The following is a 71,840-nucleotide window of genomic DNA, read 5'->3' as shown; positions in this document are numbered from 1 at the left end:
GGGGCTTTTTACCATTTAATTTAATTGTAACTGTGAAATTGAGCGAACAAATCTAAAGTTAAAAAAAAAGAAAACCAACAAAAAAACCCCAATAGTATGCTCCAATACTCTAGCTTCCTGCTAAAACCTCGACACTGGCAGTACCAACAGCATTTTTTAGAACATTTTCCAGTAGGTATAGTTGGATTGATAATCTATTTCCATCATCATCACATTTCCAAAGTGAGTTTTGGTTAAAAAAAATCTCCTAGATTTAGAATCAAATTCAGTGCAAGCCTTTATGCTCAAAGGGATGCAGTAAAGTAGCATAAAATTAAGAATGTGGTGTTTTGAAACTTTTCAAAAAAAGATTAGTTCCATGGCTCGAACGAAGCCCAAAATAAGGCTATTTTGAGAACTAATAGGTCAATTCAGTGCAGTCCCAATACAATTGGTATCCATTCTAGTACTACAGTTATTTCATACCAGAACCCCTGGTACCCAAACTAAAAAGCAAAAGACTATCTCCTTAAAATAATGTATTCGTTTAAGCTTTCAGTTATAAATCAGATTATTTCTTAAACACGCTTTCAGAAGGACGATATGAAGATTAACTTCTGCAATGAGCTGTGAAGATTAACGGTAAAAGTCTTCACCTCAAGTCAATGTCCTTTTCAAAACATTACCCCAAAATACCAGGGGATGAATGCATTTCATGGCACTCATTCTTCACTCACTCACACAAATACTGTGGCATTCTTTCAGAACATAGTAGTCCTTTGCACTGAAGTTTCTGGGACACATTGTCTCTGCGCTTCTTACATTTTCTGTGATCTGCCTACTTCTGACTTCTACTTCTTCTTTGTCCTGGCTGCTTTTATATCAAACATTCTTCCTGTGTGTCTATTTTTCAAAGTCCAGTTTTCTTGTGTAGGGAAAATTCATCAGTACTAAGCTCATTACCCTCTCAAATACTCCTTGGAAAGGCTTTAGGATTTATGACCAGGTAATGTATTTTTATTGAATTCTCTACTTCCAAACCTCCTGCAGAGGGAATCCTAACTGTATGACTTTCCTTGCAGGCAACTCCTGCCCCCCTTGAGTTTTCACGTGTCTACCTATGGTGCAACTCAAAGCTTAAAAACCTGAACTTCCTAACAGAGAGTATTACGCATCAGAATGCGTAAGTTAGATGTTGAAAACAAGATAACTTTGTCTAAACAATCCTGAAGCTTTCTCACAACAATATACTACATCTAAAAACCCTTCATTAAAATCTACCCATCACATACCTCCAGTTCTTCAATAGTAGTATTCTCCTCATGGACTTTCAAGTCATTCTGTGAGTCATCGTCTCCTGCTTCTTGACCGCCTACAATTTCATTCAGATACTGCTGGTCAATCTTATCCAAGGCAGCCTTCAGGTCATTTCTCAGGCCCTGGAAAAGATAAAAAATTATTAATTTACAAAAAAAACTCAAGTAACTAAAAGCAGTTCAGTACTGTCACTGTGAGCATCCGACTTCTGTATAAGAAAAGACAAATTCTGTAAAAACATTCATAAGGGTTTAGCTTTGTTGTCTGAATCTAAACTGAATTCAAAGAACTGTTTCTGGATTGCTTCAGCACTTAACAAAAAGCAGGTGCATGAACTTCTGCAATGTTCATACCTACGTAAAAGACTTTTTACAATATTTTCACCAGAAAAGCATGGAAGGCTGAATCAACTTCTAGGACATTCTTCAAGACATTTTATCCAAGCAATACACTGAACCACCCCAAACCAAACAGAAAACAGACCATAACCATCATCAGCTCTACAAATCTTCACATCTGCCCTGAAAAAAAGCTGTAAATAAGGTAAGTAACACTCCTTCAGTACTATCATATAAACCATTTATGTAGTTTCCCTTTCTTACCAATGATTTAAACATAACAGAATGTTTTATACAGATTAAGTGTTTTAAATCCCCTACTCTAGATATAGGTGACTAAAAATATTGGAATCCGTTTGAAACCATATATATATATATATATAAAAAGTTAAGAGTTGCTTTTAAATAGAACAAGAATCTTGGCTTAGTCACAGTTAGAAGACTTGCATTCTTATCTTGAGACATAAAACATAAAGCTGTACAAAGGAGCATGACATTTCTCACCCTAGGATAAATTCAGCCACTCCACTGGGAATAGATATGGACAGTTATTTCCCCTCTTCCATCTTCATACTTAACTGTCTGGAGCATTTCTACTCATCATTTAGTATTCTAAAAATATCTAAACCACAAACTGGTTATAGTGACTACTTACATTTTAAGCAACAAGTAGCAACAGGAATGACTGAGACATGTAATACAAAAATCCAATACAATCCCATTACGAGCTCACTATTTCCTAATACTCCTACTACTGTCATCAGTGTCACTGCAGGGGGAAAGCTTTCACTAGCAGAATATTTTCTTTTAAACCTTCAGACATTTATTTTTTTAAAAAAAACTTGAACAGGAAAAGGCTTTCCTTTTCTGGTCAGCCCCAGGAAAGACGTTACAAACAATTCAGTTTGCCACAAATTAGGGAAGAAAATCCAAATCTTCACTCTCTCAGCCGAGTTGCAAATTTGGTCAATGTTGAACATAAAACAAACCCCAACTGCATCTCCTTACTTAACTGATGAATTCTTAGGACAAAAGGAATAAATTAGTACACTACGATATATTTTTTAGTGATTTTTCTGGATCATTGGCTACTTTAAAGGGAAGGGGAGGAAAATGAAGTTTCTCTAACAAGATATAGCTCTGAAATCACGGGATTTGAAAAATCATTTACATACCAGAAAGACAGGATGCAGTTCTCCTCTTACTTACCTGTACCTTCTTAGAGATGCATATAATCACAAACAGTTTTAACAGTAAATGACTGTCTTCTCTGCTGGTTAAAAAGCAGGTAACAACACAGGCTGGGGTGTTACTGCCACCTGGAGGCCCTTTTCCAACTGAAAAGGCCGGAAGGTTTCTAGAGTTGAACTTTCTTTCACAAGGAATTGCAATTGTGCACAAAACTATGACATTTAACACACTTCCTCAGGCAATAAATGAGGTGGAGCAGATATTTCTCTTTGCTCTGTACTACCCCTCCCTCCTGAAAATTAACAGTTACTGAAACTTATTTTCGGTAACTTTTACAGGGTTCCTCATTGGTTATCCCACTACAAGTAAGTAACTAAAAACTATCTAGTCTTACCTTGTTCACTTCAGGTGCAAGAATTTCTATCTTCCTCAAACGTTGAAATGCATCATAATCTGTTTCTCCAAACAGTCTGATCGGCTCACCTCTCTCTCGTAACCTCCTGATAACCTGAAAAGAATCAAAGCATTCCCTTACGCAAACTTGTAAAGGAAGCAAAATAAAATCCAGGACAACAGATTTATTTACTTTGCTTAGAATAACAAGTTGAGCTGGACTGGAGAGGAAATGGCAATATTTTAAGCTGTAGAAAAATCTTCCAGACACTTTACAATCTAAATATAAAATTCCCACAGTATTTCAGTGAAAGGTCATTCCAAATATTACCAACCTAAATTTTATAGCTTAACTTCTTCCTGCTCTGACTTGTTTAAACAAATACACAAAAATCATCCCTCTGGCAGAGCTTAAAAACTGTTTTCAAAATCAGAAAGGAACTTGAAGATAATCTCACCTACTTGTTCAGGGCAATGAAAATACTCCTAACTAGGCTGCAGGTTCCCCCAGCACATCTGCAAGACAATTTGCTGAAAATTCTCATCCTTAAGCATTTGGCAAATATTAAGTCCCATAATCTAATGTGATAGTTACTTTAAAACTAGATGTAACAGAGGTATAACATCCCTCGGCTGATTTGCAAAGCCATGGGGAAAGCCAAAACCTGAACTCTATTCCCCCTTTTCCTTATCTCATGCATTGCTTCTAAATCTCTTTGTACTTACCATTACTCATTTAGTGCATCAAGCAATAGGCTTATTGATATATGAATCACCACGCAATAGTTTGGTAATCAAGAGAAGGGCTTACACTTCATTCCATGCCTCCACTTCATTATACCAATAGACTAGTTGGACAACAAGAAATTAAATTCATTCAGATATTGATTTCCTTATTCAGTTCAAGTGTCTTGCTATATGTTGGCAAGCATTTGACTTTCAAGAGTATCACAAAACCAGGGGTGGATGGAGTGCTGGCACAGCAACAGCTAAACCTTGCCCAAAACATGCACCCAAGAAGATCAACAGCATTGAGACAGTGCACATTACACAGGATAGACCAAACCTCAAACCAAACATTAAACCAACAGCCCACATTACAAGTCCTGTGATATACTCCTGTAAAAACCACTAAGTATCTTGCAAAATTACGGGGACGTGACATCCTTGGATGATCTCAGCTGCGAATTTCAATATTTCCAAGATCAGAATTTATTCTGATCTTCCTGTTCTTCTGAACTTCCTGTTTCTCTTCTGCTTTGGGGTATAAATCTGTTTGTGAACTCACATTCACATAAGTATTTTTATCCTTAGAAAGGACAAAGAATACACCAGCTGCTCTGGCTTCAGGACTGTTTCTTCTAGAAATCAAGGTAAGTTTCCAAACCTTACTTTCTAAATTTGGATTCAGACCAATGAGCTACAAAGAAAAGAAGCTGGGGGGGGCAAAATCTTGGAAAAAGTCAGTGTGCCATCTTCAGTATTATTCAAAGATAATACTGATATTCAGGGTACTATTCTGCAAGTCATCTGAAAGAGCTGTAAAATGTTGTAATGCATCTGTGCAAATCCATATGACAAAGAGGCTCTACCCATCTGTACCTCCCTGTGAATTCAATTGGACAGCAGATCCTTGATGAGAGAAGATGATCATTAATTGTTGATTGTAAAAATGGAGGTTTATTATTTAATGCAAACTGCCATAAAAAGTACACTTAACTAGAAAAAGCAGTCCTAACAAGAAATTTCAGATGCATTTGCTCTAAACTCAAATAGTCTGTTTATGATGATTGATTTTACCTCCTGTCTGGAAAGAGTCATTGGTAACTTTTCTTCTGCCAGTTCGAGTTCCAGCACTGGATTTGATGAAGTCAGTGGTTTCTCCTCCTCCTCTTGCTGCTGTACCTACATTCAACAGACATAGTTACTAATGTGTCAGTGGAAATAAACCCATATATTGATAGCAATGTGAAGATACAGAATTCTGGAGCACAGATTTTAATATGACAATATAAACCTTTAGTTTCATAGTTTTTATTGTCTATAATTGAATTTCACAGAACAATAAAAGCTTTTAAAAATATCAGTAATTAACTAACACCTCTGCAGGTTGCAGGAAGCACTCTCTACAGCAAATAGAAACGACAATTGCTAAAGTTTGGCAATCACTTCAGCAGGCAGATGTCAGCACTGGTGCCAAAAATAGCAAATCCACCTTCTGCCTGTTGATTCCTGCCCCTGCTCTATCCTCCTTACCCATGCAAAAGCATTTACATTGCTATGTGATGAGCCAGATGGGGGAAATGATTCAAACAGAAAATAATCTGGCAAACACAAAGAAAGATACTCTACCCAGCCCACTTAACTTAACCTCCTCATTGAGCTCACCAGGTGTAGTGCATGCATGGACCCAAGGGCAGAAATTAAAACCCAGTGGCAGGGAAAGAGCGGGACTGCTTCTTTCGGTGGCAGTGTCAGCTTAAAATGTTTATTACCTACAGCTTCAGTGAGCTGAGTAAAATTAGCAGTGATCCACGGCTTCCATTGGGTTTTAAGAGGTGCTTGGTTAAGATAACATATCTTTCTAACAAGCTTGCCATAGTTTCTTGCAAGTTAAAATAAAAAAAAAAAAAAGACACCTAATATTCCTCATAGGGTTAGGATCTCATTAACTTCTTAATCTAAAAGACGGTCCCTGAATCAAACAGAGCCTTCCTTCTTCGTTACTCAGTATTTTAATAATGCAAAACAACTCTTTGATCAAAGTAACTTTGAGACAGCAGGCATGTAACTACAGTTCCCTTTAGAACCTCAAATTTGACACTTCTGACAGCACAAGCAGACCGCTGTTGGTAATATTCCTATAATAAGGAAACATTTACAGTACTCACATCTTGGTTTTTTCCTAGATTCTAGCTAAAAGCGAAATGCTTAATCCCACAGCACCCTGCGGCATTTTCTGTGCATGGGCAGTACATTGTCATTTCCAGTCTATATTCGGGTTTATCAGTTTGATGAATGCACTAGACAGACTTTTTAAAGAAGCTTCCCTGTTCTTTCAGGCCAATGCACCAGTCTTGCACTCCGGTGCCAATATGACTCCATGTGGCTGTAAGGATCCACCCTGTGGCTCCAGCTACAAGATTCAGCCACAAAACTACATTCATGCTACTATACTAGCAAACACAGAAATAAATCTTATAACCGCAGGTGTTTGGAACAAGCAAGGGAAGGACAATGAAATCAATGCTTAACACATAAAGGGAGGGGAAAAATAAAACTTCCATTGATGCAGGAAAGGGGGAATTGACAGGGGACAGAAAATATGGAAGAACTGTGTAAAAAAACATAAAGAAATACACTCCCATGGCAGAAGGATACATACAAATTTTAACTTACAAACATTCTTGAAATCATAAAGAGACAGCAGCATTGGGGGAAAAGATTTGATCCGTTCTGTCAGCTGGAGTCCAATATCTTTACCAGAGTTATTTTGGTTTCAGTGTGTTTTTTTTCAAGCAAATCAAATTATTACAACTTATTAAGTCTAATCAAAGCAAAAAAGCACCTGAATTTAAAAAGAAATCAGTCTATATTCTACATCTCATTAACATTGTAAAGATCAAATGCAGAAATCTGGGAGGCTCTAAAAAGGTACTTAATTTAACAAAGCAACTTATTTTAAAACCGTTTTCAGGGTTATATTTCAAACCAAAACTGGTGCTGCAGCAGCACAGATAACAGCATTTTAATGGCCATGGAAGTTTCTGAAGAATTCAAGCTAATGCTCAAAAAGCATCATGTAGTCATTTCCACTTGGGAGAGTGACTGGATTCACAGAACATTTTCTCATGACTATATGCTGCACGTTCCAAGAATCATTTTGGCACTGATGTTCAAATATTCTACAAACAGATCAAGGTTTCAGAATAAGTCACTAACTGGGTAAAGTTCAATTGAAAACAAAGCTCCTATTTGTGCCCAGTAACAGCAAACAAGATTACGAGCCTCTGTCTTCCACTAGGGAATGCATACCGTCTCACATACACATATAATCAGGCAGGCAGGCAAACGCACACACTTGTAAAAGAAAGCAACGTTCTTTCCATTTCAGGAAACTATTGCCCTGACACCATTACAAGGCAGATAAAGCCTTCCAGATCACTCATTTGTTTCACAATGCGCCCTAGGTTACCAATTGTTTTCTAATATTTTGCCAGCAAGAAAACAAATGCTGTTGCTGCACTCTTTTAATGCTGGATGGTTGATGGCCAAAAAACCAAATACAAATATATACAGTATGAAAGTTGGTAGATCTTTTTAATATGCACCCATGCTATACTGATTTCTTTTGGACATTTTGACAAGACTGTGAAAATTATCTGAATGGATAAAATTATCCAAATGTATCAATTTTTTTTCCGATAAGGGGGGGGGTGGGGGGTGGGTGGCTATATCAGATCCAGTGTTCATGCCTAACAGCACAATTTAAAAAGAAAGGAAGACAAGCTTTGATCCCAAGCCACTTCATGCTTTCCACGAAAAAATAAAAAAAGGAAATAAAAGCCAAACCATAACACAAACTTAAGTAGCTGTATATCATGCATATCTTTTCCTGTATTGAAAATGGTTTTGGAAACTCATACCTCTCCAGGTGGCTTCTCATTTACAGGCTAATGTATAACATTAACAGATTGAACAAAGAACAACAATTATCGTTAACATTTATACTGTTGATAGTAAAATGTAGACTTCAAAGTAAACACATAAATTCCTGGAAAAACAATTACCATACCTTGTAGCCACATCTCTGAAAGTAGGCCTCCTCTTCTTTTTTAGCTAACTCACTGCGTTTGAAGTATTTCTTATTTCCCTAAAGGAGAGAAAAACTGTTAGCAGTTTACCATTTCACATACTTGGGCAAAAATGGCTCAAACATTCTTACTTGATTTGGTGAATTCAGCTACATCCTTTCATAGAGATGACTACATTGTCATGTAAAGGGAACTACTTGGAAGCACCTCTGAAAATCAGCAAGAGAGTGACTTTGCAGCACATATGTACAGCACATATGTATAAGCAGGCTTGAAAGCACAATGTGTTCACCAGTGCTTTAAAAAAACATGTTCTTTGTCACGTAAGGCCATGGTACTCGTTAGTGTAAAGCTTCACTTCAGATGTGCACAAGGCCCAGATTGGAGTGTAGGAAAGTTGTTTAAATAAATACAAAACATGTCCTTCTACACTAAATCAAGGAGGTGTGAGAAATCACCTTTGTATTTTGTAAGCTTGTTCAGTGCACCTACGAAGAAATGTTCGTAAGACCTTCCAGACACACAACAGCTGGCAAATGTGGTCACCCTGAAGCATTTCCCCCGATTAATATGAACTATTACTTCTTTCTTTATACTCTGCCTCCCTGACCTGCAACAGTCTCTGATCACAACTCCCTAATTCAACCACCAATGCCAAAAGCAAAACTCGGACATCCATGAAAGCGCTCTGCTTTAACGTGGGTATTTTTAAGCTAACACACTCAGAACACACAACCCGCTCTGCAACCCCACTACTGCTATGAAAGTTCTTGCAGCAGTGGTGAGGAAATTGATCCACACATCGTTCACCAAAGGTCGCACAGATTTTTCTCATCCCTCAGTGCCTGAAATAACTAACTAAACCAGCTCCAAAAGGCAAAGTGTCCTGGTTTGAGGTAAAACAGAAATAACTTTCTGTTCAGTAATTTTACTTTGCAGTTAAGCCTCTTCTAACTCACTGAAGTCTCTGAAATTAACAGCGTATTTTTCAGGCACTGTCCACTTCCAGAAACTGATAAGACCTGTTTGTTTCTAATTTATGCCAAGGAATGGTATGCAGAGAGGCTCTTGCTTATGCTTATTGCTATAACAACCAAGGCCAGCTAACATTATTATTTGCCCTGTTGGAGGGTCAGAAGCGGAAAAGCATAGAGGGGTCACACCTGTGGGGAGAAGTGGACAGGACAGGTGACCCAAAACTGACCAACAGGGTATTCCATCCCATCTGCCTCATACTCAGTATAAAAGCTGAGGGATCAAAGTGTCAGCCCTCATTCTTCAATGGCCGACATCCGAGGAGGACTCTGTTTGGCTGCCTTTGATCCTGACTCATGTGTTCTTGAATCCAGATGTGGAATCCAGTTCGTGCCCCATGCTGGGCGCCAATAAATCCGTCGTTCATTTCAGTGGCCAGTCCATGACACAAAGGCACATAGCGAGGCTGTGAAGCCAGGCTGCTTCTGTGGCCCCCAACCCCACACTCCTCCTGACTCTCTCCCTGATCCTACCACGGGCCGCTCGTCGCCCTCCCAAACCTCATCCAGGACCGTTCCTGACTCACCCAAACCCCACCCTGGGCAGCTCCGGATCCCCTCACCCCAGTCCCTTTCCCAGGCCGCTTCCTCTCCCCCACCGCGGGCCTCACCCCCGCCCCGAGCCTCCACCTTAGGCCGTTCCTGCCACCCTCCCCCGGACCCCCACCCCAGGCGGCTGCTGGGCCCCGTCCCGGCCGCCCTCACCCCTAAGAGGTCCTTCTCCTCCAGCTGCTGCCGCTTCCTACTAATCTCCCGCTTCAGGATGTCCATGGCGACCCGAGCCACCGCCGCCGCCGCCGCCGGAAGTGGCGGAGCAAAACAATAGCGTCACTTCCGGACGGCCTCTCCGCCAGCCGGGGCGCAAGGTGGTGGCTTGCAGCGCAGCGCCCCCTGGTGGCTGGGAGGAGCGCCAGGGGTGGGTGGTGACAGCGCGCGACAGTGCGCCAGTATGACTGTGCACAGGGGGTACGGTGGCGGCTCAGCTGCCCCGGGGAGGGCGTCGGGCCGGTCACTGGGCCCAGGGATGGCATGGTGGGTGGCGGTGGCTTCTCCCAAGTAACAGGCGGTAGGACAAGAGGAAAGGGCCTCAAGTTGTGCCGGGAGAGGTTTAGATTGGATATAAGGGGAAAATTCTTCACAGAAAGTGTTGTCAAACATTGGAATAGGCTGCCCAGGGAAGTGGTTGAGTCACCATCATAGAATCATAGAACCATATAATGGTTTAGGTTGGAAGGGACCTTGAAGATCATCGAGTTCCAACCCCCCTGCCGTGGGCAGGGACACCTCTCACCAGCCCAGGTTGCTCAAAGCCCCATCCAGCCTGGCCTTGAACACCTCCAGAGATGGGGCCTCAACAGCCTCTCTGGGCAACCTGTGCCAGTGCCTCACCACCCTCAAAGTGAAAAACTTCTTCCTAATGTTCAATCTGAACCTGCCCTCTTCCAGTTTAAAGCCATTCCCCCTCGTCCTATCACTACATGCCCAAGTAAAAAGTCTTTCCCCAGCTCTCCTGTAGGCCCCCTTTAGGTACTGGAAGGCCACAATAAGATCTCCCCGGAGCGTCCTCCAGGCTGAACAGCCCCAACTCTTTCAGCCTCTCCTCATAGGAGAGGTGCTCCAGCCCTCGGATCATCCTCGTGGCTCTCCTCTGGACACGCTCCAGCAGGTCCATGTATTTCTTATGTTGGGGACACCAGAGTTGGATGCAGTACTCCAGGTGGGGCCTCACGAGAGTGGAGTAGAGGGGCAGAATCACCTTCTTTGACCTGCTGGCCACACTTCTTTGGATGCAGCCCAGGATACAGTTGGCCTTCTGGGCCGCGATCGCACACTGCTTGCTCATGTTGAGCTTCTCGTCATTCAGCACCCCCAGGTCCTTCTCCTCAGGGCTGCTCCCCAGCCATTCCCCGCCGAGCCTGTATTTGTGCTTGGGATTGCCCCGACCCAGACGTAAGACCTTGCACTTGGCCTTGTTGAACTGCATGAGGTTGGCTTGGGCCCACCTCTCCAGCCTGTCCAGAAGGTATCACTGGAAGGCAGAGGGGCAGAATCCCCTCCCTCGCCCTGCTGGCCACGCTGCTGGGGATGCAGCCCAGGATACAGTTGGCCTTCTGGGCTGTGAGCGTACACTGCCAGCTTGTGTTGAGCTTCTCATCAACCAACACCCCAAGTCCTTCTCCTCGGGGCAGCTCTCAATCCATTCTCAACCCAGCCTGTATTTGTGCTTGGGATTGCCCCAACCCAGGTGCAGGACCTTGCACTTGGCCTTGTTGAACTTCATGAGGTCATGATTCTATGAGGCTGGTCACTGGTCCCAAGGAGCACGTGGGCCCGTCCATATGAGGGTACAGCTGCTATGTGGGAAGGTGGGATGGGGAGACATGGGTGTGCCCCTGCCACCAGCCCGTTCACTCCAGGAGGCTTAAAAACACCCCAAGGGAAATCAGAAACATTTCGCTGACTCTGGAATGACCTTAGGTGAAACTACACTGGTGAATGGTTTAGGGTTTAATTGCAGGGTGCTCGCAAGTACCCCGTTCGTTCCTTCCCCAGGCACTGGTATTAAAAATCACCCAAGAGAGGGGAAAGGTTTGCAGTCCCTGTCCCCTGTGTTGTCTGTGCACCTGAGGCAGCGCCTGGGGATTTAAGTGTGATGCCTTGTTTCTGCTTCCTTCAGGCCGAGAGGATTCAGGCAGCTGGTAGGGACTGAGGTCCAAAGTGTAGGCTTAACATGTGTATCCTGGAAATAAAAATTACTGCCTTCATTAGCTTGAAGTCACGGGGCACGCAGCATTTGTGACACAGATTAACACAAAGAGAGGCTGAACTCTGAATTTCATCTCTTGTTTTGTTTATTTACCTGCTTGTGTCCAGCAATTTGTATCCTGTGGCTTGTAAAGTCCAACAGGTCCAGAAAAAGCTTTGAAGAATGAGTAAGAATGGCCAATTCTCACTATGCTTAAATTCATTGGGGCTTCACCTTCACTGGAAACGAAGGCCACCAAACAGCAAAGGGTGAAAGTCACTGTAACTTTAGCTCCTCTGTTTTGCTTAGGAGCAGCCTGGCTGGTGGCTGCACCTCTGTCTCCTTTAGTCTCATGCTATGGCACACAGCGGCTTCTGCCTCTAGCTCTGCTGGGCTTTTTTCACCTTTAGGTCCTCCCAGATTTCTTCTTTGCCTTTCCCCATTGTAAGCTCCATTGCTCCGGTAGCTATTTTGGAGGGCTGTAACCACAACTGGCTTTTCACCTAGGTTAGATAATCTGAGCTGTGTGCCATGGCTCTTTCTTGCAGAAAATGGCCCATTGGTTTAAGGGTGTTTTTTAAACCCAGGCTGGAGGGGTACGGATTTAGAAATCATGTCCTGCTTTACCTCAGGCTTGAATGCAATCACTTTGTGATGAGGAAGCAGGAACAGTCCTCCTACGCTTTTTCATAGTTCTCCTAAAAGGAAATTATTTCACATCTATCAGTGAAAGGATCCAAGAAGGTCTCAGTAGAGAGGCCTGGGGGAATGTGCCCACACTTGGGTAAGGACATAAATCAGGAGGCTATAGGAATAATCTGTAGAGGACTTTATGGCAAATGAATCCAGATGCTCATGTCTGAGTGCCAGCTGCCCTCCTCAATTAACTGTAGTGTAGACATAACCTTAGACCTTGCTTCATTTCCTGCTCCAGTTTGACATTATATCTCAATTAGAGACAATACAAAATGAAGGAGGAAAGCCAACTCACACACAGTATTCACAAGAATGATGCAGTTACTGTGAGGTGATGCCTAGACCAAAGATCTCCCAGTTTATAAAAATCAAAACAAACCAAGAAGGTGGCAGTGAGGGGTATAAGGGACACGGAAAGCAGATGAACAGTTTCTGTTGGTAAAAAAGCTTCAGCTAGGTTTGAAATTAATGCTCTACCTCTGAAAAGTATCTAAAAGTTTAATGTAAATCCTCGCTGTGATCAAGACAGTTGTCTGGTCCTGTGGAAGAGAAGTGGCGATCTACAAAATACAACATCTCCCAGAAGAGTTGCTATATATATGCAAATCTGTCTATGTATTTGCTCTGTTTTATTGAGGGCATTCACTAGTATCTCCCTGAAGAAAGAAAAGGATAAAAAAATATTTGATGTTGAGATTTCTCTTCTTGAAGAGATTAGAAAATCTTCTAATGTATAAGAAGTGGTGGTACCTTCTTTCTCTTTCACTAACAGCTCATGAGGACATCCACTCCGGCTGGCTTTCTGATTTCCAGGGTGGTAAATTTGTTTGACTCCTCTTTGCCTTGGGGTCAGGTCAGGGCAACATTTTCTGAGGGACGTAAATTGTTGAGATGGTTGGGTCAAGTCTGGGCTGGACTCTGCTCAAAGCTCCTCTGTTCCTCAGAACATCTTCCCAAGGGTATATCTCTGCTGGCAATTCGTTACAGTCCCTGCCTGCTTTGTTACGGATCTCTTGTCCTTTGACTGTCTCCATTCACACACGCTGCTTGGTTGTAGGGTGGATATCTGGGGTACCCCTTGCTGGACAAACTCATGACACATGTGGAAGCTCACACTCTGAGCTCTGCTCCTTACATCCTTGGAAACTGTTCATCTGCACCACAAGAGGGTTCCTCCAAGTCTCCGTTGCTCCGAGGAGACCTTAGACTGTGGAAACTGCTCAGGCAGTGTGTTATGAAAGCGGACAATACCTTCCCTGTGCTGGTCCCTCATCCATGCAATGATTCTTTTCGTGACATCAGTGCATAAGATATTTTTAGCATGTGAAACAGGTGCTTTTCCAAGTTGTATTTCAAACTATTAATTTATCATATACGGCATTACTCTACTCATTAGAGTCAATTAGGTCACTGCTATAAATCCTTAGCTCGACTGTTTGTTTTCTGCTGCTCCTGTTTTGCTTTTCAGGGCACTACTGCTGGTTTCGTACCACAATGGCTGTGTATTTCTGTCTCACATGTGATTAATAAATGTTATATTTGCTGTCAAGGCTGTAGCCAGGCCGTTATGCTCTCCCAAAACCACTTGCAGAGTCTCAAGAGCTCACTACAACTGAGCTTGGGTCTGGAAGCAATAGTTTTATCCGTGTTTATCCTAGATCCAGGTTTCCGCAGACCTCTGGAACAACCCCACAGAGTTAACCACAAAGCTACTTTGAAGTAATTTGCTTCACAGCATTCCATATGAAATCAAGACTGAAAAGGGAAATTTAGAAGTTACTCAAAATCTTGGAACATTTGTAAAAGCCTTGTAAGTAATAGAAATACAAGCTTAAAACATACACGAGGTGTTTCATTCCAATTTCTTCATGATTAAGTAATTGCTCAGCTTTATCTGCTGCAAACCCACTGTCAACTCACAGGAAGATTATTGAAGGCAGCTCAGAAATACATCGTTTCACTCAAACAACCCAGATGTCATCTATTTGCCAAAGTGGTAAAGCTGATCAGAATGATTTCAGTTGCACTCAGTTGTTGTATTCAGTTTATATATAGCTGTTTTCAGGTTGTATTCAATACTTTATGGGTATTCAGTTTCGCTTTTCTATTTGATATTAAAACAGGGGAAAACCCCGGCTCAGCCAGTGTATGCTTTCCCTCGCACGCAGGAGGCAGAACACAGGAGGCAGCCTTACAGCTGACTGAGATTGCAGAAGAACTCATTTCAAGTCACGCAGGACAGAGATCGCTCTTGGAAACATTTTTCAGATAGGTACGTGGTTCCTCTTATTCATCTTCAAAACACCATAACAAAAAAAAAGACATTCGATAAAATTGCTTTTATACCATGACTAAATATGTCCACTTCTGGCAAAGGGGGCTCCACATCCAGTCTCGCTCTTTTCTTCATTTATTAAGGCTGTCCTTAACTTTTCAGATGGGATTAACCTATCCAGTTCCCTATTCTCTGCCCCTACGTTTACTACATTTGTTTACAGGTATCTCCAGCTTGTCTCATCCACAGGTCACCTTCACATGCATGACAATTTGGGCTAGCAGCACTTCTGCCAGGATTTGCAAATTGCATTTCCCTAAAATTCTTGCAGCAGGCATGTGGCCATCCCCTCCATACAGTGAATTTAAGCCACTCAGACTAGGCTTGCGATTTCTTATTTACCTTCCAGAACTGCCTAAGCAGTAGCACACAATCTGCAGGAGGTGACAGACTGAGAAACCCTCAGCCAGAGGGAAGATCGAGGAAGAAGCGCAGGGGAGCACTCCCCCACGGGCATCCAAAAAGCACCGGCAAAGACAAGAAAAGCTTATAGGTGAGGCAGTGGCAGAAAAAAGTTCCTGGCATTTCTAACCAACACAAGTCTTCACAAGCATATGATATTCATGCGTTGTTGGGGGTAAAAGAAGTGGGTGGCATTTTAATTTGGTTTGTTTTGCTTTTTAAATCATCATTTGATTAGTTCTTGTGGTAAGTCAGCCCCCACCGTTCCTGCCTGCCAGCACAGACCTCTGTAATGCCCCGTTAAAATGCTCAGGAAAGTAGTGACATCCACATGGTTGCTACTTGTTAGTAAGGCCAGTGTGGCTTTTAGAAACATGCTTGTAATAACTGTTTGAATGATAATTATCCTCTGGTTTTGATAAAGGAATACTTAGGTGAATTGTTTAGGTTGTCTAAAGGATGCACGGGTCAATTCCTATCCCAGTGGCTTCATTATCTGTAAAACTGGGGTGGTGTCAAAACTCATTATTGCTTCTAAAAAGCTTTACATTTTAGAACAGCTAATTATTGCCAAACTGGCTGGTATGGGAGATATCTGAGGAAAATTTTGTCATTTCAGGAAACTGTATTGGTAACTCAGCTTATGGCACTGTGTCATCAGAGCCCCTAATGAACCAGTCCCCAGATGTCACTAGGGAGATGGTGCTCTTTTGACAGCAGTGCCCATTTGTGACTGTTAAGGAATTCAAAACACCTTCCAGGAAAATGATCACGCTTTTTTTGTTGTTGTTGATATTTCGGTAGATGTTCTTTCTAGCATTTCAGCGGTACGGGGCAGATGACATTAAGTGGGGAACATACATACTCTCAGCATCACTCTGTGCTTATGGATATCGAAGCAGCAGACGCTTTACAGGAAAGATGCAGTAATAGGACTAATCCCTGCAAACGCAGACTGGTTAGTCAAATTCCATGCACTGGGTTTTAGGTCCATACAATTGTCTCTCCTGTCAACCTTCCCCAAAGAAAGGTCTATACTTCACAACCCTCGTTTCTGAGACATTTTAGCTGTCTTCAAATTATAGGTGAATAAACATAACAGAGCCCCCCCCCCCAAACGCTAAATAGATCTTGCTGGATGGCAGAAAAACTTGTAGAAACATCTCTCTTTCTTCTATTTTTATGTGTACAGAAGATAAATGGTTGCATGTAAAGTATTGTACTTCTGAGTTCATTAGCTTTTATTCAACCCAGGCAAGAAATCTCTCAAAGTTGTTACTAAATGATCATACTTCCGTGTTGTCAGTTTGATCCCTGCAGGATGTGTCCATCTCAGAGAAAATACCTACTCAGGTGCATCGGCTGCCACAGCTGAGAGGTCAAGGATTGAATGGGTGATGGAGTCTTCAATATCTACACATCTCAGAGGGGGCCCCGCATTAATGAAAATGCTGCTGCATATATCTTACTGCTGAATAAAAGCATTATTTTCACATGTCAGTCTCCAGCCTGACACAGATATTAAATTCACATGATCTCTCTTTAAAAAGTGCACATGTGAGTAGATTTTGAATGACATTGTACCTTGCAATGAATTTTTGTTTTTCAGAACTGCAAAGCAGGCAGGTGGTTATGAACGTGTCGTAAGCTATTTCTCCAGCCTGAAATGTAAGTACTGTTTGAAAACATTTAAGGAAATAGAACATCTTAGTAGGAGCCGCAGCAACTTTTCATGAATTTATTTTAGCTTGCATCGGTATTCCGAGCTACAAGGATTATAATTTAGTAGAGAGACTCTTGTTGGGAGAGGGGATTGAAGGCGTCGAGGCAGCAGCCCCGCGAGTTGACAGGGATGCTAATACAGCCACAGAAGAAGTTTAGAGAGCAGATCAGAGCAGCTGGGTGGGCTGATAGAGAGGATCAGGGCAGCCCAGAGGAGCAGTAAGAGGATCCAAATAAGTGGATTAATAGCATACCAAAGCGCACATTACTTTTAGTTTTCAAACTCCCATTGATTTTAGTGCAAGTGCATTTACTAATGTGTGGCAGGAGAAATGGAAGAGGATCAAGGCAGAACGGAGACACAGAGAGCAGCTCCCTGTGGCAAGCTGGAAATGGCAAGAAGGCTGGGCTGGGAAGGCACAGCGTCATGTCCCCACATCAGTCTCAGTCAGGACTTAAAGGAGGGTGGCTGTTGTCTGGGCTTCTTCATCCTACAGCCTCAAGGAGCTGTCTAACATTGCTAAACGCTATTGTTCCTGCAGCTGATGCCGCATTCATTTTCTGTCCGTAGCTCCAGTGATCGACTCTTTCCATTGCTTAAGTCACCTGCCTTCAGCTGCTGTGCCTGAAGCAAACTGACACAAAAATGTAGGTGTGAATAGCAGCATAACCCTCTTTGAACTCTTCCTACCAGGGGAGTCTCTGGGCTGCTGGACCCTGAGCTGAGCTTGCTACAATTTGTGCCTGTAAAGTTCATCAGAAATGGGACCGCTTACCCAAGCTGTGCTCAGGCTCCCGTGGTTAACGTCAACTCCTGAACTACCCAAACCTCAAATATGCCCTCTCCTGGAACGCCAGCCTGGCTTTACACTTCGTCTCTTCAGACAGAGGCAGTAGCAATGCAAAGACACACCCAGAAAAAAATTTCTAAGCGCTGTTGCTTTTTGTATAGCACAAATCCCAAAGTTCTAGGCAAAATAATGAGCCCTACTCACACTGGCCCCAGTTCCCTTGAAGCACCTCGGGCTCTAAGGGGGAGGCAGGGCAAAATTTGTGCAGCTCACGATTTCTCCATGCTGGAGCGAAGCACAGGACATGCATGTATGCGGGCAGACTTTTTTTACTCTTCCACATGAGCTTCCGTAAAAGCATTGTTGATACCTTTTCTTCTTTATCCCCTGTCCTGGTTTGAGAGTCACGGGACTAATTTCTCTTCTAATTCTTTGGAAAACTGCACTTTTAGAAGACTCCAGTGTCTGAATTTGTGAAAATATTTACTTTACAGCCAGCTATGGTGTGTGGGTCTCAAGGTCTCAGTGTTTTTGAGCTAGCCAGGTGCAGGGATGAGGAGGAGCGAGACCCGGGCACTTGACCCAAGCTGGCCAACAGGATTATTTCATACCATCAACGTCACACTCATTATAAATTAGAAAGTTTGCTGCGAAGTTCTCTCTCTCCCTTGATGGCTGCCATCCTGAGAACTTCGTGCCCTGGTGCCGGAGACCTGAGGCCTTCCCTTCCTCCTGAAGCTGTAGCGCTCGCAGTGTCCGACATTAGCTGTCCACTGCTGGGAGTGCACAGCTTCCTACTGATATAATTGGCTGAGTATAATCTTTGCATATTCTGTATTGGTGTCGGGATCAATATCAGTTCTTTAGTGCTGTTAATGTTAATTATCTAATCTTATTCTATTAAATCTGTTTATACTTCAGCTCTCAGGTTTTCTTGTTTTTCCCGATTTCCCTTTCCCAAGTGGGGAGGGGTCATCGGGTGATAGAATGATTATCTAAATGACAACAAATTATTATGGGTCTCTCAAACCATAACATCCCCCAACCACATCTGTTGCTTAGACACCTTGGTCTCCCCACCCACTCCTCCCAGAGTTGAAATGCAAAACCTGGTTTGTCCTAGGGAAGAATTAATAACTTAATATCCAATTATCCAACAAGGAATTGATCAGAGTGGATGACCATCCAACTTTGACTCTTAGACTGTACTGCCCTTCTTCGCAGTCTTAGTCCAAGGTATACGTAAAAGGACAGAGGGGAGGAAAAGCCCAGCCTTACAGTCAAAATGGGGTTTGCATTCTGATACAGAAATATACAGAGGGTTTGTAACCGCACACACAAAGAACACTTTGTACATAGATTCAGTTATATTCTTTATTGTTGAAACAGTTCTGGAATGTTTTGGTCTCCCTGAGCTGGCAAACAGATGAAAACATCGGTCCGTCCTGTAGTTTTTTCTTTTGAATTTATATAAGGAAGATTAACAAGCAGCAGAATGGACAAGAAGGCATTTCAAAATAGTGTCCCAAAGGAAAAAATGATATACAAGATGTCAAGTACCGTGACTAAAATGACCCAGGAAGAACTTAAGATGGAACCAGAAAACAAGGTAAACTGCACTCCTTCGGACTTCTTCAGGACATCCAGAAACCTACCTCTGTAACAACCCGGTCTTCAGACACGCCAACACGAAAGCCCCCTGAAAGGGGAGGTTTGTACTAAGACAGCACAACATCAACCTGACCTACTGTCAAGTCAGGAGCTGAGAAAAAGTACTGCCCGCGTATTTTGTATGTCCACAAAAACATCACTGAAAACTGGCAAGGGAAAAATGCTACCAGAGTTTATAAAATCCTCAATTACATTCATTCTGCCTCTTCCTATGTCACCCAGCCGCACGTGAATTCCTTGACATTAGACTTGAAGCCTCAGATCAAATAATCCAGTTTGTGAGACTTTTCTCCAGTATAATCTTGCCAACTGAAAAGCTGAAGGAGCTCTTAGCACACCCATATAATTCTCCTCAGCTCTAGGATCCTTCAGTTTTCTTTGTCCTATGACATCCTACTTTCTGAATAATAATCAAAATATTGTAATTAACTGGACACACCTGTGAGCCTGGAAGCAAAGAAAAAGCCTGGGACATCCGGATGTGAAGAACACTGCTGCTGTTAATACTGAAGTATTACTAGATTAATTATATTTAATTGGTTAGCTCGTGATCTAGCATCTGAAATGGGAAAAAAAAAAGCATTTTACAAACCAGAAAATTGTTGGGAAAATTAATATTAGTTAGAATGGGGAGGGGATGTTTTGAAAGCAACTTGCAGCATAATAAAACGGAAACTAGCAAATCGTCAGGGATAACCATACTGACTTGGAATATGTTGCAAGATAAAGCCCTTATTTAGTTAGCTAATTTCATGGCATTTTGAAAAACACATTACTCAATTAATGGTTTGATTTAGGAAATACTTTGCAACTGCTCACAAATACATACAAAATGCTCTGAATTTTCAGTATTTTTACCAGAAAAAAAAGGAACTATGGGTTCTTAATGTATAATAGTAACAATCCGATAGAGACATTAACTGAAATAAAAGATGGAATTAAAAGCTGACTGCTGCTCACAGCCAGTGCACTTTATCCTAAGTCACTTGGCTGCCACGGCAATGCAGCCGGCCACTATCTAGGGTGACACAAGGCAGCCATTCTAATGGAATAAAGACGACTTTCATCTCCGGGTTTCTCCAGCTTGAATGCTGCGATGGCGGCCCATGACAAATGAGCAGATGGTCCCAGTCCAGTTGTAGGATACCCACCCCAAAATGCCCCCACGACAGGCTCAAAACTTACTGTACGCAGGAGCCTTTGAGTTTTTGAAGTAGTTGTGTTTTTTTTTAAGTCACGGCTGAGAAACATCAGCAGTACAGGAGGGAAAGCTTGGTTTTCAGCTCCTGGATCCTCCTACATGTTGTGCGGATAACTAGAAGACTTTGACCTAAAGTCACCTTGTCCCAGTTTCTAATTCACTTTTATGCAGATGAGATGACAGGATCAGGGCCTAGGTATCTAAACTGGCTAACACTTTCATAAACGAAAACTGCAAGATTTACTCATATGAGTAACTGTAATTAGGTTTGCCTGCAGGATCAGGCTTATTCTGCATGTAGAAACAAATGAATCTCTTTAATTCACGAGAAGAAAAAGAGAAATACTAATAAAAGGGGGATGTGCTAACTCTTGTAAAACATTACTTGAAACTGCAGTGTGCAGCATTCAGACTGAAATGTCATTTCGAATCATAAGTGTCCCTTTAAGCAAAAAAATCCAACACAGAGAAGGAAGAGCTGAAAGGAGAAAAAGAGCAGTTGATAAAACACTGCCATCGCTTTTTCATAAATTATACCCCAAAATGTTTCACAAAATTGAGTAACAGAGGAAAACAGAAAAGACCTTTTTATTTTTGTAGCACATTCCTTTGGCAAATGCAGGATAAAGCCCATCATGTGAGTTGAACAGTAAATGAAGGCCTTATGCTTTATAAAAATTCTCCTATTGTCCCAGGAAGGATGAGAGTCAAACACAACAGTTTCAGCAATGCTGTAAGTCTTGTAAATAAAGTTAGCAGACAGGAATCAGCAGACTGCTTGGGGAGGGGAAAAAAAAAAAAAAGAGAGAAAATACTCTTTTTGTACACAAAATTTAGGCACACTGCTGCTGCATTTCAGACTTGACTTCACTGTGCTGTACCAGAGATTAATTGGACCCACACAATTTAGCAAACAGCATATGACATCCATCTACCTTTGCTGCTTCAGCATCCTCCCAAAAATATATAATACAGGATTTTAAATAGTATGTTAGCCCAGTTTCCTTTCACAAAGTCTTACAGCGAAGTTTAGGAAAATTCCAAAAGTAGCATATTGATTGCCTCTGGGATTTTCCACTTAGCAATTTAATAGAAAATTACACCCTTACCCAATCTGTGAGGTTTCCATAACCTCCCTCATGAATTTAATTTTCCGGAGTCTAATAAATTTTACCATTAGGCATATTTTCTGATATTGCTTCACCATTAAACCCATTTCCTGATTTGGTTTTGGTTTTTTTTTTCGGAACCGGGTATACCGTCTGCACCACGTTTGGACAGCACCTCGCACAAGAGAACGCAGCTCTGACTCTGTCTACCCTCACAGTTAGGATACAAATCACTATTGTTAATATTCAGTTTGCTTTCCTCTTACTAATTTTATGTCATTATTCCAAGTGATAGGGTCAGTCAATATTACTGGAGCCAACAGGATTCTCCTGGGTACTCCGCTGAGACCAAGGGAAAATCTACGTTTGCATCTGTTCGAGTAGGCGTATGCAAGTATCACATACTCTTCTCCTAGTCAAAACACAGCCTGACTACACTTAAAACACAAGATGATGATCGGGAGCTGTGTGTTTTCAGTTATCGGCAGTCATAACTGTAAAAGCCTGGGTCCTTTCTCTACAGGCAACAGGCAAAAGCACTCCTGACTGTAAAAAAAAGGTACACAAACTAATTTAGGCAAAAGCACTCTTGACTGTAAAAAAAAAAAAAAAAACAAAAAACAAAAACCAACAAAAACCCCAAAACACTACAGCAGAAAAGAGTTCGGCATAAGTGAACTGGAAGCATGGCTGAAGGCGTCAAGTGGTGAATAAACCCAAGCGCTGATTCCAGCTGCCTTTGGGCCATCGGTGTGGCTGCGGTGACCTCCTGGTGGCCATCGGCAGGTCACCGGACCCGCTAAATCTCACTCCAGCGGAGGGCCCGGGCTCCACTCCTCCGGCCGCGGCCACCCACCTCGCACTGAGGCGGGCGAAGCTCCGTGTCCCTCGGGCCGGCCGGCGCCTCAGCACGCTCCTCCGGGCCTCGGTCCGCGACGCAAGCGGGCACATCCTTGCACTAATTACTGTAAAACACGGTAATAAGCAGATGTCAGCGTCAGCCAAGCCCCGCTTCTGGGTTTTGCCTACTTTCCACACCAGCGCCAAGTTCAACCCCATCCCCGCCGGACCCTGCCCCGGGAATCTCTCCGGTCCCGCTAAACACCAAGAGTTTCCTCCTTCCCTCCTCCAACCCCTCACGGAACCCACCGACAACGACGACGGGGCCCGCGGGCGGTGGAGCGGCCCCCGAGCGCCCGGCGGTGGCGCAAGGCCGCGCCGAGAGGCCGCCGCTCCCTCACGGCCGGGCACCCCCCCCGGCCGCCCGCCCCGCTCCTGCCCGCCGGGGAGCCGCGGGGGCGGGAAAGGGAATCTGTGGCGGCGGCGGGGCACGGCAGGGGGAGCGCGCAAGTGCCCGTGAGGGGAGTGTGTGGAGAGTGTGTGTGTGTGTGTGTGAGAGGAGCGGAGGGGGGGGGGGGGGAGCGGAGGCGTCGGGAGGGGGGACACAAAATGGCGCTGCCCTCTCAGCCCCTCTCCCTCCAGCCCCCCTCTCCGCCGCCCCCGCGGCGGGGCTCGGCGGAGCCGGGGTCGTCTTTCCCCGGCGGGTGGTGGTGGCGGTGGACGGGCCGGGCTCGGGGTGTCGGTGGCTTTTACGGCCGGGGTTTGGCGGAACCGCCGCGGGGCGCGGCGGGCTGCGCGCCGCCTTCCCCCAGCAGGTGGCACCGGGGTCCCGGAGCCGGCGGCGAGCCATTGCGGGCCGCCCTTCGCCGCCGGGCCGCGGCCGCGCAGCCGGCGGGGGGGAAAGGCGGCGGTGGCGGCGCTGCCCGGCATCGCCCCCGCGGGGCTCCCCCCGCCGCACCCCGCTTTCCCTCAAAGTTTGGGGCGGGAGGTACGGGGTGGGGTGGGGGGGTGCGTGAAGACCGGAGCCAACTTGTCCCGGATCCTTTTTATTCACCGCCGTCTCCCAACCCCCGCGTGTTTTGCTGATTAAAGAGACGGACCTTGGTCCTGCCACCGCCGCCGGGTGGCCGCCCGGGCCACCCCCGCTCCTTCTTCTCCTTCCCTGCCCGCACCATGGAGTTCACCCAGAGGAAGAGAAGCAGGAAATCCCAAAGCTTTAAACTGATCAACGAAGGTGAGGCGGGGGCGGGCGGGGGTGGAGGGGCGGCCGGGGCTTTGTTCCCTCGCCGGGGGCAGCCCCGACTTTGGCACCGGGGGGGCGAGGGGGGTTATGAAACGCCGGGGCTCCCGCTCCCCCCGATCCTCCCCCATCTGTTATTTAACTCCGCAATCCTCTGGTTCAACTCCCCGAAACCATGGCATTTATTTATTATTTTTTTCTTTTAACCCCCCTTCCTCTTTTTCTTATGATTTTTTTCCATGTGTGTTACGTGTTGTTGTAAAAACGACACCCCCCCCCAAACATCCCCCCCAAAGGTGGACGTGTTTTGGGGGGGTTTCTTCTTTTTTTTTTTTTTTTTTTTCCCCCAGGTAGAAAATAAAAGTTGGATCGTGTTTCATGGTAAATCCTGCTTGGGGTGGTGGTGGTGGTGTGGGGGGAGAAAAGGTAAAATCGGGAAGCGAGCAAAAAAATAATGACACTTCAGCAGCAACGGACCTTCTTAGTATTCAACTCCTGTGGATTTATTGTGTTTTGGGTGTTTTTTTTTCCTCCCCTTGACTGCGTACATCCGCGTATTTCAAAGAGAAGCCGAATAGAGGTTGCTTTATTAAAAATCCACGCAACTAATTAATTGTACGTGGGCAGGGGAGAGCCGCTGGCTTGGAACTTGTTCGCTCGGGGTGTGTTTGCTTTTGGAAAAGAGGGTATTTTAAAAGGAATCGCAGGGGGAAATGCTTGGATTCATGTCGGGGAAGAAGCACAGCTCTGTGTTTCAGTCTTGTTGCTTTTTTTTTTTTTTTAACAAAACAAAAAAAAAAAAAGATACAGCCACTGGTAGGCATTTTAACAGGTGGGCTTCCCAGCCCTAGGGATTTATTTTTGTTGGGGATTTATCCCTTCACTGGCCGATGAGGTATTTTTGCCCTGACGGATTTGACTTGAGATCTCTTTTCCTTTTGTGTTTGCAAGTATTGGATGGGAATATCTCCATGAAACACGGTGTGTGTCCTGCATGCCAAGTTCAAGGCAGGTGACTGCTTGGGTGTAATGTCACAACTGGGGAAAGGGGACACGCACACACGAGTGTCAAGACTTTCTGTCTGAAGAGCAATGTCTTCGCAGGCACTCGGCAAAATCACATTCGATGCGAAGAAATTTAAAGATGGAAATAAACTCGCTTGGTAGGAATAGTAAATAATGACGGCTGTATCGTAGGGGGGTCTGGAGCATCGGACATACTCCCAAATAAAAACTAGAGGAGCAGTGACCTGTCAGACTTGTCTGAAACTTATTGGACATCTGTATGCATTAGCAAACCTATTGAGGGGTTTAATTTAAATGGAGAACAGGTTTGGTTTGTGAGATATTGATATCGAACATGCTCCCGACTTGGAGGCAGAGTTAGTGCAGGACTGGGCTGGAGCCTGGGGGGCTGAAAGTGAAACATGTGGAAAAGCAAAACTGAAATCGAAGACTCGGTTTTATTTCTGTCCTAATGGAGCTGTAAAAAGAATATGTGTGCTATCAGAAATAGATGACTATTTTGCAAATTCTCAATTGTCACTCGTTAGAGGTTAGATATGCCTCGGTGTATAAGACAATCTATTTAACCTTGTTTTAATAGGTAAATTCAGTTATGGCGGTACGTTATTTGTAATTCCTATTTTATCTGGGGTCTCTTTTTGAACATGGAAAGTCAAATAGAAAGCTACACTAAAAACACATCCTAGAGAGAAAATCATGTCTTTGAGAATGGAGGGTATAAAAATCACATTTTGCATGTGAGTCTGCACTTGCATATTCTTTTTCTATCACAGTTGATTAGAAAGATAATTATGTATAAATAGTTGTCTCTTGTAATTGGCCTTTGCCTCTTGCTGGAGTCACTCTGTAATGTCACAGTTTAGTGTTTACTGTTGTGAAATTGATATGGATTTCGCAGCGCCTGGACTGTGACATCTGAGGCAGAAGAAGGAAACCAAAGAGAAAAGGGTATGCTGTGTCGGTTTGTTGGTAACACACCATCTGTTAACGATGTGTGCCTATGGAGTGCTTATTTTGTCCCAAAAAAAAACTTCAGAGCACCTTGTCGAGATGATCAGTAATGACCAGATCGAGAGGAAATCCATTCCTGCACTAAAACGCAGCCGCCTCTGGGGTGAAATGTGGTGACTCTAAAGCAGCAGCTGTAGATCAGAAGAATGTTGTGACCAGCTGGATGCACAGAGGGAAGTGCTAGAGAAGAAACCATGTGTAATCTATATATCTAAGAACCATGAGTCTGTAAGTCATTTAATTCCTAGTTTCCACGTACTCACTCCCAACAGATCTTGGACACCCTTAAGAGGATGAAAATGCAGGGTATGGTGGGTTGACCTTGACTGGCCACCAGGTGCCCACCAAGCCGCTCCATCACTCCCCCTCCTCAGCAGGACGGCTAATGACTGTGGAAGACAGTCGGCATAAATCTCATCATTTTAGCCTTATGAAAGGAACCTTTACTTCCTTGACGTCATATCTCAAACTTCACCTTTAACCGTTTCAGTTGTTGGGCTTGGTCGGCAGAGGAACCCTTTGTGTAGCACATCATCGCTGACCTCTTCAACGCCCTGTTGTGTTTTTTTTTTTTTTCCCCTCATTTTCTTTCCAGGCCCTTTTCTTTCTTTTGCTTTGCTGCGTTAGGCTCGATTCTAGTTTACTTATTGGGTTGTTCCTCCTCTTGTGCCCTCGAGACAGTTGTGCTGTACAAATAAACAGCACATTACAAAAAAAAAAGAGTTTGGCTTCCAGGAGACCTTTCTGATCCTGTAGCTGTTTTGTCAGAGGTGCAGGTGTGCTGCTCGTGAGAGGAGGAGCTGCTTATGCTGTCCTCTGTTTCTGCTGTGCCTTTGAAGTGAATCCCCCAAAGTGCTCTTCCATGAGTTAATCTCTACTTCGCTTTTTGTGAGGCAGGTAAACATAAAAACCGGTTTACGGAGTGAGTAGCTGAGAGTGTTAGGAACTAGGAGGGTGTTAAAGGAGTAGGTGGGGAGGTGGCTGTTTCAAGACACTGAAAATATTGTTCAGTCTTGAGTGATTTGCCAAAGGACAAAGTGTGTGCCAGTAGCAGAGTCAGAAAAAGCATCCAGGAGAGCTGCCTTTAGACATTTTTTTTTTACTTCGACTTACTATTCCATCTGTACACAAATGTAAACAAAGCTCTGGTTTTACTGAACACTCATCTGGGATTACAGCAGAGATCTTAAAAAAAATATTATTTTATTTGAAATATAAATTCAATGGTGAAATTTTTATTCATTTTTTTTTTAATCCTGTAACATCTCTCAGTACAAGACACTAATGTTTATTCTTAGGGTCATCACAGACGTTATTTTTATAGGTGAATATACTAAGGTGTCCCTCATCCTCCTTTCCTCGCAATTCAGAGGCCCATGACACCAATATGATTTAGTATAGCTGAACTACGCAGCCCTAATGTATGTTGCTGACTTTCTGACTGAGGTGAAGTTTGAAAGTTTCCTTTAGTCTCGGGAAAGGTAAAGTTTTCATTATAAATCTGCTTTCCATCTGTAAAGCAAGAAGCCAGATAATTGGCATCTGGTGGGATAATTTGCTGTGAAAATGAACACAGTAATTTAGGGCAGGCGTAGCTATTCCCTAAAATCTGTGAAATATTTGAGCTGAGTCTCTCCAGTGTGAGCAAAGTTTTTTTTTTTTTAGGAGGTGCTGATACAGAGCACATTTTCAGTGGTTAATTTGATGTACATGAAATAAACTGCAGATATATTGATAAATTATGTAGTAAAACTGTAGCAATGTGTTCAGTGTTCATTTTTTCCAGATCACTTGAGTTCTAATTTTTTTTATCGTTTTTCATTCCAGATTACCATCATGAGATATATAAGATCTCTGACTACAGCAATGATGTTAATGGGGAGACCAAAGAAACACAACCAGTTTTTTTAGGTATGTGCTTGTGTTGATTAATTTCCGAGCAACATAGCGTGGCCATTTGCAATTAGGGAGGAAAAAAATCTCTGTGCAAGCACAGGAAGCGCCTGCCATTGTTTAATATGACATTCTTTTCAAGACCCTTTTATTCTACGAATTGCCAATATATCCTTTATTAACACTGCTAAAAGTTGTAATTTCAGACATAAATGTTTATTAGTGTCTACACACAGTGCTAATTATCACTCACTCAGAGAGCCAGATGCTGACTCTGCAGTTTTGCAGCTCTGTGCTCACCCCATTTACATTGCATATTCGCTGGCATGCTTCACTGGCAATAGTTTGTGTAATTGGGGTATTACATCTTTGACATCTGGATAACAGAAATTCAATTTCCAGGAAGCTGCTATTTGTTTGGTTTTGCTTCTGCCTTGGGTGGGATAGAGGATTAATGTGCTGTCTTAATGTAATGTCCTTTCACCTCTGTAGCTTGCCTGCTAATCCTGCCATGGCAAAATTAAATTAAATCAACAGTTAAAAATGTGTAAAGAAAACAGAGAAGTAATATAGAGTCTGCAACATGATATATACTACAGCATGATAGGACTGGTTATCAGTGAACCTTTATTTTTCCTGTCTATGTGCTTTTTGTCCCATATAACTCTTCAGCTGCAGAGTGCTGCTGCTTTTCCTGCTTCCAGCCCCCTCCTGTCACATCTAGGACCTCGCCTGAGTACTGCACCTCTTGGCAAAAATTTGGCGAGTGGAATTCAGAGGAGAAAGGGCCAGATTTTGAGCTACAATAATAACTCTTGCAGTATAAAGTAAGCTCTTGGACACCTTGCTCAGGCTTTGGAGAAAGCGGGTGCCTTTGCAGTGAGAAATTTGGAGGTGTCTGCCTGTACTTAACTGCACCAGGAGCCTAAAAATTTTTGTAGGGTGATTTAAGGTTTCTGTAGTTTGTGCATGTTGCCCCCTGGAGCCAGCAAGAAGCATTGGTCCCGAGTGTCTGAATTGGCACCTGAACTAAATCTGCACGCAAAATGCCTTTGTCTCCTTAATTCATAGTGCCACGTCCTCTTCTAGAGGTCAGCAGCAAATGGGAAAGGAGGACGTCTTGGGCAGTGTGGGATCTTCTGATGGTTGGAATATTTACACGGGGGTGAGAGATGCGTTAAATTCCCTTCTCAGCTTCTCACCATTAGGATTTTGAGCAAATATTTCTTCCCTACACCCATTTCCAGGAAGAAGCGAAGGTGGATGCTGTGCTTTGTGTTTGGATTTTGTGTTCTGTAAGCACTTTTGGTGAAGTGTGATAAACCTGATGGAGTGAGCTCCACCAGAGGTTTACTTTGAATGCTTTCTTGCCCAAACCTAAATCACGATAAAGCTTTGGCAGGAGTTAGGTATCCAGTTGCTTAAGCCAGGATGCTTATAAGAACGCGCGGGATTCTGTGCTTTGACATCTGCGCTGTGAGTCAGACCAATTGATTTTGATTTTGGTTCTGCTGTATTGTCTTTGGGTTTATTTGGGGTTGGTTTTTTTTCGAGTATGCACAGCTTTTCATTGTGACTGAATGTGCTCTGGCCTTTAAGTGCCTGAAGTTCACCTATTTCAAGAGCCAGTCAGAATTCAACCTTTAAGAATACGAGTCCTATCAAGGATCTTCCTTATCAGGTACTGAAGCACAGAGTTGCAGTCCTGGGAGTCCGCCTTCAGTTGCTATAAAGAGAAAAAGGTGCTATTTCCTGGAGATGTCATGTGTCCAACTTTCATATTTCCTCAAAGTGTGCTGTTTTTGACAAGACTGAATGATATATGACTGTGCAAGATTTGTAGACTAGGCTCTCTTTTTTTTTTTTTTTTTCCTTGGGAGCTGGGTTCAACTCAGAAGATTACTCAGAGCTCACATAACCTTCGCCGCTTTATCTTCAGTAGGTTTCTTTGGTGTCCACTTTTATCCAGATTCCTAGTGAGAAGGGCACTGACCTGAGATGTAGGAAAAGCAGTGCCAGGAACTGAACTCAGCTGAAAGCACTTGAAATCTGGGCTCCCACCTTTTGACAGGGATCTGGGATGAGTGGCGTTTGGCATTCCAGCTTTCCTTTAAATAAATTGATGTTGCGTGGAGTAATGTTTTGTTGTGCTTCAGGGACAGTGGGATGACAACACTTTCCCAGGCTTAGTGTCCTGTCTGCTAATAATAATCATACCTTCAGGGTATGATCGCTGCTTCACTTGATTTCATTATTTCATGCCAAAATTCATCCCAGAAGGATGCTCACTCCAACTGGTTGGTTTAGAGTCAAGTTTGTTCTCCAAATTAGGTGTTTTAACTGATCCATGGGCTCAGCTGTTGGAACCTCAATGTGATGCAGCCTTTAGTATGTGAATGGATGCTAAGGTATGTCACTGAAACTATTACCTTTAGAAAAGAGGAAAAGTTAATGCCATTGTATGAACGAGTGAAGCTGTATCTGGAATAGGATGTGCCTATGTTTTGGTTGCATAGTTGAGAATGAACTCAAACTGAAGAGATGTACTGTTGAGAAGAGGGGAGCCTCTAGGGTGAGTAAATTGGAAGAATCCAGTTTGTTTAGCATGCAGATAAATTAAAGATCAAGCATCAGGAAAGACTTGTTGAACCTCGATGGTCTTTTTTGCACCAGCACAGATGGGAAAAACGTGGCTTTGTGTAAATATAGGCTGAAAATTGGAAGAAGCTTCAGCGCAATTAGAGGAACGTAGTACTGGATGTGACCTTTGATGGTTGCAATGGTGTAACGTCCAACTGCTTTTTGAATGGGTGTTGGTGATCTTAGGAAAGTTGCTTATGTGATGCAGTGGTGGAGTTTGCAAAATTTGGGGCACAACTATCACTGCTGAATTTTGCAGGTGAGGACTGGCATCTGTTTTGTTTTGAAGGAAAAGGCTTAGTTATCTGATACTAGGAGAGGCTGCTCGACCTGAAAAGGAAGAGGCAGCCCGAAGTGAAGTGCTTAAACCTTGAATATGGACAAGATTTAAGACAGATGCAGCTTCAGCTTTTACCAGTTATCAGCATAAACCTTCTGTCATAGGGCTGCTAGCCCAGACGTGGAAATACAAGCCCATGAGGGAACTGTACAACCCTATCTTGTGGACAGCGCTGGTGAAACCTAGCTTGTCTATAAAAATATATCTTTTGCATACACCACATTGGGTGGGGTTTTTTTCAGTCTTAATATTTTATTATCATCACAAAAAAAGCGGAAATATATTATACCTCCAGACTGAGTGTTTTTACAATGCTTTCAACTTAAAATTCAGGCTCTATGTTTGAAAGGTTAATGTAGAAAACTAATTATATTATCCTGGTAACCAAATGTGTGATGAGACATTTGTCTGTGTAATTAACAGTGAAGAACTTTTATAGTTTCATAAAATCGAATGCTACGCACAGTGTGCTTGGAGCATTTGTTTTGAAGAGATGTCCAAAACAGAGATGTTTATGACTGATATAAAGTGGAACTGAAATGTACTGTAATGCAGGTGTCTGTGCATTTTACAGCATTTCGCATTGTTGAAATGGAAGGCAGCAGATTAATAACTTTGCTATGTCATGGTAAAAATAAATAATGTGCTCTTGGAGCAGGCGAGCGATGCATAAGTTACTCACTAATTTCAAGAATTTATTCTGTCCCAGACATAATATCCTTTGCAATTTATTCACAGAGAAAAAGTTGACTTAACACAAGTCTGTGAACCTACTTTTAATAGAATTATATTGTTTGTTGCAATAGTAGATTCTGTAATTAAGACTGCATAAAAGCTTATTTTATATATGTGTTCTCCAATAATCTAATTTCATAAAGCATTTCCCTTTGGGGCTAAAGCATGATTTTGACCTGGGCTATTTCCAAGAACTGGGGGAAGCTGTTGCATAGCTGTTGTTACTTCTTAAATTATATGACCCTGTTAATATATACATTTGTTGAACAATTGCTTACTTGTGCTTTCCTGAGTGATTTAGCTGTTGCAGCGTGGCGTGAAGGTGTGTAACTTATGCTTCTGTATCTGCTCTTGTTGGGTGTTTTGAAACTGTTTCACCAAGCTCTTCAAGAGAGTTATTTTCTGGTGGTGAGCCAGCTTCCAGAGACGTAACGCCTCAAATCCTGAATGGTCCCAGGGTCTGATCCTGGGTTTGATTCTGCACATTGCTTTGCTTATATTAGTGTTTGTGATGCTTATTAACTTTCTGCATCTCATTGTAGGCAGGGGTGTCTATCAACCCATGTACTTCCATGCTTGGTTTGGGAGTAGGGGGTCTAATTTGAGGGTAATCCAGTTTTCCTGCAGATATAATCTTTGTGCTTTGTGACGACATGAAGATAGGTAAGTGCTTTTAAAAGACATTTTAGAGCACGGCTAAGATGCCTCAACTAAGCTTAAATGTCCCAGTATGTTATCTTAGGGTAGCCAAAGTCCTTGGCTCATAACTCATGTTGCTTGCATGACCCTCTGACATTGTTCATGACCACTGCTTTCCCTGCTGACTTGGGGTTTAGGTTTTTAATTTGCAAAGCGTGTTGTTGCCTGTGTTACTTGTTCAATATAGGTTCCTATATACCAGCAAAGACTGGGGATCACTTATTTGAGAAATACGTGCTTACCCCATCAATTTCACTACAGAGATGCCTGATTCAAATTATCCACAGCGCAGCCACAACAACTTTCCATGTGATTTAGGAAACCTTTGATCCGATAAGGAATCATTGCACATGGCTTGCCTATTTTCCCCATGCTGACCTTCACAATTTTCTATTTCAGGACCACTTATGGTACAAAATGACAGTGGCAAAAATGTCTTGAGTTTTGAAAGTTACAGTTTGATGTGGGTATCATTTTTGCTGAGAAGAGATGCTTAGCTGCCTTCCAGGATAACTGTCCTTTAAGGAAATACTTGAGTACCATGTAACACTCGGTGTGGTGTTTTGGTGAACTCAACCTGGCTGCACACTGGAGACATGCGCCGTGCACGTGCATGCTTCCCCATTCCTTGAGCTGCTCTGAATTAACCCTTACAAAATCTTCAGGCACGGCAGCCGAGTTTTGTTGGCCCTCTTCCAGGAAGGGCAGCATTCAAGTGGTGTCTAATAAACTGGTGTTTAATATGTTTGATTATACAACCTGTTGCAATTATTTTTTTTTTTTTATTGAGCTTTCAAACCATATGCGTCGACTTCCACTTTTTCTCACCTCTGAAGCTTCATTTCCTCACAAACCAGGCTAATGTTGTCAGCTCACATGTGCTTGTCTGGCTGTCACTGCTATTCCTACCCTCCCAGTAGCTTCTGAACTCCTCAACCAATTTCAGCCTAGTTTGACCCAAAGATAGGGATCTGTGAGATACCGAGTACCTTCAGCAGGCAGCCTGATGGAGGAAAAAGCCCTGTTTGTGTAGCCAAGAAAGGAGAAGTTGCTGTAGGAGTTTCATCTCCCAAAACACAACACTACATAAAATTAGACACTAATTCATAGAAATAACTGTATTAAAAAGGTCAACTACTCATGAATATTTTCCAAAACATATGAGGAACTTAAATGTTAAAACTAAAGAAATTAATTGCAAAATACTGGGCCAGGAGACCATTATGGTTATTTGTTTATATAAGTCAAAGGAAGAAAACATCAAAACCAGATGATTGTCCAACCTTAACTCTATTGACTCATTTATACACTTTAAACCACATACATTAATTACAGATGTGGTTACCACTTCTCTAACACTGGAATAAAATTAATGTTTGAACATATGGGTATGGTTGCATATCATTTTATCATTCTTTGTAGCACCATGATGATATTCGACAAGTTATTTGGAAAAGTATAATAACTTGTTTATAGGCAGTGTGCTATATTTATATTAAGTTTAATAAGCATAATAGTGAAAAGCTGGTCACGCACCTGGGGTAAAGAATGGAATTAATGAATTATCGATAATATTTTGTTAACTGTTCTGGTTTACATTTGTGCATTTGTAATTTTTAACATTTTTACAACTTTCAAAGTAAGTTTTTCTACTGTGCACACTTGTAGTAAGGACAGAGATTGAAACGAATTTAGGGGAAGTTACTTTTTGTGAATGTTTGATGCAGTATTTATGAAAGGGCTTTGGTTTTGCTTCTTTTGTTTTGTAAGATTACAGCCAGGCCATGTGGAAAAAATAGGTTGTGTATAAGGGGCCATCATAAAAACACTAGTAGCAATTTAAAAATATTGTTAATATGTTTTTGTTATGACTCTTATAATCTTTACATAGAAGTCCCTAAACAGGGCTGTAATTTGCTATGCTTATCTATTTTGAGTAGTATTTTGTAACTATTTTAGTGTTTTGCAAGTAAATTCCTTGGTTTCAGATAAAACCAAAGGGATTATATGGGGAGTCCAAATGGCAAAACCTGTAGCCCGCCGGTCGGAGGCATTCCTGTCTCCTCGGAAGAGGTGGGGGCCCCTGGTACATGTACAGGGAGAGGCTGAAATATGCACCGCTCCTCATCATCGCTCTCGGGAGGCTTTTCACAGATAGGTAATGCAGGTTTTTATGTAATAAACTGGTTTTTTTTGGTGCTTGATTATCCCATTCAGCACTTAAGAAGGAAGGCTGGCTCTTCTGTAGGACATAGTAGCTTGAGCTGTTTGGTTTTCTCTCTGTGCCCCATCTTCCTTTTTTTTTTTTTTTTTTTCATTTTTAAATTACACGGTTATTATCTGTGAAAATCATCGGCGGTGGAATAGCTGATAGCAAAATGCTATCATTGGGCTCTAGAGCTAATAGCCAAATGAGATAAGCAGGGTGCAAGAAGTTAAATCTGTTACTGTTCCCGCGCCTGCCTGCAGCTTCAGATGGTGTAACATCAGCTACTCTCCACTCATGTAGGGAAGGATGCCGCCGTCGCTGGCCAGTTACAAATTCAAAGCTGTAAAAACTCATAACTGGGTGGGAGGGGGAGGGAATGTAAACTTGCATTGAAGACTTAAGTGCAGGTCTATAGCCTGTATGTTTTCAGTGGTCTTCCCTACAAAACAGAAGGCACGCTTTGGAAAAAAATAAAAAGAAAAGAAAAAAAGGGGGGGGGGGGGGAGGGGCAAACCCCAGCTAAATAAACAACAAAAAAATCAAACCAAAAAAACCCAAACCCAAACCCAACAAACAAGTTCACAAAGGGGGAATCTCCCTGTTCTAAGTTAAGGGAGCAACTTAAACAGAAAGATATGCTTACATAGGATGCAAGTTCGAGGTTTGTTGTAACATAAATGTAGGGGGTTTTCCTATTTGGAAGCAAGTATGCTCATGTTAGTGTATAGAAAGGCTTCTATATGAAGGAACAAGGGACCAGAATCAAGGCTGAATAAGCTCAATTAACATTAATATTTTATGTAATTGGGTAAGGGAAATTTAATCTTTCCAACAACCTGTCACCCTACCAGCCACGTAGCACGCAGTCACTATACCCAACAGGGGGAGGTAGCTGGGAAGCTTTTTTTGATATTCAGATACATTTTGCGATTGAATACAAATCCAAATTGCCAACATAAAACTCTGAGAGCCTGATATACTGCTAAATGGTACAATCATAAGGGATTGCTTCATGCTTCGGTATTCTGGAAGCGTTTGGAGCTTGGATATTGTCAGATACAGCCACGTACAGGAGAAAGGCAGTCTTCAGTGTACAGGTCTGGGTATCTTGATAATTGGAGCCTGGTAGTACTCTATGGCCTCTCGAGGTTGGGAACTGCAAACAGTCAACCCCTGGTTGGGTTGAGGCCAAAAAACGTCATTTTAAAGGAATTGGTGCTGTGATTTGTTAATTAAATCACACCCACACACATAAGTCCACAGGCAAACCAACAAAATAAATACAATCCAGAACTTCCTTGCTAAGGGCTTTTCTCGTTGCTTTAGCTGGAGTGGAAATGGTGGTAGAGTATCTCTGTACAGGGTTGACAAATATTTTTCTAAGTTTGGACTAGGAGCTTTCTTGCAAACCGCCCACTCTCCTCGCTTGATCGGGGTGGGCTGGAGCCAGCTGGCACCAGCCCAGGGAACCGGTGTGCCGGGTCAAGCGGGAGATGCTCTGATTCAGCAGAGGCTGGAGCGGATCGTACAGCGCGTCTCCCCTTCTACTTATTCGCCTCCAAGAGCAAAAAGTCCCGCCTGGGATACTGGGTACACTGGGCTTGCAGCGTGTACCAGCCACATTGAGCTTAGCTTGTGTTGGGGAGGGAGTTGCTGCTCTTGTAGCTGCACGCTTAGGTAGCTGGCTAAACCAGACACCTAAGTTTAGGCAACTAAATAGTGCTGTTGAGCTGATAAAACTGCTCACATGCCTGGCATTGGCACACTTTCGATTACCTTGTTGAACCAGAGACGATGCACGTTGCATCTTGGGTTTTGCAGTGTAATTTTTTTTTTTTTCTGAAGTTTTCTTTGCACTCTCGCTTTGCCAAAAATAGGTTTATTTTGGGAAGCACGAATGTAAATTGAGTAAAGGATACCAAGTATTACTGTATTAGGTATACTATAGAGGAAGGTTGATTCATCAGTTTCTTGATATTCTTTACTCCATTTGCTTAGGATGTTTGATTTTTCTATTACCAATGAAAAAATAGAAGCCTCTTATTTCAGAAGGGGCTATGAACACTTCTTTATTACTAGTGAAATGTAGTGTATGCTTTAACGAGCAAAATAGCTACTATCTGCCCAAAACACATATATTCATTGTGCAATCAGTAGTTTCATACGTAAAATTAATCCTTAAATGGTGCCAGGAGTATTAAAGTGTGTAATTGTTATTATTTAAATGCCTTGAATTTATTTGGAACAGTCACATTTTTCTTGTATATATTTTCATTTTGTTTTCATAATCTACACTTTTAAGACACCCAGCAGTTACGCCATATACGGTTATGCACGTCTTAGCTGCTTTTTAATTTATTCCTGTATAATCCAGTATTATTAAATTCTGCGGACTAAGGAACTGATCTTGTTCATTAAAATCAATAGATGCAGTGTTGCTCTGTGTGTGTGGTGTGGTGCTTTTTGTGTTTTTTTTTTCTTTGTAGAATCCATCCTTCAGCATATAGCCAACTGATATATAAAGGGTCTGATCCTTTAGGCTTTACTCGGGGAAATATCTACTGATGTCAATGCCTGAATAGGATCAGTCTCTTAAAAGCAAAGTTTATTTGAAATTTCTCTAGCTATTGTTATTTCCTTCTGGAGAAAAATAATCGTGCTCATCAAAGCTTTAGAAACAGCATCAAGAAAGCCAAGTTCAGCAGGTCTTTCAACCATGAGATGTCAACCATCACTGTTTTAAAGGGTAGCCTGGTACCTAGCAGTGACCGCTCAACCATCTCGTTTCTTTCTCGTCTTTATTTATTTTTGTACTCCAACTCTTATTGGCATCTAAAATCGCTAATCTCTACCCATTACCATTTTTGCTAATTTACAGTGATAACTGTGGCTCTGTTTTCATTAGGAGATGAAAGCCGGGAAATTAAAAAACAAATTACAGGGATGAGAAGATTACTGAATGACAGCACTGGAAGAATCTATCAGCGAGTTGGCAAAGAAGGAGAAAAACTGAAGGAGGAGCCCCAAGATTTAGACTTAGCCTGGGCCCAGCGCCTGAATCCCCCTGCGGAGTCCCAGGCGAGCCTTCATCCTTCACAGACCGGTGCATGGAATGAATTATCACCCCAAGCTAGCCATTTTTCGGGGCAGTACGGAACTCGATCCAAAACGTTCCAAAATCAAACACGAACCGTGGCATCCAATGGTATGATCTGCATTAGATATTGAGAATAGTACTTTTTTTTTTTCTCTCCTTGTAATGTACTAAATTTCTACCTTTGTTGTGATGATTTATTGTACTGCTGCGCTGAAATCAGTTATAGTTCAGAGTCTACAAAATGAGCACATAGTTATCACTTTGAAAAGGTGCGAAAGTGGGCACAGTGCATTCTGCTACCATCTGTCTTAGCTTTTAAAATGGATTCCTGGTGATAGGACAGAATTACTCAGTGCTGTTACAGGCTTAATTTCCATACAGTACTTATTAAAACAGCTTTTGCCATTGTTATTAAATTCATAGCTAATTAAATGTCAACCTCTACCACTCCTCTCTGCAATGAGTAATGTAGCACTGTTGTGACACCACTTGCGGAGCAGGATTCTACTGACTTTCATAAGGGGATGGCATCAGCCTTATAACTGGCCGATGAACTTCAGGTACAAAATCCCATCACAGCTTTAGGCTTTTATTATGGTGGGACCATGGCAGAAAAGAGATGATGGAGTCTACCTGTGAACAGCACGTACTAGAGTATGGTCCATCTTGTGCTGGCAGAGAATTCTGCCCTGAAGTAGAGTAGCAGTGTGCCCTAAAAATGCTTTTCTCGTGTTGTTTTAAATCTCAGAAAATGGAGGTTTTACTGCCAGATTCCTGAAAGTCTTCCTTAACAATCTAAATGTAATTCAGAAAGTTTTTCTCCTGATACTCAACCCTAAGCTTAGAGAGGATTTTATTTTAAAGGGGTACCTCAGTTGTAAATTCTGGAAAATAAAAAATTGTGAAATTTCATCTGAAAACAGTATCGATTTCCAATTTCCAGTTGATTCTGAAGGTATTTATGCTTCTCAATAGGGGCTCTGTTATGTGTCCTTCTCTAAAGGCATACAAGTTCTCATTGCTTGTAACATATAACACCCCCTCCCAACTATTATTATTCTCAGTACTGTCCTATACTGTCACTGCACGAAAAATCACACAGCCCTAGGTTTCACCAGACTGACTGTTTCTCTGTAGAGACGATTCACACAGATGTACCAGGTGACCTGGAGAAAGATGTTGCAGTAGGTCATACTAGTTTTATTTATTTTATAATACAAAAAAATATTTGTGGGTTTTTTAAAAGATGCAGATCCAGGGGAGAAGGGAAAATATCTGATAGGAGTTAGCATCTAAAACTAAAACTATGCTCTCAAAATCCCACCATAACAATTTTCTATAGGTGGAAGGACCAAAAATTCATCACACATCTCCTTCTTTGCCCTGAGAGTCCCAGGGCACCAGCAGGGACAGTTCTCTGCATGCACAGAAGTGCCCAAGCCTGCACAGATTAGGTGTCTAGTTCCTGGATCCAGAAAGTAGGTGGAGCAGCACCTCTATCCCCTCAGGGCCCTGATTCAGCATGTGAGCTAAAATGTGTTGACGGGATTTGGTCCCATATGCAAAAAAATGTCAGCGTTTTAATTTTTCATACAAGGAGGAAAGGTTCGGCTGCTTTATGATCTCCTACAGGTTAGAATGGTCTGTGAGACAGTAGAATGGTTGGGTTGAGCAACCTCTGGGCTGGTCAGGAGGAACGTCCAAGCTCCCAGCTCTTGGGGCAGTGCACCAGGAGGCACCTTCCACCCCTCCCTCTGCAGCTGTCCTACTGCAGAAAGGAATGCGGTCTTTTAGGTTATTACATAAAGACGGGTGTGGGCACTCTCCTCTGGCCACCTTTGAAAAAATGACATGCGTAGCTCTTTGAGAGCAGGATTTTAGGTCTCTACCTCCAGTGGGGCGTTGTGATCCTGCTGGACAGTTTCGCTGCTTTGGCTCCAAAGCCTGTTTTTTAGGAAAGGAAAACTTTTGATGCATTTCTGGGCTGTGAGCAAGCTCTGAAACTGCTCCTCACCTGGCACACAGCTCTTCTGGGCAGCTGTTCTAACATGCCCAATTCCCCCCATCCCTTCCATTGGGAGCCTGAGGATCTAATTCAGCATTTTAGATGTTATTTGGAGGATGGACAAAGTCCTTAAAAGCTGGCTGTAGAAATGCAGTCCAATACCAAAGGAGATACTACTCCATGGTACTTACCGTGGTGTTTAAACTCATCTGGGCAAAACTGTTGAGGTAGGACATAAGCTTATTACCTGGGGCTGTCAGGCCTGGGTCATCACTGGGGAGATGTCCAGGCAACTGTAGCAGGCCGTCTGAGTCCAGAAACTGTTTCTGTCCGTTGAATAGATAGCATATAGGAAGCCAAGATCTATGTTGTAGGTTGTGTGAATAACTCAAATTTGAATGTAATAGGCATCCGGGTCCATCTAACTAGCATAGGTATCTACTCACATGGCAAAGGTGGTTCAAGGAGAGGCTGGAATGGATATTTAATAGGTGTAGAAAGCAGTCATGAAAAAGGTATTGGTAAAAATAGAGAAAACGAAAAGCAAATTCAGCAGTGATGCAGCAGCTGAATTACTTTTCGGTTATGTTGAGATCGTTTTCAATGGATTGCACTTGCATGCTTTTCAAATGTAAACTTGTGGTAGCAATGTTACACCAGGTGAATTCACTCTCAGCAGATACAGCTGCAAGAACCACTGTCCTAGGCTAGTTGCTGCTCACACAGGTGAAGCAACTAATGTGTTTGTGTCGTCTCCTCTCAATCATAGAAGCTGGTATCAAATTTGCCTGCTGGCTAGCTTCCAAAAGAGAGGGAGGTGGCTTTTTAAAGACTCCTTCATAAAAATAAAAAGTCTGTTCTTCTTTTAAAATTAAAAATTGATTTATAACAAGTTGAAAAGGGTTGCTTTTGTCCTCTAAAAATGATAAAGATAGTGCTTGGAACAATGACTGAGAACACTCTACAAGATGTTTCTTACAACACCGATCAGAAGAGGGAGGATAGAAAGAAAATAAAAAAACCTCATGAATATGTATGAAGTCAGTAGAATCCTGCTTTGATTTGAAATATTGGTGGTCTCTTTTCCCATTTCCAGTACCTATGGTAGATTTACATGGGTAATTTCTATCAATGCTAATGGGGATTATAATGTAAATCCCCATGCCTCAATGGGAAAATAGACCATTTTGTTTTCCATCTGGAGTCTGCGTGCCTGTGTGCTTTCATTAGGAACATGTTATATTGCAACGGGAAAGATGTACAGGTATTTACTCATACAATTTGTCCAAGTTTTCACATGCAATTCACCACAATGTAGAGTCTTTGTTAAAAAGGAAACAAAAGCCACCAGCCCTGTCTCCTGCTGTAGTCTTTCAGATACTATTTCCAGAAGCCCACTAGAATATTGGGTTCTGATCAAGAGAAAGGACAGGCTTTATCCCAAGGAGCTTATTAGCCTAAAACTGAGAAAACACTGGATGAAAGGTGTTCTTACTATGTATTTGTCTTCTAGTAATAAAACTCTCCTAATTTCCTGGGACTCCATTTCTGGGGTACCTGCTTGTCTTACTGAAAGGTATGGAGTTATGCTGATGCTATTAAATTATAAGTAGTCTTGAACCTCATCTACTTAAAAGTGTACCTGTAACAAGTAGGTAAAGGGTATTGGTGGAGCCAAGTTGAGGGATTCTGAGTAATCTGCTGCAAAGCTAAAGATAACATTTTTTTTTTTTTCCCCTCTGTACCTGTAACAATGGGCTAAACACTTTATGGACCATTGAAAAGATAAAATCCCATCCATGCCCCAAGGAACTTTCAGTCTGAATAGACAGCGTACAAAGGAAGGGTGAGATCAAGCTAGGCAGAGTCCTGCTGAGTCAGTAACCTGTTTTTTGTTTTAATTTGAGACTCAGCCTGTTTTCAGATCGCTTTTTACTTTTAAGAAGTTGTTGTAGTTACAGGTAAAGAAGCTAGTTGAACTATTGCATTCATATTTGCTAGATTTGCAGAGATTCTTAAGTTACTCCATTTATTTTAATGCGGCATGAACAGTTTCTGTCCATGTGTGATATTTTAAAATACAAAAATTTGTAATTGCAGTAGTGTGGACAGTCTAAATATCTGAGGAAGGGAGGAGAGCAACACCAATAAGATGTCAACAATGTTTAAGTGGCACATCAGTTTAGCTTCACAAGTAACTCACTTTTGGGAGAATGACCACCAGTTTACTCAAGCCCGATAGATGTTGCTTCAGAGGTGAAGGTCTGAATGGAAGGAGGCAGAGAACAAGTACCGGGGAAGGGAGTTTTGAGGATGGAGAGACACACTGGAAGAACAATGAAAGGGTGAGGGCGATTTAGTGGTGGCCAGATTTTTAGCCATTTCAAATGAGGATTGAAGTCAGGGGATCTGTGTGGGTTTGACATCAGGAAAGCTCTGATTAAAGAATGCAAACAAAAACTAAAAAGGTATTAATAAACTGGTTTGGCTTCAGAGGAAAGCAAAAGTAATAATGAAAAATGGGAGGATTTATGAGCGAAGATTAAACGAGTTGCTTATGTTCGCTTTAGCTAGGTAATGATTAAAGGGCACCTGATAACTGTCAGGCTATGGAAGAAAAAGGGAAATGCACTCTCTGAAGTCCACCACATGTGACACCAAGCGAGGTGATTTTTGTTAGATCCATTTGTACCTGTCTTCATAAAATGATCATACCTTCTTTTGCATGCTTTGATGAGCAGTAAAATAGCCATCAATTTAAATGACTGTAAGCACGTCTTGAAACGAAGGGGTGTACATCCTATCTGGTCTCAGTTTCAAGCTGATACTGCTAGGTGTTTTGTTGAATTTTGAGATTTTTATTTGCAGCATTACAGCTAGGGATACAGCTATTTTAAACTAAAGTGCAGGGTACAACTGCTTAGGTAAAGCTTGAAATCTCTGAACAGCCTGTACTGATTCAAGACCTTCAGTACAAAACTTCTGGAAAGGCAAGCAGTAATAAAAGTGCTGCAGAGGGCTAAAGCTAAATGTTAATTCAGTTAAATGCAAGTAAGAGTTACTAGAAAAGAAGAATCTGTTAAACTACTATATTAGTTTTCAAGGGGAAACTATGGAAAGCCCATCTCATGGGTCACAGTGCTGGAAAACATGCCGTAGAAAACAATCCCACCCTAGCAAACATAAGAACAGATTTGAAGGCTTTCCCTGCTGGTGGTTCTTTTCCATCCTGTTTTTTTTTCTCCAGATAGGGTATTTTATTTTCATGCTCACTTCTTCACATGGTGAAGAATCACACAAAACATTCAAGCAGTTTAAAAATTCTTAGGCCCTCATTTAATGTGCAGTATAAACCTTTATTACACAGACTGTGTTCATTCTTTGTAAGACTGTTCTGGGAGATGGGCTTTTTTTGTGTGTGTGTGATAAAATGAGTATGTTTATAATGAGGTTTGGTGCTATTGTTATTCAAGATGAACTAGCCTGACAATAGAGAGCCCCGCTGTGAAGAGTGCATTGTATTCACGCTCTTAGCAGTCTTCTCCAGTCCATGTAACATTGCATCCCCTACTGTATCTAATTGCACATGCTAGTAGTAATTGGATAAAACCTAGTGGCCCCTTCCTATTAAAAGAGATCATGTTGAAAATTACTTGCTTTCTTGCTTTGGGTCTAATTTCCCAATCAGGTGTAGTGATCATGGTTTCAAAAACCTGCTGGTCGTTGTTGTTTGAGTGGTTTTGTGTGTGTTACATCGTCTCTCCCCTGTTTCGTTCCTCTTCTTTCAGGAGAAATCCCAATGGTGAATTCATCAATTGGACCAAACTGCTGTACATGTAATTGCCAGTCGACCCTGCAGGCTATTCTTCAAGAGCTCAAGACCATGCGAAAATTAATGCAGATTCAAGCAGGTACTACGACTGGTCCCATATATGCATATCCATGACAAGCATCTAGTTGAAGATGTCCCTGCTCATTGCAGGGGGTTTGGACTAGATGATCTCTGGAGGTCCCTTCCAACCCAAGCTATTCTATGACTCTATGATCTTGTTAGGAGGAATGGTCTAGTAAGACAGGAATCTATGTGAAGACTCAGAAAAAACTGCTGTCTTTAACATATCATTCAAAGTCAGTTTTTCACGGGCTTCTTAGAAACGTAATTTTTACTTCTCAGATCCTTACCTGTAACATGGGATGTGATCTTGTAGCAATCTTTTCAGGCTTAATTAAAAAAAAATCTAATGTGATTAGATACTCTAGTAATAGTAGCTGAGTGGGTAGGTCAATATGGCATAACCACTCCCAGTTTGTTTTCACGGTGTATTCATTCAGAGGTGCAAAATGCTACTTTACCTGTTACTTGCTACCAGTTCACTAATCTTAGAGGTAAAAAAAAATAATTGTAAGGCCACTTGAAGTTCTTGTATAACACTCCATTCAAAGATCTTTCAAGTTACAGCTCTGTAGTAGCCTCAGCTGAGCTAGCTGCTGCATGTTGCGGCCTCCACCCTTCTTCAGGCTGGTTTACCAGTTCTTTCTACTGGCTGAACCAGCAATAATCTGTTCATTGGGGAAGACTATCAGGGCTAGTTTTTCTGCTAGGTTAGGAGCTGAAACAGAACAGTGCAGAGCCAGAAGAGCATTAGAGCCAGCAAGATCATGAGACCATGGCAGCTGGGAGTTAGGTAGGTCATGGTAGGCTGCTGTGAAGCTGCAGCCTCTGTGCTTCATAAAAACTAGTGATAATACTAATGATGAGTTGGAGACGTTGGAGGTTTTGTCAGTTGAGTTGCCCATCCATTATGAGTGATGGGGAGCGGAGCCATGGAGATTTTTTTCTTAGAGTGGCTGGGTAGGACCTCTGTAAGAAAAGGGAGTGTTGTGTAATTAACTGAAATATGGGTGGAGTGAAGGGCTGACGAAACTCCTTGTCTCCACAGCTTATAATGCTTGAGTGAGCAACGGGAAGGATCAGACCGGTTTTGTAATATCAGTTGATACACATAAAAATGCTATTCAAAAAGTCATCGGTTTACAAATAAGCACACAAAGGCCCGGTTTTACAGTGAATTCTTTATGCAGTTGCACTGATTTCATTGAAATTACGTGCATGATTAAAAATGGCTTGTGGGTGAGAGTTACAGAACTGGGTTTTATGCCATAAAAGCTGGCTCCTCAATAGCAGGAACATTTCTTATTTATTATGTATCTACAGTATTAGTACCTAGTTAATTAGCGAATCTCTTGATTCACTGGGAATAGTTCAGGTTTTCTGGTAGGCATGAAATGATGGTTTTGCACAGAAAAAAAAATTGCTGGCATTTTTGGTGCTAAAAGAAGACATATAAAATGCAAACATATAAGTGAAAGTGTAATAACTTATTTTAGTTTTCAAACACCCTTCTGTCTAAATGATAAACTAAAAATTACAGTCTTGTAAATCCTTGTCAGAAATTAAATACCCCAGAAATCATTTAATAAACAGTATTATCAGATTTGGGTTTTTTTCCTCAAGCTTTGTAGATGAGGACCGTGTGTAGTTCACTTGTTGCTCGAATGAGTTTGATTTGTATGTGGTGAAAACAAAAATGTGTAGTGCTTTTGGCTTTTCTTTGTTTTGACCTTGATCTTACTGATTCATGCAGACAAATAATTGTATCTGTGTAGCATTCTGCTGGAGGACTCATTCACATTGATAAAGGTTCAGGATTGCTGCCTTAATTTATACCAATTATTGTGGATACCAGAAAATGCAAAATACTGATAAATATAAAACATGGTCTCTTAGGTTTGAGATGTAATACATGAACTGTCAGCTTCTGTACGAGCAAAACAAAGTGATGCAACTTTGGGTTACTTTTTTCACAGAAATTAAACTACTGAATAGTGTTTTCACTCATTCTTGACATAATGGTACTTGAAATGTTCTTGCTGAGCTAATTAACTTGGTAACTACAATCATAAAAATAACTGTAATTGCATTAGCACTTGTATTATCTTACTTTATCGGGAAGAGATGCTCAAAGACAATGAGATTCTCAGTCATTCAAGAGGATATACAAATTAATCATTGCTTAAGTCCTTTGTGTCACCAACCATCCAGTGGTCCCTAGGAAAAATAAAAACACGTATTCCTAATTTTCCAAAAATGCTATTCATCCGTATGTCTTGAAAAACCTCATAGTGGAGCTCAGTGTCATTATCCCCATTGTACAGATTGGAAAATTATGCAAAGGTGATAAAATGTAACTGTTTCACATGTACAAACAGCCCTGAAAACCATACCGCTTATCCAGAAGGTAAGTTCAGTATGTTGGTAGTTTAACAGTGTGCATCTGTGTTATACATATGCTTTTTTCTATAAATTTAATTCATTACTTTCTTTCATTCAGTTGGGACTCAAAACAGACAGCAGCCTCCTGTTCCTCTGATTTGCACGCAAAAGTCAACAATATCAAGAAAGAGAAATAAAAAGAAAAAACTGCCCCTCAAAACTGTTGAACCAATTACCATGAATAAGAAACCCAACGCTGCAGAGAATGAAAAGAAGCTATCAGCAAACTCGGAACGATCGAGTCTGCAAGCAGTTGAACCCCCCCCAAAACCAGAAACCCCTGTTTCAGGATTTGGAATTATCCTTGAATCTGCTTCATCAGATGTAAGTTAATATTTTAATACCCGGGATCACAGGATTTTAAAGCACTTCCTCATTCAGGAGAATCAGCGCTCAAGTCAGCTTGAGTGTGTTCCCTCTTCTTGTTAGAATGAACAAGCAAATCTTGGGTCGGGTTGAATGGAGACAATAGGGTTAGATGTGGGGAGTGCTATTTACAAAGTGTTGGGGTTTTTTTCCAACTGATTGTGGATTACAAAATTTTGGGTTGTTTTTTTTCCAACTTCCACAAGTATGTAGTTCTCCCTTGAGTTCAAGGCTGCCTGTCGTTTGAGCTTGCCGTGGAAACTTGTTCTTCATCCCTCCTGTTGCCAAGACCCACCATGAGATCAGAAGCCGTGAAAAGTGCTGTGTATATAAAGCGTTCACAACCCTGTCATTTGCTGATGGGCGCACGTAGTCCCCATGTATGCCCTTATCCTGCCAAAATGTGTTTACGTACTTTGTATAATGCCTGGCTGGTCCCAGTGGCTTCAGGGGACTCCTCACCTCTTTAAAGTTCATACCTCAATCTTTGCTGAATCGGGTCATTTGGTCTTTGTCACTGTGGTTGCTGGATGAGAGCCTTGAGGTTGGTGATGATGTCAGTGTATCTAAAGGGGCCAAAGTTTGCCACTCTAAAAATATGTACTTGTCACATGTAAAATTGCAATAAGCACATTTTCTTGATTCATGCAACATGTACGCATTGATAGAAATGTCATGTATCTGGTGGCTGACTGGCTTTGTTTAATGACCAAATAGATGTTGTCTGAACCAGTTCACTGATGAGTAAACTAATCATTAATTTCTCTAATATATTCTTAATTTTGAGCAGGCAGTTTCCAATTTCCTAAGTACTATGAGCTAGAAAAACATAATTAAATTCAGTATCAATAAGCGTAAATGAAAACAATGCAGCAGATAATGTTCTACCTTTCTGGAAGTGGGAACTAATAATAAAAAAGAGCAGTCATGATAATTCAGTTATATAGATGCAAGCCACACCACTAATTAGATTATGGTCTCATGCCATAGGGTCAGTGTAGTGATACAAAGTAGCTAGTTCGATGCATTTTCAGAGGTTTTCCTTTTGTAGTATTATTCTTAATAATGTTTGAGGTAATGGTTTGGGGAGGGACTGGTAATCTATCTCCAATACGCAATTTGTGCTTATAATTTTTCTTTGCTTGTGGCACTCTTTTCAGCTTGAAACAGTTTCGAAACCAGTTTTGTACTTGTGATGGAATTTAATTTTTCTTTATGAATGTGTTCCATCGCTGGACACAATTCTTTGTAGATGCCAATTTGACCTAAGCAAAAAAGGAAGAGAAAACATGCGGCTCATAAATCAGGTCCTCATCTGCCGTCCAATGCTTTGGCCCCTGCTTGCCACAGCAGTTGTTTCACTAAATTTACAGAGCCAGAACCCTGAGACAAACAAATTGATGTTGTTTTGTCTTTGGAAAGAAAACAGTTGAGTTCTGAAAATAGATATATTTAACAGTGAAAACAAAATGTGACCTTAAATATTTTGAGAAGGCTAAAGAAAGTCGCTTCTTTGAGAATGAATGGCAGTATTATCTTTTTCTATTTATTCATAAGCATCTCTAGTTTGCTCATGACCAGTGTGTCTAAGTGCCTGAAAAAACTGAAAGACATTTTACACAACACCATAAATGAATGTTCCCTTGAGAATATTGCATGGGTTGTCTGTAGTGTGTGCTGTGGCATATGCCAGGACTACCACCGCTGCTAGTTTGCCAACATTTATTGAACTTTAAGAAAAATCTCAGTTTAATGTATATAAAATTGGGGCTACTGAAACCAGTGCAATTAGTTCAGATCTGCTGACATGTGGACATGGATGTGGAAAAAGTCTTTGTTAGATCAACTCTTAATCTGGCCCATGAATCAGAGAACCTACTTTTTAAATGTAATGATCTGTTAACGCTTAGTTAAACTTTCTTGTGTTTGTTTTACTGTTATAATATTTCATTTATAACCTAATTATTTCTAATCTATGTAGTACAACCTACTAAAATGTCTAGGACTTTTCACTGCCTGTTAATTTTAACACAGCAAAAGCCTTTGGCATTCAGGTCTTATTTATTTTATTGCACATGAACAGTTTACCCACCAATTCCTTGTGCCATGATCATTATCTACTAACATACTTTCCCTTTTGAGAAATTGCATTGAAAGTGATCATAAAGTTCAATTGGATACTGATTGATTGTCTTTGATTGAAGAATAGTTTGCTACCAAAGGAAAGCAAGAATAAATCAGTTTTCCCTTTGAATTATTTCATTGATACACAAATTGATTCTTATATTAAGAATAAAATACCCAAAAGTAAAATAATATTGACTCCTCCATGCTGGTGAGGTTTCAAATGTATTTTACAGCTGTGTTAGTGAAGATAATTTGTCTGTCCTAGGCGTCTTGTATCATCGAGGTCATCTTAGATTGCTATCGTAAGACCCAAGACCCAAGTAAGAGAATAGGACAGGATACCTTCATCACCATGACAACTACATTCTGTTTTTGTATTAACACGAAGTAGAATTTTTGCCAAGTTATAAACTTAGCCCACATTTATTTACACTTGAAAATCTTTTCTGTCAACGGAAAGTTTAGAAGTAACATATTAAAAACTCACCTATATCAGAAGATTGTCAAATGTCAAATAGAATAACTCTGACTGTTTTACTGGATCCAGCATTTTGAAAGTTCTCAAGGTAAAAAACAACTTTTCATCCAGAACAAGCTGAGAAACGTATGTGCTTTTAAATTTTTTTTTTATTACTCTCTGCATATTTTAAGATTCTTCATACTGGCTTCCCAAAGCATTGTAATTTTCAGTTTTATCGCACAATATGCATGCATATCCGATGATACTATATGCTTTGAAAATATTCTGCTTGCTGTGACTCTCTTGATACTTATTTTTTAAAATCCATGGGAAAAGAGTTATGCAGCCAAATCCTTCTGAGAATGGCAGCCCTTTCTTCTGTCTAGACTCGAGACTTTTGCAGGTGATTTGATGGGAGATGGCATTTGCTCTTGCTTTGTAAACATCTTTGAAAATGCACCCTCACTGGTGGATGTATTTTCATTAGGGGGAAAAAAAGAGCAAGTTATTAGGAGCAAGGCTGTAATGTCAGCTTATTTTCTTACATCATGACCACTGATTTTTCTCCCCTTTTCCAACTCCAGATGATGTCTTAAAAATTTTAGTTTGTTCATGATATATCTTCATTCTAGATATATAATTACTCCATACAGACATCTTGTGTAAGCACTGTGTGGTAATCACAGAAGAAAATATTGTTCCTGTAATTTCTGATATGTACAGACAGGGGCAGCAAAAAGATTCTTAGTGAGGGGACTTCTTTGAAGGCCTTTGTCTGCTTTGGCCCACAGTATGATGTTGTTTCCTCTTCTTCCCCTCCATCTCACTTTCTAGCAGTCACGTAAATCCCTGTGATTTACCACTGAGGTTTTTTATGCAGAAATAAGCTCTCTATTTAACGTCATCCTTTTCTAAGGATGTATTTTGGGAATACGTAAAGGAGGGAGAAATGGATGATCAGCAAGCACTGGCTCCAAGGCCAACCTCAAACTCATCACCTACTTCTACTCATATGGGCCATATCTGCACTGGAAACCCTCTTGGGAAACTACATGGAATGGGCCGGTAGCCCAGCAGTTGTCCTTCTTGGAAATGCCTGGCTGCCCCACAGCACGCTCGTTCACATCATTTGGCAGTGAAACAAGTCCATAAAACAGATAAATGTCCAAAAAGCTTCACGTAAGAGTACTGCTCTGGGATGATCCTCTGGTTTGCCATTATTATCCAATATTGAAAGGTATCTCTTTTCTTTTTGTTAGCTGTGCGGCTAGAAATAATGTCAGTAATTGTTAACTATTACAGTGGCTAGACATGAGTATGATTATTTGATTTGCCATTTAAGGTGTTTATTCACTGATGGGGTTTGATTTCAATGAAGTAGGCTGCTGTGGTAGTGAATAGCTTGGAAAAGATTCATGGTTTGATTAAGTGATTGTAAAGTCTCATCAGATGCATGATTGAAGTAAAGTAATGTATTTGAATGCTTTTTTAATTAAAACATTTGTGTTCTTTCGGTAGCCAGAAGTGCAACTTGCAGAAGGCTTTGACGTCTTCATGCCGAAATCTCAGCTGGACTCTATATTATCAAACTATACTCGCTCAGGAAGTCTGCTCTTTAGGAAGCTGGTCTGTGCATTTTTTGATGACAAGACTTTGGCTAACTCTTTACCAAACGGCAAAAGGAAAAGAGGGCTCAACGACAACCGGAAAGGACTAGACCAAAATATTGTGGGTGCAATAAAAGGTATGTTTTTTTGGTTTCTTTCATATGTGTAATTAGAACATATTCCCAGCTAAGGAGAGTGCAAGGGGATTAGAATTTCTGACGTATGTTAGGTCTATTAAAATATGCAGTCTTTTTTTTATTCCCTTTCATTCACTTGTTAAAAATAGCTTCTACGGGGACAGCTTGTGTTAATTTTAAGCCAATGATCTTGGTTTCTGAAGTCAGTCTCTAAGGTTAGAATCTCAACGTTCGTGTAAGATAATTATTTTTTTTCCGGATATCAGAGATGCAAAGAAATCTTGAAAACATAATGACAGCATAACTGATCCTCTTCAATCAAAATTCTGAGGCTTGCACTGCATCTGACTGTGTCTGTTCTGTAAATACTTTAGTAGTTGGTGGCTGGATTGGGTAGAGATGGAGGAAGATAATGCTGGGACTGAGATGAGTTTGGTGCTCATAAGAACTGTGGTGGTACTTCTCTTGTGGGAGCAAATTTCTCAGTCAATGTGAGAATCCTGTGCTGGGTGGTTTTTCTTAGTGATCACTGCTTTCTAGCTTCCAGAAGAACACATGTACCTTCACACTCAGTTATCGCAACGTATAAAGAACTAGTATTGGGCCAGAGATTCTGAACAGGATTCTATTATTTTGAAATCTGATATAGTAGGGAAAATACCCAAGTTACCAAAAGACAGGCTGTGTTGCAAGGTAGGGCTTATTTTAGAGGCTGCGACTCGTCCTGAGGTACAGATTGCTAACCCAGGAGACATAAGGCAATGCAAAGAGCTTCTATAAGTACATTGGCAGCAAAAGGAGACAGGGGAACCTTTTACAACCATGTCTGTGTCCACTTTTGGCCCCTCTTTCCCATACAAGAAAGACATTGACATACTGGCTTGAGTCCAGTGGAGGGCCACCAAGACGTATGGTACCAAAGCAGGTTAAGTGATGAAGTATGTATATGAAGTGACACGTGAGGAGAGGCTGAGAGAACTGGAGAGAAGAAGATTCAGGAGACACTTTATTGTTGTCCACAACTACCTAATGGGATGGTGTAGACAACATGGAGTCAGACTCTTCTCAGAGGCACAAGAGGCATTGGACACCTGGAAAATTTCAACGTGATATAAGGAAAAGCTTTTTCAACATAAGGGTGTCGAACAGTGGAATAGGGGCTCAGAGGGGCTGCAAGATCTCCATCCCTGGAAATATTCAAAACTTGACTGGTCGCAGTCCAGAGCATCATGATCTAGTTGGCCATGCTTTGAGCAGCAGGCTGGACATTGAGCCCTCCAGAGGACCCTTTCAATCTGTACAATTCTGCAATAAAGTATATGTTGTGGCTTTGTCATAGTCCCAATATATGTTACAGAGTTTCTGGCAGACTTTTTTACAGTTACACTTATAATTAAGTTTCAGTCACAAACACTTTTTTTATACCTGCTTTTCTTGAGCTCAATAATCTGCAAAAATCCAGAGTTGAAATCACTCCATCTGTATCTCGTTCTTCCTTAAAAGCTTTAATAAATAAATGGAAGAAAAAAGAAGTTAAAAATTTACTTTTTAAAAAAAAAACAACTCTAATTTGAGCAGCACTGTGGTAAAAGAAATGTTTTTCAGTAGATGCAGCAGCGCTATTAAAATAACAATCATTACCTACTGCAGAGAGCATTGTTTCTCGGTAGCTAAGCTTGTATTACTGGAGCAAATTCTGAGGCTTGCTTTAACCTCTTGCCTTGAATTTGGAAGAAGAGAGGGGGGAGTTGTAGTTCCAATAGATAAATTTCATCTGTGATGGTACAACTAGGTACCACTGTAATAACAGTGATCTTTATTGGCATTTACAGTATTGCCCAAATATTAGTGCCTGATCCCCAATAGGGGAGCCCGTCCCTAAAAGCTGGGATGGAATAAGATGGCAAGGACTGATGTCTAATGGATCTTTACTCAGCCTGGCTCCTATAGCACCCTTCTTCCCTCCAAAGAGCTGGGCTATCGGACACTGTGCTTCCATTTATTCCAAGAAATAACTGAGCCAGTATGAAATCTCCACAAGAACAACATCATGTTGTTTGCATTATTATCATTAGGACATTCCTCTACCACGTGCCCATATATCCTTTAGTGGCACTTTTGGTCCTTTTCCATGACAGAGATACAAAAGTGGAGAAAAACTACATTCATGACAAAAACGGGCAGAGAACTTAAAGGAGGGACTGTTTGCTTGAAAATTGCTCTTCCTGTCTGAAAACATTTTAACTGCCTTCCTTACAAGTAATTTAACGCTTCTGCAACAGGATGATTAGCTGGGGGAGAAATTGTCTCTTTTGACTTTGGGTATTCAATGGCACTTGTTGAATCAGTTGCAGTGTTTCTCCTGGGCAATCAGTTTCCCTTGTGAGTCTCATCAATCTTTCACTCAGAACTGGGGGAAAAAGATGAAAAATAAAAAATAAATCAGAAGCAGTTATTTTTCCTTTATGCCATGGACTAGAAATCCAGCCAGTGAATCCTTCCCTGCAGGAGTCAATGAGCTGTGATCAGATACATATGTGAAGCGTTCTTCAGGGGTTTATACTGGGACCAATACTATTTAATATCTTCATCAATAACATAGTGGGATCAAGTGCACCCTCAACAAGCTTGTGGATGACACCAAGCTGCGAGGCGCAGTTGATTTGCTGGAGGGGAGGGATGCCATCCAGAGGGACCTTAACAGGCTTGGGGAGTGGGCCCATGCCAACCTCATGAGGTTCAACAAGGCCAAATGCAAGGTCCTGCACCTGCGTCAGGGCAATCCTCAGCATCAATGCAGACTGGGGGATGAATGGGTTGAGAGCAGCCCTGCCACGAAGGACTTGGGAATGCTGGTGGGTGAAAAATTGGAGGTGAGCCAGCAATGTGTGCTCACAGCCCAGAAGTCCAATTGTATCCTGGGCTGCATCACAAGCAGCGTGGCCAGCAGGGCGAGGGACATGATTCCGCCCCTCTACTCCACTCCGGTGAGGCCCCACCTGGAAGTACTGTGTCCAGCTCTGGAGTCTTCAGCATGGGAGAGACATGGACCTGTTGGAGCGAGTCCAGAGAAGGCCACAAAGATGATCAGAGGGCTGGAGCACCTCTGCTGTGAGGACAGGCTGACAGAGTTGGGGTTGTTCAGCCTGGAGAAGAGAAGGCTCCAGGGAGACCTTATTGTGGCCTTTCAGTACTTAGTTGGGGCTTATAAGAAATATGGGGGCAGACTTTTTACCAGGGCCTGTAGTGACAGGACAAGGGGCAATGGTTTTGAACTGAACAAGGGTGATTCTATGATACTGGAGCTTGGTAGCATTGTACAGCTCAGGTGGACTAGAAAGGGGGAGTCGCACTTCTGCCTCCTTCCCATTCTTTTTTCCCATGTTGGTGTTTCCCTAACCATATATTGAGCAATCAAAGCTATTTTGACTTTAATTCAAGAGCAGAACAAGTTGGAAAAGAGAAGCAAGTTAACATATTGGCTTTCAAAGGCTGACGGACTCTGGATTCCTGTGCAGGAAACAGTGGACAGTAGTTGCAGTTCCCAAAGTGGCATCTGTGGTGGGTGGCCTCAGCACAGCCTGGTGTCGCAGATTGTCCCTGGGCCTTGGTCACAAGCAGGAACTGCAGTTTCGTGTTTGAAGTAAGCAGGAGTCTTAAGTTATTGATTAGGTAGGTTCCCATTGTTTCAGGTACCGTATGGATTCAGAAGGGAAAGATTATTTCTACCTTCAGAGAGACCATAGTTTTTGCAAATTGGACAATGCGTGGGGCTTTATTGTCTTCTCTGGGAAGCCCTTAGAGTTGGTCTGATGTCCTTGCTGATCAGACTGCAGACGAAAGTATTGCTAATGCCTTTCATGCAATGGTTTTGTGAAGTTGTTAACATGGAAGGAGTTTGGTGGGTGTGATTACTTTCGGTCCCTTTATACTTACCAGCTAATGCTGTTTCAAACGTGTGTGTAAAAATACTGAAATTGTCATTATTTTGTTGCATGCTTCCCCATCCCATTTGTGTGACATTTATTCTCAAGGATTACAAAGTCCTTGAGCTGGGACGAGTTTTCTTTCTTTGTTTGAGGGTCATAATTGGACACTGGGCTCTGAGACCTCTGACCAAGACTACAATAGCAAGACTAACAGTAATAATATTTTTTCTATTTCTGCTCTCATTTATTTTTTGCACACCTCTCAGTTGTGTGATGAAAATCAATTGCATTAGTTTTACTCCATTTATAATTTTGTATTTTTGGTATAACATTGCTAGGTTTGCTGTAAATATGGAATTAAAGATAATGTTGACCCTCTATGTCAACATATGTCAAAATATAAAATTGGACCTGCTGGCTACTCCTCTTTTCTCAATAATAGCTTCTTTTTTTTTTTTAGTATCTTTATAAAAATTCTGTTCCATCTAGTTCGGCAGTATGAGAACTGTAGAGATTTCTGCAGTGGTAGGACTTCTGTCTTTCATCGGTTTGCCTGCAGCCTTAGGAACCTGACCAAGAAGCCACCAAATGACCTGATTTTCAGCTCTCTGCTTGTACCATATGGAAGGCAGCATTTAAAAGTGCCTGCCACATCTGGAGACTCAGTTCAAAGTACACTAGTATTTTTCTGTGATGTTTTTATGTGAAATTCATGAATGGAAGACGTCAGGTGTAGACCATTTCTCTGGGATAGGCTTTTATAAGTAGTAACCATGGTATTACTATGCCAACAATGGGATACACACAAATGACTTCTGAATGATAAACTTGTGAAACACTGAATTAGACTCTGTTCTTGCAATCCTAGATTTGGCCATTTAAATGTATTTTTATAAGTGGTTAATTTGATATATTTTGTTTATAATCCTCTCCAGTCTCCTTTTCTCCATTCTGGTGGCACATTTCAAAAAGATGATATCTTTTTATTTCAGTATTTACAGAAAAATACTGCACTGCTAACCATGTGGATAAACTTCCTGGTCCTAGGGACTGGGTCCAGATTCTTCAGGATCAAATTAAACTTGCAAGAAGACGATTAAAAAGAGGCTCAGGTATGTATAAAAATATAAGGAACAACACGAGAGTGTCATACTAAAAGCTTAGAGCCTTTGTATCCACAAAGTGTTTTTCTTGTTAACTGTGGAGTTGTACATGTTCACGCTATGAAAGTTAGACCTCTGAGATTTTAGCAGGTTTCTATGTAAAGTACAGTGTTTCTGTACGTTTGGTATGGTAGCAAGTGTAGGAGCTGTCTTTGCTAAATTTTTGCTCATTTGAGTCTTTCTCAAATGTTGTCTCTAACATCTTTCCATGAGCACCCATGGAAAAACTCTTCTTCCCAGTGTTTGATGAAATCTGAGTCCTAAACTAGCTGATCCATCCAGGGTTGAAGGTAGAAGTTTTTTAATTCTGTGTTATTTGGTCTGACAAGCCACTCACTGTACTGTTAAGACATAACCCGAATGACCTTTTCCTCTAAACTATATGTGTCTGGAAGGATAGATGAGTTTTCTCACATTCTGTGTGAAAGAATCAGCATCATTGTAGGAAAAAAAAAAAACACAACACCCCACCCACCCTGGTTGTGCCAGCAAGGTTCTGCAATACACAGAAGGGAGCTTGCCAGCAGTAACAGGTAGTGTTGGTAGAGTTTTCCAGCAAAGCTGCTCAACTTGGGCTGGGATAACCTGCATGCTTGGGGCTGGGACCAGCCTGCGGAGAAGGCTCAGCGCTAAGCTTTCACCCTGACAGCACGCAGCTGGTGAGTTCTCAGCTCCAGCGACGTACATCAACGTGCAGTCTCGAAATCCCCGGTAGAATTCATGGGAAAGCAATATCACTGATTAAGAGACATGTAATTACTTTATAAACCTTAAGTAGTCTCCTTCCCATCTTCATGCCTCCTATCCTACAAGGGGCTTTCTTCATATAAGGCTTCAATTACTCTTCCTCATCCTAGTATTTTCTTAAGGCTCTCTCGTGGTCATATTTTTTGCTCATCTCTCCGTCACAGCATCTGACACCATTGTCTGAGGCACATCACTTGTGCCAACATCCTTATACATGGTCCTTCGCTGTTACCATATTTAGCTGCCTGGCTTTTCCCTTCTTCCCTTCTGCCCCTCACCACAATGAAGTGCCTGTTAGCATCCGTGGGTTGACAGGACGGGAAACCTGATGGCTCCGCAGGGGATGCTGGTGGTCACTGTGGCTACAGGGGGGTGAGCGAGACCACAGGGAATGCCCTCTCCAGCTCCCTGTCTCAGAGAGCCAAGGTTTTCTGTCCAAAGCTGTGTCCCTGAAACACATACTTGGACAGGCATCTGAAATAATTCTCCAGAGCTCTGTAACGCCAGGAGGGAAAAGTATAGGACTGAGGAAAATGGGAAACACCCAGAGACAGAAATAACACAGGGGGAGAAAGAAAGTGGAGATTATTCAGTCTCATAAGCTTTCCTGAGTAGAGCAGCAAACCAGCGCTAGCCTTATAAAGGTTTTCTTACGCATATTGGGGGAGGGAGGAGAGAGGCATACAAAATAATCTTGTTAAAGACAGTGTCAGATTACTGGTGTTGTACAACAGGAATGCTTTCTGCCCCTTCCAAGGCTGCCTGTTCCCCCCGCCAGGACAGGACGGTGGATGCCAGGCTTTGATAAGGTGAAGAGTGCAGTGCGGGATGTGGGGAGCAGAGGGTCCTTGGGCTGTCTGCAGAAGATCCCTTGGGAAAGAGGATTGACCTAATTTTGTTTTGATTTTTATTTTCTTTCATCCTTTTTTATTTGCTTTTCTTCGTGCCTCTGCAGGATATTAATTAAAATGACAATGATGTTCAGCTTTTGCCTTTCATATGGGGCCACCTCCATCTCTGGTCCTTTCTCAGGATGGGAGAATCTAATCAGAGGATATTGTCTCTAAGCTAGCAAGACTATGAAGAAAAAGAAGTGAAACTGAGTATAGTGTGACTGAATAAGATAGGCTCCAATATCTGTCTCTGAATGCAGAGGGAAGGTAACTCGTTAACCGGTATGTGGATAAGTAGTGAGCTGCAATGTACTTAGCAGTCCCTCAGGTTTATTTGCTGGGAAAAAAGAAAAAGTACATGGTAACTGGATTGCTAGAGAGGCTCTTTTTTGGTGTTATTTAGTTTCCTGGCCATTCCGTGAAGTGCGCTGGTTTCTCTCTGACATGAGACCACAGGCAGATGTGCTCTTTGGAGCAACTGAACACACCACCGTGGCCGTCTGCACCTTACCGTCCACTACCATCTCCACTGATGGCTTAAGCTAACCCAACCTGACCTTGCACTGAAGCAAACGAGAAGTTTCCACAGCCTTTGTGGCAGCAAAGCAGTAGATAGCAGTAGAGGGGGAAGAGCAGATAGCTGGTTGCAGTAACATCATCTTGTTGAAATAAGATTAGTTAGTACTTGTGCGTTACAACCGTGAGCTTCTGATACGAAGGACATAAAGCTGGTCAGACGCCATCAAGTCCCGTATGTTGTTTCCAATGATGGCTGTTAGCAGACACCTGAGGAGGTCTATAGGACCGAGGGAAGGATGTTGCGATATTTGCTGGCATAGTCTCACAGCCTTCAGCAGCTTTATCCTGATATAAAACTGGTTGTGTGGGAACTATGCATGTTTTAACTATTCATTGTGAAGCCATAGCAAAATTGTTACAGCTGTGTGTAACTTACAGAGACCAAAACAGGAGGGGAGGGCAGGCATGGAGAGGGGTTTGATCTGCTATGGGGAGAAGGTGTCCCAGGACTCCATGTTGCAAAACTTAGCTTTTAAGAATCTGAAAACTACAGAAATCGCAGCCTCTGAGACGTGGGACTCATCACTCTTAGAGCTGAGCTCTTGAGCTCTTCCAGTCTGTGTGTGGAGCAGAGGCTGAGCCCTTCCGAGCGAGTGTCCTCAGTGTCCATACTCTCAGGTCATTCTCTTTTAGTTTTGTCTTCACTTGCTCATTGAAATGCCAGCTAAGTTTGTGGGTATAGACTAAGGTGCCCAAAGAACAAATCTGAGTCAATGTTAAGCTAAATTCACCTGAGACTTTCTGAGCCAATGTGTCTCCCTGCTGCCTGATTGCACAAATTTATCTGCATTGTTTTCTGGTTTGTCGTAATGTGTGGGCTTTATATGGAAAAAAAAACTTAAGATGATCAATTGTCTTGTGGCAAGACAACTTTTTAGTCACCGCTTAGTTGGGCTAAATTTTAACAACAGAAGTATTTAAGAGAGGAGGGGCAGGCTTTCCATCCTGCTTACCTTCCCTTGAGCCATTTAGTACATCTTCTGATTAGCTTTTCATTTCAAACCAGGCAGTAAGACACTGCAGTCACGAGCAGCCCTCTCCGCTTTATCCTGTGAAACATTATTTCAGTCTGATAACATAAATCCTGCTCTAGCTTTCAATGATATTAATAATTTCAGAGAATTCTAGCAAATGAGTGGGGTGGATCTGCTTTGTGTACCTCTTTCTGTAGGGCGTACTCTCCTGAGTGTTTCCAAATTGAATGAAATCATGATCACTGGATCACAGAGGCTGCCCAGCTTCAACCTTATTTATCACGTTTGGCTCATCTCCTAGAATTAGGGACAGAAGAGCTCACTACTTGGAAAGCTAATCAAAAAAACACTTAAAAATTCTGCTTTCTAGAAAATAGTTCTCCTGTGTAGATTTTGAAAGGTTGTTATCCTAAGTCAAATAAAAATTCATTTAAGTTCTGAATCAGTGACAATATTTTTCATAGCTGGAAATATTCTTTTTTAATTTATTTATTTTGCTTTGGCTTTTGCTTAGTTCTTTTAGATTATTGCCTGAGATCTGAGAGTTGGGTAGGGTTTTTTTTATTTGTTAGATCTGAGAATAAAGCTGTCACTGCCATTAAATTTTTATTGGCCTTGTTCAGTCTTTTCAAAATTTCACAAGTTGGCTGTCACAAAGGGGAGAAGAGACTGTGAGGTTAATGTTACAAACAGATGTTATAATTAAAATTAAAGAGTATGATAATATTCTTCAGCCTTGACTACTGGTCCCATTTCATGCCAACAGCACAGCGTGGTGGGGCACGGCTTCGTGGTGCCAGATCTGTCTTCTCCCAGCAGAGAAGCTGAACCTTCTTGGCTGCTGGATGGGATGCAAAGTGGCCCTGGAAGGGAAGAAGTTAAAGGAAAAAGCATGGGCATAGGTTCCCTCTCTTAAAGCAGCATGAATTACAATACAAATTGCCTTTTAATTTATAGTGGCGGGTTTCCCACAGCGTGGTCTTTTCACCCTACAAAAGAGAATATGGGGAGGTAGCTGGTGGCCTTGCCAGTGGCAGCGCGGAGGGAGACAGCCGACCATTAGCACAGAGATCTTAAAATGGGTAAAACCAGAAGGAACGGATTCGCTGTTCATGTCACCTCTGTGCCAGCCGTAGTATCCAAGCCTTTTGATTACTAAACTCTCCATCCACTAATAAGCAGTAGGTCAGGGGCCACACATCTCTCACAGTAGGTTCTTCCTCCCTTTTTATGTTTTGAAGATGCTGTAAGCCATTATTCTGTAGCAGCTGTCCATTGCATGGACGGGAAAGCTGATACTGTATGAGTAATACTCCTGAAGTATGCAGGGTAAGAGCTGCTCATGCAAAGTGATTACCTTGTGCATAACTTGGAAGCTTTTGACCGCCCTACTCCATAAAGGAAAATACAGCGATGTTAGAAAACATGCTGGAATTTTTCAGGCAGGATTAATTGAAATAAATTATGTGCTGTGATGTTTCATCCTTGAGTTGTTTAAAGTTAATGTCACCTTGTTACAATGTAAAACAGAATGAAGGAAGAAAAAATGCTTACCTTTTTTCTGGAAACATGCCTTTTCTCCCACGTACTTGTTCAAGCTGCTGGTTCCATTGTCTCCTCTGAGGTTTTTTTTGCTATTTCTCTTCATCCTTCTGATTTCCCTGGTTTGTGTTTTTGATAAAATATCTACATGTTGCGAGAGATCAGGTTCATTTTTTGCTTAGCAGTACACACAGGGCCAGGAAGGATGTAGGATGCGAGTTCAACATGTGGTACAGTGCTTTTGTGTCAGTGCCAGTATCTTAGATAAAGATAGCAATATTAAAACGAGTAACTGCTGCGTTCATCTTTCCAGCCCTGAGCATACATGTACTTCTGTCCAAGGAGCAAAACATCAGGTGTACACTTAGCAGACAAACATGTACATCAGAAGCTAAACAATTATTTTTGGCGAGGGGAGGGACGCGGACACTCTAAGAAAATGACTACCAGGATTGTTTTGCAAGAGCTACTGAGCTCTGTCTAAGCAAAGGACAGAAAAGAGTCTCCGAATTCCCACAGTAGGATCTATTCCTGCTTGCCTTGTCTTGCAAGCTGGCTCGAGAGAAGTAAAAGTTTGGCTGGCAGTCTCTGGGTGCGGTTGTCGAAGGCAAACCTTCTTTCCTGCTTGGAAAGATATGTGAGAAGCTGGTGGTTTACATCCATGTTAGGAGGTCGAGGTGTTTGTCATGCCTTTGTGTCATACTTTACCTGGAGCTGCAGTTACACATCCAGTTTCATAAAACAAATTCAGGCAGCTATTGAGAAGAGTGAGTAGGCTCTCCGGGCATCTGCTGTGCTCCCACTCCCTTTCTGGCACTGGCACAAGCATTCATGTGGCAATGTTGTCAGTTTTTAACTAGATTTGATCTTGGTGACCGTATAAACGTTTGTGCCAGCATGAGGAACAGGACTGGAATGATTGGTGGAGAACTGGACCTCATCTATCGGTCTTGTGCCCAATTAAAATGGTCAGGTAACTTCTTTACCAACAAAGCTAGTTCTGCAAAGTTGGAGCCTCAAGTCCTTATGTTCTGAAAGCGAGGTAATTCCTAGCTTGCATTTGTTTCTTTCTGTAGTACTGCCTTCCTCTGAGTTCAGTTTTAGCCAGGTGTAAGAAGAGCAGTTAGGCAGAAAGGTAACTGCATCTCTAGAGCTACTTCAAGAGTTGCTGCTGAGCTTTCCAGAGAACCTATCGCTTGGGTGGACAGACTAGTTGGCACCAACCGTGGTATTGATAGAGGGAAGACTTTCCAACCTGTTGCCAGCTCTCACATCTGGCTTTCCCTATTTTCATAGCTCGGGTCCCTTCTACCCAAGGGGCCAGTTACAGCTTCATCTCTTGTATGCTGAGTAGCCATGCCACCTGGTGCAGGTGGTTCTTCATAACACAGCTAGAAGTTGGCCTCAGACTGTCACTCCTCGTGTTTTAAGCCGTGTATGTCCTGCTGGCTGTTTCTCAGCTGCTTGTTTCACCGTACTCTCTCCTCCCTTGCGAGTCCAGTTCTTCCGTCGCTGGGAGCCAGTCCAGATTCAGACCAGCCTAAGTAACCTCTTCCCATTCATTGAGCTACCCGTTCCTTCCTGTGTGCAAGGCACAGAGTCACCTGCAGGTCCATGCTGTGTACTTGCCAGGGCCCTTCATTTAAACCTTCCATGGGAGGAAAGCTGCTTAGTGCTAGGGTTTTTTGTTTGTTTCTGTTTTCTTTAGTTCAATTAATTGTGCAGAAATGAGTAGAGAGCATATAGCTAAAAACTAATCTGCAATCCATGCACGGGAGGGAGAGAGAGCAACCTCTTGGTCCATGGACGGATAGCCAGGGGTTGCTGGAGGAAGGAAGCTAATATAGAGCAGCAGCTGGGTTAGTTCTTCTTAGGATATCTTCATAAAGTCAGCGACTCAACATCCTCTTGAATAGAGCTACGATAAAGATGACCAGGACAGTTAGCTTAGTTTCAAGTGGGAGCTCAACTAAGTTGCTCCGTGCATCTGTAGCCTTGGTCAGATTTGATACCTGTGGATATCGTGCAATGAGTGGATGTGAGTAGACGTATATTCACCACACTGACCATGTACAATGTAATGGGCTGGTCCTTCAGGACCACACCTTGTTTGCTTAAGCGCTCTGAAAGATCCCATTGTGTTTTAAAGGCCTTAAACATCATGCTGAAGTGCCAAAGGACAAAGGCAATAGGATTTTGAACAGGACTCGTGTAGGTTAGGCACCGATTTCCGGTTACATGCCTCTAACTGACTCGGGGTTCACATACGCACTCCAGGCTACTACAGTCTTAACAAGTCACTGCACATCTGCTGAGCCAAATTAACTATCTTTATGCATACCCTTGGCCTGTGGCAATTACGAGATGAACAAATTAGGCTTTCAGCCTTCCTTCACCGTGGGCTAGATTAAGTCAAATGATCTTGCATAAGCGGTGGGTTGAAAGCACGTGTGTAGACATACACTGTAATTGCCTGTGTACCTGAGCGGTTACGTGCTTTTGTAGTTACACCGGGTGCCCACCTGCATCTTTGAAGACATTTTGCCCTAGTAAATCTGTTCTCCGCAAAATGAGCTTGCCTGTGGTTACAAGAAGTTTGGGTGCAGAAATGGGGGGATTCATTCTTCCCCAGTAGGCGTTGGATGATGGCAGTTGTCAGAGGGTGGAGTACCAGCCTGAGAGGCTCTTCCTCCAAGGACCGCTGGGGACTTTTCTTATGTGATTTTATCAAATGATTGCAACTCCTTTTATCATCTGCGTATCCTGAAACCTTAAAAAGAGCAAGTGTTTCTCCATCCCATTGCTGGCGCAACTGCTTCTTAATACCCTACTCCCTCTTCTAAGTTTGCATTTTTATTATATGACCTTTTCCTCCAAGCAGTGAGTTTTTAACTGAGCAATAGCAAATTGCAGCTGGGGAAAGTAGATAGAAAATGCAAAATCACTATACGGTGTGTAGCTTTTTTATCGTATTCCCATATTCAGTAAAATAATGAGATTTCTTGTTTATATTTGTAATCAGCAGAGGCAACTGACTGTGATGAGAAGCCGGACATTTCTCTACTACAAACAGGTAAAATACATTAAAATTTTTATCCGCTTCCAATGTGTGTATTTGTTTATTTATGGTAGAGAAGCATATTTCAATAATCCTTGTGTGCTATATACAGTCGGGTAATTGCACACAGAACCCAGCTATCTTAAGTTTTGAATGGCCTGTAATAAAAAACAAATGCATCAGAATCTTACAATTTCCCCCTCTGTTTCATATTCGTAAAACCATAAGGTTCATGGTAGCAGCTAAGCTAATAAGGGCGGTAAGTTACCTTTCTTATGGCACATAGGGACTTGCGCTCATCCCTGATGTTTCTGGGAGTTTTTTGAATTCTTAACAGAGTTATTGGTAGGGACAGACACAATAATTTGTATTGTAGCATCTGTTCAGTTGTCCAAGGTATTAGCAATAATATCCTGGGTTCACAGAAGGATTGCAAAAACATTTATATGCTATTTAAGTGTTTTACTGTTTCATGAAGTGCAGCCACCCTGCCTTAAAAGCCTGACAGTTGCTAAACAGCAGCGTAGGTATGCAGCGGTGTGGGCTGAGGAGTAAGATTTTTTGCACGCTGTTGCATGTGGTGTTGAAATCAAGACAGGTTGAGACTAAAGTTTGAAGCACCCCCTCATTTAGAGCCAGTCCATCAATGGGTTCCCTGATTACCGGAACTGAGCTGCCGTCCTCTGAAAATCCAGTGGGGCCAGAGTCTGGGGGGATGATTATTTCCCTGCATTGAAGGGTCATTTCCTTGTCATTTCACCAAGGTGCTGCCTGTTATCCCCAAAGCCAAAGAAAAAGCAGGGAAGATCTTGAGCAGACAAATAGGATTACGGTGCATTTTTATCATATTCCTAAGGTGTAACAACAAAAGGTGGTTGGAGATCAGCAATGCTATTGCTGTGAAGAGGACAGGACTGGGTTGCTGGCACAGTACCTGGAGCTATGGGGTGGTTGGAAGAGTACTAGTCCCATCGCAGCATCTGTCTCTTGTGCAAGGGCTTCCTAATCTCTCTTGTGTAAGGGCTGGAGAAGGAGCTCTCACACACTGCTGCTGTGTGCAGGAGCAGCAGCTGCCAGCCGTGGAGCACTGTCGGTTGAAATCCCACTGTCGGAGCACGTGCAGTTACTAAGGAATAGGACCAGGGAAGCAGTTGGGAGGACAAGCAGCTATAGTCTTGCTCTGGCATGGACCCAATGGGGGCTGGGAGCACGCGCTGACTGTGAGCCGCCGTGCTGCTTTCTTGGCCAGCCACTGAATATTTCAGGGTACGACTGTGATAATAGATGCAGGAAGCTCTGGTTTGAAAGGTCTCTTCCAAGTGACATCCTGTTCACTTCTTTTATCGGGGAGGGAAGCAATTCTGTTGCAAGAGGACCCTCATAAAGGTTGCTAATGTGACGTAGTGTTATCTTGTCATTGCTCTGGTAATCGTATTAAGGAGCAGAATTATCAGATTGCTGTGCTTTTCTTTGAGCACAGTTTCTGTAGTTACTACTTGCGTCCTACATCATTGATGGAAATGAGCGCGCTGTGATAGTTGCGGTAGAGAAGATGACTCCCTTTCCCCTCCACTGTGGATCACGGTTGCACTCTGCTTGCTTGTACACCTTTGAGCATCCATGCATGCAGTTTTTGAGCTGAAATGTTTCCTTTGCGATGTATACCTCTCCGTACTATCTGTGGAAGAACGCCTAAATAAACCACACTGCAATTTGCATTGGTGGGGGAGGTGATGCTCACAGGCTGTAAGCCAAGCATTTGACTCACACCCGTTATTATATGTGTGTGAGTGCCTCTTTATAGTACGTATCCATGTAATATCATACTGTTCTTAGAAGCAAATGATTTAAAGTGATATACAGACAGTATAATGACAGTAATTATAACAGAGAGCCAAAATACAGATGCTTTCTATCAAGGAGTGTAGCAAAAGAGGTGGAATATAACTTTTACAGAGGTCTTTCCCTCTCTTTAGTACAGCTGGTTTTATAAAGGGGACTTACTGACAGATTCTTTAAAGAAGACCCTTCATGCAATTTATTCAGCTGTCTTCTCTGTTTAGCTTGAAACATCTTTGGGGAAGAGTCTCTCTGACTGTGTGTTTGTACAGTGCCTGGCGCAGTCAGCCTCGGTTGCAGATGACAGCTACTATCAGATAAATCACGGCCTCAAGTTGTGCCAGGGAAGGCTTAGATTGGATATCAGGAAAAATTTCTTCACCAAAAGGATTGTGAAGCATTGGAACAGGCTGCCCAGGGAAGTGGTTGAGTCGCCATCCCTGGAGGTATTTAAAAGATGTGTAGCTGTGGCACTTAGGGACCTGGTTTCGTGGTAGACTTGGCAGTGTAAGGTTTAGAGTTGGACTTGATCTTCTTAAGGGTCTTTTCCAACCTAAATGATTCTATCATCAGTGGTTAATCTGGGGTGTTGGTAGAATAAAACCAGACCAAACTAGATTGCTTGAGGGGGGTTTTGCAGGAGACTGGAGGGGGAGAAAAGGTAGGGTACGGAAGCTGTTTATGAAAGGTGGTTGCTCTCTTGGTCTTCAAGAATTGAACAAACTTGTGATGCAAAAGTGCCCGGAGTGAATGACTTGAATCAATGGTAAGTGTTGGTGCAAAAAAAAGAGAAAACTCAGATTCCTTTAATCTGTCTTTCCTGCTCAGTGAACCCTGCCTGTGACACTGGCAACATTATGAACAATGTCTGGGTATATATGGACTGCTGACGCTGAAACACCTCAACCTACCTGTTTTCAGATCACAGCCTATGGCTGACACTTCATTTGAGCCACCTCAGTTAGAAGTTGCTCTTAGCTCTCTTCATCCTTGGTGGGAAGAGAGCTGTTTCCAGAGAGAAGGTTGGATCAGTGAAGGTGGTGTTTGGAGGTGTCTCTCCTTTGTTTGCCAGCAGGACGGTGCTCTGAGTACAGTTAATTGGTTCAGGTGCCCACAGCCGGGTTTGAACCTGCTCCCTCTGTGCCCACAATTATCAAAGTCCTGGGCTTTGAGGAGAGCAGGGGGTGTTTTGTTTTCAAAATCCTCTTCTGGAACTCAAAAGCCTTGTAGAAAAATGGATCTGGTACGTCCTCATAAAACTAAGGAAGACATTTTTGGCCAATTATATTTTAGCACTTCTGAGCAGAAATCATGCTCCTGTTTTAAAATCACCCTCAATGCTGAGAGGGCCTTTGCTTTAAAAGCTGTTGATTGAAGGGTGTTTAACGTAAATTGGAAGAACTGTGGCAGTTAAACTTGCTGGGAACTTTGGCGCATTGACAGATACATCTCAAGAAAATACTAGAAGAATTGTCTCTAGCAAACGTTGTCAAAGCTCAGGTCTTCCACAGTTTCAGCTTTTGTACCTACCAAAAGCTGAAGGCTGTGTCCAGACGTGAGCCGAGACAGATCAGACAGCTCCAGGGGTAATTACGGTGGACTAAGTGGAAAGACTGACTAGTTTCTCGGTGATACAGGAACCTGGAAGGTGTGAGACAGATCTTTATCAGGATGAAGATTAGAGTCTTTGTATAAGTTGGTATTGTGAAAAGGCTCATCTTATTTTGGTCTACAGTTTACACGAAGCATCTGGATTTTGTATTTAAAAAACAAAAAACACAAAAGGAAAGCATAACCCCTAAGTTCTGCATGTGGATACAAAAGTAAGGCAGCTGTAACACCCTTTTCTTGAATCCTCAGCTTCAAAATTGCATTTGAAAGATATATGTAGCCCCGGACCATGGGGGAGCCCTCCTTATACCTGTGCTTTGGACCACAGCTGTGCTGAGAGTTTGTATAGTTTCTCCACACTTGGGTTAATTTCAAGAAGAGAAAGAATTTTGATATCCCTAAAAGAAGCTGAAACACTGACATCCCAATCCTCAGGTCCAAGGGTGATACAGCTTTGTGAAAAGATGAGAGCAATCTCTTGGTAAAGAAACCGATGATAAGAAAACAGCAACGATCCAATTCTATATAGGTTGTATCCTTTTCTCTTGAAATACAATATCAAGAAACCGAAACTTCAAAAAAAAAAAAAAAACCTTTTCGAAACCTTAAATATAAATCCTTTATTGTAATATAAATCTTTATCCTTTCAGTGCATGATTGTATGAGTTTTCCCTTTTCATTGGGTTGTATTTGCCTCTCAGGCTGATTGATGTCTGTCTCCTATTTGCCCTGTGTTCTTAGCGCTCTTGTTGTAATTCTTCTGTCCATCTTTCATTGTTCTGTTTAGAAAAAGCACATTCTTAAAGTGCTTTAAAAAAGATGGGATATAATCATACCGTGCACCTTTTTTTATATATATATATATTCTACCACATGCATTTAGACTGCTGTGGAGTGGTGGGTTTTTTTCCAAAGAAGATCCCAAAGTACATACTCTAAGTTTAAAATTCAAGTGGTGCTTTTTTCCCTTCTTCAGAACCATAACTTCAAAGGAGTGAGCATCGCAGTGCAGTTTGTGCCGAAGTCTAATACAGCGCTTTCCATCTGAAGTGGGGTGCGCTATATGTTGTGTGAAAAACTTTGCTGGCAAATTCTGTATTCAAAAAAATCTATTTATTTTGCCTTTCTTTAGACGATTGAGCTCTACTCTAAAAGGGATTCAGCAGCCGCTGCCTGCGTGCACACCAGCAGTTCAGCCCCATCACAAATTAAAGTTAGACCTCAAATATGTAATTTCCATATTTTTTTTTTTCTTAAATTTTTGTATTTTTAACTGATTTCTTCAAACTCTTTCTTCCTTCAGGTAGCCTTTTCGACACCACAACAGATCATCTGATAGACGCGAACCCAGATTTTTCAGCTTAAATTTCACATCCTGCATCAGTGTTTTTAGTGGATAGAAACATCCTCTCCTTTGAATAATGTTCCCACAAGATCGGCGCGAGAACTTCAGTGTACTGCAAGGCGCGGACGTCCATACCATTTTCCCTTCAAGTTTGTGTTGTGTCATGCATTTTCCATGTAACCTCAAATAACGAAACCACCAGATTGCTTCACTGTTCTTCATCTTAATTAAAGATGATTTCCCTCCGTATCCAATGCATTATTTAATTAACGGGGTATCCACTCTGAAGGCAGTCTCTTGCCTTTGTTTTTCCTCCACGGTTGTATTTTTCCATGTGATTGTATGCTTGCCAGCAGTGTTTTGTCTTAAGCCACGTAGAGGTGAATACAGAGCCGGGTGACTCTTCCCGTCCCTGGGGACCAGGGTGGCATCTCTCTCCATCACAAACCCCAGGGGCTCGATGAGCATTTGACTCGGCAGAGCTCTTCGCTTCTGCAGACCCACTTTTCCTTTCCTGGCTGCTGTGGCACCAATGACCAGCCGTACGCAGCTGTGATTAAAAAGTCCTCGCTGGATTTAGCAGGAAATAAAGCAGGATTCCTCCCAGCAGTGTCCGGTTTCCTAATTATAGCAAGGAGAAGCTATTCCTCAAACAATTTCCCCTACGTGGTCCTAGTGGGATGGCTCTCGAGCATCTTTGCAGTGCAGATTGCCGGAGGTAGTCATTCTCCCCTTGCTTCCCCCCCCCCCCAAGCTTGCCCTACCACCTCTATCTCAAAATGTATTAGTTTGCTGATTTCCAGGAAGAGGGTCTGCACACTGTGATTTTTCAACCACTGCCTTTGGCGACAATATTCACCTATTTAAAAGAAAAAAAAAAAAGTCACCTTTTGACTGGCACTGCATTGATATCTCAGCAGTTAAGATGAGTGAATCGATCAAGAAATTGCACTACCCTCTTTAATGCTGAAAGGGTTGGTCCTTTCAGGTCAGGGCTAAGGTAAAATCATACACGGCCCTCCATGCAAACCTTCACTTCTGCACCTTTCATCAGCACTAAATTCACTTTAAAAATGTCGGGAAAAAGTCTAGAAGGTCTTACCTGCAACATCTATCGATCACCATGCAGTTTGAGCGTGTTTCCTGCAATTGGAGGGAGAGCTTGCTAGAGCCTTTACCATTGTGTTTCCTTCCCCTGTGTATATTTTAGGTGCATCTCTTTTTCTTTGGAAACTATTTGGCCTTTGAGTGTCTCAACAGAAGTGCTATTATAGAGTGGGATGGTTTTCGAAATATTTAATCTCTTTTAACAATCCCAAAGCCTGTTTCTCAGATGTTGCTGAATGCCCACAAATAACACTGAAGCCGATGGGAGCAGTTTGTTCTCTTGGCACCTGAGAACCCAGGCTCCCAGCCCTTCCCCACCCACCTACCGTGGACTTTTAGGAATGACCATGTTCTCTCTGAAACTGTGGAATAGATCGAATGTGCACTGCAAACCTTAAAATTTGAGTCTTTCCTTCCTTCGTGGCTTGGAGTTGCCTGCATCGCGCAGGGGACGCCGGTCCGTCGTGTCCGTGTCGTAGCCCCTCAGCAACAGAATCAGCGTTTTGTAAATTTGGAAGATTGCATTTGTGTTTACTTACTGTGACTACTGTTCAGACTTTCTTCAGAAATCTTTTTATAGGGTTTATTAGAGAGAAGAAAAAAAAATAATCATTCCATATTTAGGTAAAAATGTCTCAATCTTCTGTATATATGTTTTATTAATATGTAAATATTTAGATATTTTTAAATTACTATGTTCTTAATAAAGCGACAAGGGACTAGTTGTGAAATGGTGTATAACATTGTGTCGTGTTATCGATCTCTGGGAAACCCTCTTTGTCAGTTCAGAAAAGAAAACCTACAATAAATAACTTTAATTGCATGTGTGTTCCTGTGTTCTGTGCTGGATTCCCGTATTTCTGAGGAATTACCTAGCAATTAGTGGACTACATAGGGAAATGTATGGAAAACCCTAAAAGTTACCACTGCGATATTGTTTTTCCAGCTGGCTCAAACAGAAACCATGTTGCCTGCCAATCACAACGACATCTATATCCAATTGCTCGATAACTCTTGAGTATTAAGTGCTGATATGCTTGAAGTCTAATTTTAATTGAATTATGTGCCTTTATAATCTGCACTTAAAAGGTTAAGCTCTGCTTCTATGGAAACAACACATAGGAAGGACAAACCAATACTCATAATTTGGAGTAGCTGCAAAGATAGATGCCTCGTAATTTATTATCACACCCTCATCAAATGTTGTTTAGCCTTAGAAAATATTTCCTGCAAAAACATGTTCCTGGTAATCTTCCATCAATTACAAGGAGCCAGTGAAGTGACAGAGCGGCTCGCCACACCTTTTCTGCTTTATATAAGGAGCGCTCGGGGTAAATTGCTGGTAAAAAGTCTAGCGAGAGTTTCCCTTACACTTCGGTGCCTGCACAGGCTGGCACAGATCACACATCTTGCATCCCTGTGACATGGTGTGAGTCAGCTCAGTCCCGCGACATCGGGGAATATTGAAAGAGCAAAAAAATCATAGCACCACAGAAGGGTTTGGGTTGGAAGGGGCCATTAGAACACCTAGTCCGACCCCCTGCCATGGGCAGGGACACCTCCCACCAGCCCAGGTTGCTCAAAGCCCCATCCAGCCTGGCCTCAGACACCTCCAGGGATGGGGCAGCCACAGCTTCTCTGGGCAACCTGGGCCCATGTCTCACTGCTTCCACAGTAAAAGGCTTCTTCCTTATGTCCAATCTAACCCCTACCTTTGTTCAGTTTAAAACCATTGCCCCTTCTCCTGTCTCTACAGACCCTGGTAAAACACCCCCTCTGTCTTTGTTATAAGCCCCCTCAGGTACTGGAAGGGACTGTAAGGTCTCCCCAGAGCCTTCTCTTCTCCAGGCTGAACAACCCCAACTCTCCCAGCCTGTCCTCACAGCAGAGGTTCTCCAGCCCTCTGATCATCTTCATGGGTCTCCTCTGGACTTGCTCCAACAGGCCCATGTGTTTCCTGTGCTGAGGACCCCCGAGCTGGACACAGGACTCCAGGTGGGGTTTCACCAGAGCAGAGCAGAGGGCAGAATCCCCTCCCTCGCCCTGCTGGCCACGCTGCTGGGGATGCAGCCCAGGATGTTGTTGGCTTTCTGGGCTGCAAGTGCACGTTGCCAGGTCATGTCCTCCTTTTCATCCACCAACACCCCCAAGTCCTTCTCAGCAGTCCTTCTCTCAATCTCTTCATCCCCCAGTCTGCATTGGTACTGGGGATTGCCCTCACCCAGGTGAGGACCTTGCACTTGGCCTTGTTGAACCTCATGAGGTTGGCGTGGGCCCACTCCCTCAGCCTGCCAAGGTCAACAGCAATTGCCGGTGCCCTCCACGTGCCCACAAATTGGCTTCAGATCTGAATGCAACTCATCACTCACACAATCAGGGATTTTCCAGCTTCATGGAACAAGTCCATACTTCCCTAAACAACAGGTACTTTCACTCACTGCTCTGCGCTGCAAGTCACCCCCAAAAGCGTGGCTTTGTTTGGCTTTTTTTTTTTTAAAGGGGGCAGGTTAATACACTGTTATTTGTAATGTTAAGTGGAATGCTTGTC

At 42.2% G+C, this 71,840-nt stretch overlaps 2 protein-coding genes across 4 annotated transcripts in view; one reads left to right on the top strand and one right to left on the bottom strand.

The window, feature by feature from the left end:
• The window catches only part of PRPF18 (pre-mRNA processing factor 18), a 17,739-nt gene extending 7,872 nt beyond the window's left edge, over positions 1–9,867 (bottom strand). The window contains exons 1-6 of one of the 3 annotated variants that reach the window (XM_082498367.1): positions 9,772–9,867; positions 8,014–8,091; positions 7,865–7,891; positions 5,019–5,123; positions 3,220–3,333; positions 1,272–1,418 (exon numbers count right to left, since the gene is read on the bottom strand). In XM_082498367.1, the coding sequence (XP_082354493.1) occupies positions 1,272–1,418; positions 3,220–3,333; positions 5,019–5,123; positions 7,865–7,891; positions 8,014–8,091; positions 9,772–9,837 (537 nt within the window). In that variant the 5' untranslated portion in view covers positions 9,838–9,867. Of the gene's footprint in view, positions 1–1,271; positions 1,419–3,219; positions 3,334–5,018; positions 5,124–7,864; positions 7,892–8,013; positions 8,092–8,163; positions 8,190–9,771 lie in introns of those variants that run through there. The other 2 variants (XM_082498365.1, XM_082498366.1) reach the window with 2 other exon arrangements.
• Positions 9,868–23,510: 13,643 nt separating this feature from the next.
• Positions 23,511–70,085, top strand: BEND7 (BEN domain containing 7). The gene is made up of 9 exons (XM_082485790.1): positions 23,511–23,813; positions 27,684–27,767; positions 37,278–37,577; positions 43,263–43,385; positions 45,867–46,132; positions 50,280–50,505; positions 55,427–55,546; positions 63,355–63,405; positions 68,144–70,085. The coding sequence occupies exons 1-9, from the start codon at positions 23,753–23,755 to the stop codon at positions 68,203–68,205; spliced, it is 1,293 nt and encodes a 430-aa protein (XP_082341916.1). The 5' UTR covers positions 23,511–23,752; the 3' UTR covers positions 68,206–70,085.
• The last annotated feature ends 1,755 nt before the right edge of the window (positions 70,086–71,840 follow it).

The sequence above is a fragment of the Vanellus vanellus genome (genome assembly GCF_965231255.1).
Source record: "Vanellus vanellus genome assembly, chromosome: 1".
Lineage (NCBI taxonomy): Eukaryota > Metazoa > Chordata > Aves > Charadriiformes > Charadriidae > Vanellus > Vanellus vanellus.
Note: the sequence above shows the minus strand (reverse complement) of the source record. Positions and strands in the feature narration are given on the sequence as shown.

What these genes read in the sequence shown, in the direction of transcription:
- BEND7 (XM_082485790.1), top strand. Translation starts at nt 23,753, where the DNA reads ATGGAGTTCACCCAGAGGAAGAGAAGCAGGAAATCCCAAAGCTTTAAA. An exon ending in AACACAACCAGTTTTTTTAG is followed by an intron (nt 27,768 to 37,277) that starts GTATGTGCTTGT and finishes TGTTTTCATTAG; the next exon opens with GAGATGAAAGCCGGGAAATT. An exon ending in CATTTCTCTACTACAAACAG is followed by an intron (nt 63,406 to 68,143) that starts GTAAAATACATT and finishes TTCTTCCTTCAG; the next exon opens with GTAGCCTTTTCGACACCACA.